The 60,948-nt window shown below is 30.0% G+C and overlaps 2 protein-coding genes, 1 non-coding gene and 1 pseudogene across 3 annotated transcripts; 1 reads left to right on the top strand and 3 right to left on the bottom strand.

Moving 5' to 3' along the window:
• Positions 1-508: 508 nt before the first annotated feature.
• LOC129303153 (glutathione S-transferase F10-like) lies at positions 509-2,495 on the bottom strand. Its single transcript, XM_054942258.1, has 3 exons — positions 1,744-2,495; positions 1,555-1,603; positions 509-1,142 (listed from the first exon to the last, which is right to left on the bottom strand). The coding sequence occupies exons 1-3, from the start codon at positions 1,885-1,887 to the stop codon at positions 688-690; spliced, it is 648 nt and encodes a 215-aa protein (XP_054798233.1). The 5' UTR covers positions 1,888-2,495; the 3' UTR covers positions 509-687.
• Positions 2,496-3,935: 1,440 nt separating this feature from the next.
• LOC129304266 (small nucleolar RNA U3) lies at positions 3,936-4,052 on the bottom strand. The gene has a single exon (XR_008591639.1). It is a non-coding gene; the product is annotated as a small nucleolar RNA U3 (small nucleolar RNA).
• Positions 4,053-8,424: 4,372 nt separating this feature from the next.
• LOC129303570 (protein JASON-like) lies at positions 8,425-13,109 on the bottom strand. Its single transcript, XM_054942967.1, has 7 exons — positions 12,819-13,109; positions 12,510-12,558; positions 12,313-12,392; positions 10,625-10,872; positions 9,412-10,213; positions 9,248-9,330; positions 8,425-8,802 (listed from the first exon to the last, which is right to left on the bottom strand). Exons 1-7 carry the CDS (start codon positions 12,966-12,968, stop codon positions 8,694-8,696), a joined length of 1,521 nt encoding a protein of 506 aa, XP_054798942.1. The 5' UTR covers positions 12,969-13,109; the 3' UTR covers positions 8,425-8,693.
• A 33,425-nt stretch (positions 13,110-46,534) lies between these two features.
• LOC129302798 (coniferyl alcohol acyltransferase-like) lies at positions 46,535-53,162 on the top strand (annotated as a pseudogene).
• The last annotated feature ends 7,786 nt before the right edge of the window (positions 53,163-60,948 follow it).

The following is a 60,948-nucleotide window of genomic DNA, read 5'->3' as shown; positions in this document are numbered from 1 at the left end:
AAGTAACAACCGAGGAGGTACACCACAAAGACTTAGCAAAAGAGAAAAGGGAACATTGTCCATAAATGTGAGATGCCCCACCTTTCAAATTCAAAAGCTTAGGTGCTTAACTGGTTTCACATCTTTTATTAGTAGATTTAAGAAAAATTGTAACTTTTGTTTTTTAACTTTATATAAAAATTTATTTTAATCATTTAATTTTATAAAAAAATTTTAATATTCTAATTTTAACGTCATTAATTTCATTAACAAAAAATATTGATATTAAACTTCACAAAATATTTTTCATATATTGATATATTAAATTTAATTTTTTAATAATAATAATTGATATAAAAAAATCATCATTTAAGATTAACGATATTAAAATTAAAAGATTAAAAAATACTTTATAAAATTAATAGGTTAAAATGAAATTTTATGTAAGGTTAGAAGAGTAAATTTTCACTTTTATTGTAGACTTAAAGTAACATTTTTATTGCATTTCAAAATCACAACCCACTCACAATAAACAAAATTCAAAGACTTGATGCTCCTTCAATTTCCACCACAAGAAAATATAACCTCTTTAAATCTCGCTTACCTTTCCTCATCAGAATTGAAGAAGGTAATGATAATACAAATTTATTCTAACCACACACTCACTGAGTCATTTCACTGTTCATTGATCTTGTCATACAGAAACACCTATATAGGAGCTTTGTGAAGATCCAAAACTTTCTTCCATGAAGCTCTGCTACTGATATCATCCCACCAGCTACTGACATGCTTCCTCTTGTGAATCAGATGCTCCTTCCCCATATTATTGACCAGATAATCCATGAATGGAAGATGGCTCATATCAGCCAGGCTGAAGAAATCACCAGCCAAGTACTTGCTCTTTGAGAGCGTTTCCTCATAAATGTTGAGAACCTTGTCCAGCTTAGCTTCACTCTCTTCAATCACTTTTGGATCTGGAGTGATCCCAATTATTGAAGCAAACAGAATATGAATTGCTAAGTTATAAGCAAATGGGTGAAAGTTTTGTGCCTCAACTTCCAGCCATTGTTCCACCAGACCCCTCTCTTCCATCGTCTTCCCCAGCAAGTCTACGCCCTGAGACTTGTACTTTTCTGCATAATATCTCATTATTGCCCTGGATTCTGCATATATATATATACAGGATTGAACCAAAATGAATGAAATAAACCATCAGTATACAGAAATTCATATTCTTAAGGGTTCAGAACAAGTTAGTGGCAACTGGCTTTAGGTTGAAGAAATTCAATTCCTTTTTTTTTTTTAAACACGTGCACACAGTATCCAGAGCCCTTCAGACCCTCCTGACTAATCTAGATCAAGTCTCTCTCAATGAGTATATATCACAGCTGCATACTAGGGTTTAAACTCAAGCTCCTAATTCCAGCTGAGCTATATGCTCGTTAGTGGAATTCGATTCCTTTTAAATTAGCATTATGAATAGAAAACTACTTTTCATTTAATAATACCACAAGCCGGATAGCTGTTGCCAAAGGGAGAGAGAGAGAGAGAGCTGAGAACATGGAAGAGGCTAACCAAATAAGGTAAAGTCTCCATCTTGAATCACAGGAACAACTCCAAAGGGCTGCACATCATGAACAGTGAGTACAGGTCAGACTCACAAGTTTCAGAAATCAAGTTCACAAAACTATGGATTACAGAAGCCAGAAGAAGAAGCAGAAGAAGAAGAAGAAGAAGAAGGAAAACTAAAAAACAGAGTTGAACCTGTAATTTGAGGTATTCAGGATTTCTCTGTTCACCTTTACTGACATCAACATTGACAGTTTCAAACTCAATGCCCTTCTCAATCAGAACAAGAAGCACGCGTTTTGTGGAAGCACAGGCAGGGCCATACACCTTCACCACCATGGTGTTGTATGAGAAAGAGAAAGAGGATTAAGACCCAATTCACAATTAGGTTTAGGATAACACTCTTGCCTTCGCCTGCCTGGGTTTTAAAGTGATTACTGAGAAAGGGGCTGCTCTCTCAAGTCATGCCAAGTCAAGCGAGTGGTTGTTGAGTTCCAATATATAAATATAAATATATATATATATATATATATATAATGACGACGATGACTCCATTAAAAAAAGCAGACCAACATTTTTCCCCACAGGACCCAGCCTCTTGAGATCAATGCTCCTTTATCTAATTTTCTTATTCTGGCCGTTAGTCATTGGAAATGCTATGGTGGTTGTTAAGAAATCACAGACTAATTAAAATAAAATATGAAGACTCTAAAATTTTGAAGAAGCAAGATAATAAAATAAGAAAATCCCAGGATGTCCTAGCACTTAGATGAGGAATGGCGCGCGGTGGGCAAAATCTAAAGCACACCGGACAGGGTTTCCACCGACATCCTCCAAGTATAAATAGATGTGTGTGTAGGTGAGAAGGTGTAGCGGAGAGAAGAAAAGAAAGAAAGATAGAGAAAAGAGAGACGCGCGTGACGTAAGGTGAGAAGAAAGGAAAAGTGCGTGTATGTGGGAGTATAGTAAATGTCAGTGAGGAGAAAAAGAGACAAGAGTGAGGGAAAAATATAAGAAATGTGATGAGTGTTTGCGTAAATTGTAGTTTGAGTAATTAATAAAAATATATTTTTAGTCAGTCGCTCTTTTTTTCATCCTCAAATCTCAACAGTGATTTCAGATGAAGAGAACCTAAACCTATACATACGTCATGCTGCTGTTTGCAGGCTCACTCATGAGAACCTTAGAAATTAAGGCTCTAAGTTGATGGAAAAAGAAAAAATGCATTCAAATTACGTAACTGAAGGCTTCAAACCATCAAATGAATTATAGTATTTGCATACTTTTCTGTTATTCCTTTCTTCTCTGCTTCTCCTAGTTGACAATTCCAAGCTAAGATAGGAGATCTTGCACATTTTCTGATGTGAAATTCAAGTTTCTTTTCTTTTTAACAACTATCTCATATCCAATGCTGATAATCAATCCAAAGAAAACAAAACCAGTGTTGACATCGACCTTATCTTGCTTGTATAAGTTGCGTACCAACTCTAGAGAATGAGAAATAGACAGAGGAGATTTTGACATATTGGGATGCACTTTGTCTCCGACCCTACGCATTCCCAACGTCGTTCTTGTTTAATCTGCAACTTCCTGAGTACTATGCAAAAGGAAATTTGCATATATAGGGTATGAAGAATAAATCTACAAATAGTGTATATAGAGTCAACAATATAATACGGCCAGTGAAGTGTGCATTACGTTAGAAGTTAGAACCAATAAACTAAATTTTAAAGAAAAAATGGAGCATATAATATATGCCCCTTGGTATATCCTTTATAAATGTAGTTTAAATTCAGCATCTGTTAAGTCATGCATAGGAGTGTTTTCAAGAACGTTGCTCCGATCAGTTTACTAAAAACAATGATACTTATGAATCTCTTGTAATGACGACAATTAGCCAGTCAGAGATTTTCATGGCTAAACAAAACCTTAGATTCTCGTAATAACACACTGTTGTTTGCCATCCAGCTTGCCAGCAAAATTTCACAGCTTCTTTCTCATTCACCACAGAGCAGAAGTTGAACTTAGCACATAAACTGCAAAAATTTTAACCAGCATATAATATCCTCAACCACCGTATAAATGCTAAGTAGAACTTGAGAGCCACCAATAATACAAAACCAATTTAAGCCGAAGGCAGCACATTAAGCAAACTCATGAATTTGGTTGAGATAGTATTAAGATCAAACAATGAATTTGAAAAGTTCCCAGATGAAAATGAAATTGAAGTTCCCAGATGTAACAAAGAACAAGAAAGGGAAGAGGATTTCTCGATAGCAAATCTCAGTCAGTGAGATGATACCCCACAAAGCACCATAAGTACTCCAGATGTTAACGGATGGACAACATAGAATTTCTGACAAAAGAAAAAAATTGAAAAAGACAGAAACTTGTCAGGCAACCAAGTGGCCATCTCATCAACCAAGTTGCTGTTCTTGTCTCCTTGAAACTCAAAGACACAGAAGTACGAGCCTACAGAACAGATCCTGTTCAAGTAAGGTCGTGACCGTTTACTTTGGTTCTCATATTTTACACCTTAGCCTGGGTTACGACATTTTCGATGCTGGGCTTTAGTTCCTTTAGTTACTTATTTTTTGAGTGGGCGAAATTGCCCATTAACTTATCCCGGTGAACTCAATAAACTAGAGGGCACTTGTGACATTGGGCCGTAGAAAAGTGAAGAATTTGAACTCGTCCTATTTCATATTTAATTGCATGCCCATCTATAAAAGAAGCATCGAAAAAGCAACAAAAGTTAAAAAAAAAAACACACAAAAAGAAATTTACATTATCATATATGCGTCAGCATTTTATTTATTGCTTAAGGTTATACTCCCTCTGATCCTTATTATAGGACACTTTAAGTTATTTCACGCATTTTAAAAAAAAATTAATTTTTTTATATCATAAAAAAGTAAGATGTATTTTCATGTTTACCTTTGATTTTAAATAATAATACAATTACATTAAATACATTCACGCTAATTAAAAAAGAATAAAATTGAAAAAAAGTGGTTCAATTATTACTAGATGCCTTATATTTTGAAACAAAAATTATTTTTAAAAGGTGTCTTATAAATAGGATTGAAAAAAAGTATTTATGTGGATTCAGATTATATTGTAGTTACGTATAAGTTTGATCTGAATTTGTGATGTGAGATTGTTACAGTCAGGTAAACATGCACAAAACGATTCCCTCATGATTCTGAATGTCCTAGCAATTTAAGCATTCTGCCAAACATGGTCACATCTCACATGGTCAATGACTATAGTTGCAACTTGCAAGGGGTCGATTTATATATATATATACATACATACATACACTCTAACCTTGTAAAGACTGGTAATTACTATCAAGTCAACATAGGGGAAAAAAGTTGATTGGACGGTATTTAGTTTAGTATGTTAATCTTACTCGACTTATTAGAAGTTTAAAAAAATTAAAATTGGAAAAATTCAACAGAGCATGCATAATCCGATATTGATATGATTCCTATTCTATTCCATATGCATATGTAACACAATGTTGAGTTACTTTCTGACTAGCTTCGCTTCTGAACAGCAAAACTAAATAGTCGACAGGAATCACTATTTCTAATTACATCCTACTTATTCAATTAGATTGCTTCAACTAGGTACCATCCATTGATTGACACCATTTATAACATCAACTCACCACTACTTTTTTCAAGTAACTTATCAAGTGGCAATTAATGTTGGACAGAATCGATTAGCACAATTGCAAGTACTATATGTATTATTAGGATGTCGGAAACTATATATAACCAGGGGGAGAAAGAAACATACCAACTTGTTTGTGAATTACTTGCGTTCACCATGTCAAAAGTCCCCAGCGAGATCGCTTAATATAAACAATCTTGAAAATTCAGTGCTTGGCTTTCGCAAACAACTCAAGTAATAATTATTATTTGACATGACTGTATTTGCATATCATCAAAACATAACAAGTTCAGCTTCATTTTGCCTGTCCAGATAAAAATGAGAATCGTCCAAATTCTGTTGTTTCATTACAAGTTTAATATCATTGTGTATTCTGAATTAAAGTACTATTTATCTGATAAGTTGATAGTATCATTTTGTATTCTGAATTATTTAAAATTAAAAAATATAAATATAATTAAAAAAATAACAAGATTTGAATCGGATCTCGCCAAATTCAATTTGCAGAGTTAATATATCCTTAAACCATTGTAATATCTTCTCAGAATTAAATTGATGTCAATAAGCTTTTAAGGACTAAAATTAACAAGGCCATATATTTCAAAGGCCAAAAAATAGCATACTCCTGCAAATTCTTCTCACGCATATACAGACAAGTATAAAAATTCATAATTCATTTCATTTGATTTTTATACATACATACAAAGATATATTCACGATACACCAGTTGAATGTTGAAGGCTCAGATTGTTTATTTATTATACCAGTCGAACCAGAATTGAATGCAGTCCTACCAGACTTCAAAAGGTTTTGAAATGTCAACAAGGTTGAAATAAATAGCACAGCTAGTTTTCACCCATTCATGTTGTCAGCAAAGTCCTCACTAATCCTTAAGCTTCATTTTCATGGAATAGACCCTTGCCTGGTTCTATAGAAATGATTATCTTAGCACCCTACTGGAGAACCTTCTCTTCTATATGAATGGGTGAAATAACCAATCAATCCATAACTCATCCCCAGAACACTTGGTGAAATAAATAAAATAACCTTCCTTTAATCAAAATCATAGGTTTTCAAATTACACATTACAGGCAACAAATAATCATCTACATCTCTCACATATATCTTGTACTTTACCCTGTTCTTGCCGACTGAAGGTCTGCCTTGTCTAGCCAGAAACACAATCCAAATCTCACCATTCACCAACGCCTCACAATATGACATCCCAATGTAACAAAACTGGTTAGTGTTCAAATTTCAAAATCAAGAATCAAGTGCGATAAAATGGAAAGCAAAATACTGAGACAAACGAACAAACACAAACAAAAACTCTAGAAGCTATAAACGATGCCATGTTTTCAAAGCAAAATCAAATCTATCACAAAGCACACAAACAAAACAAAAAATTGTTAGGGTTCGTTTTTCTCAAAAATCAGAGTCAAACCAAAAGCCCACAAAACTCCAATCAAACTATGACGATTTACAAAATAACTCGCCTAAGAAAGGGGGAAAATAAGTCGAGATCAATAAGCTGAAATTAGAACCTTCAGATGTGACGCGCATCATCACGAGGTCCAAGGTGTGAGCAATGGGAGCTGCACAGAGAGTGAGAGAGAGGAGAATGCGAGCAGCAAGAGAGTGAAAATTCAGATTGAAAACTAAGGAATTGAAAGCATCACGATCCCCTCAGGTTGGTTTCCGTATCCACATGTAATTGCCGCTTCCAAGCACTCTCATCCTTTCTCTTCCCTCTCCGCGTGCCCTAACCAGTTCCCGCCCACCCTTCCGCCTTCCGGTTCCACCCATTCCTAAATTTATAGGATCTTTTTTCTTCTCTCTCTCTTTTTTTTTCTCAATTTTTTTTTTAATTTTAATCGTCAAATTTCACGTAAATTTTGCTTTCTTGGATCACCAGGGTGAGAAATTTTTCTTCTTTCTTTCACAAGCTAGATGTCCTTGATGCATTTGAGGGGGAAAATGGACGATTCAATTTGTAAGTTTAACATTAAGATCTTGTGCAAAAAATATTAAAAGAAAGAGAGTTATACATAATCAAATCAAATACATGAGGAGATATTAAAGAATATAAAAAAGCCATTAAAAGATTAGCGATGATAATATTTATTAGGTTTGAAATCAATTGATAAAATTTCATAATCAAATATTTTTAACATTTCACTTGTATAACTAACTCATTCAATCTATCTTATAATATAGTTGATTCTAAATATGATTTAAGAGTTCTTTTTTTTTTTTTGATTTCTTGTTGGTATTCTTTTATTAAAAGTAATTTTGTTTAAAACATTGTCATTAAATATAAACATCTCTCTCAGTAAAAATTCAAACTATAATTCTTTACATTATGAGAGATTAATCCCTTTCACTAGATCTAACCCTTATTGTTAACATTAACTTATTTTAAAGAAATTAATTTTAACAATCAAAACTATTATTAGAGGTGTCAATAATATTCTATAAATGTTGCATGTATTTATTGGTAGAGTCAAGATCTAGAGTTAGGGGATGCAAAATTATTTAATAAAAAATTAATATTAAAATAATAATAATGTTAGGGCTAAAATTATAATAATATAAATAGTTTTATCATCATTTTTTATTGTAAAAAAATTATATTGAACAAATTGGTATAATATTTTATTATAAATATGTTTTTCATATCTTATTTAGATTATTAAAATATTATATATTTAATAAATTTTTCATTCAATTCAAAGGGTGTAAAATTGTAAATTTTATATATATCACTTGTAATTTTTCTTAAAGTGATTTGCACCCCTCAAATCAAGATGGCTAGCCACTGCCTGTGTTCTCTAGGATCACCTTTTAACACTAAGCATTTTGCGTTATGGTATAATGATAAGTTTTGTGCGTCCCGTATGAGAAAATGATATTGCAATTTACAAAGCAAAGCCACTTTCACGTCATTGCACTCATGAAGGCCCGCTGATTGTCAAACACATTGTTTTACTTGCAGAGAGCGCAGATTTTGCATATCATCCAACACGAACAACATAATCTTCATGATATTGTCATCTAATCAACACAATATTAACATTAATTTATATAATAAATATATTTGCAACAATACAGTACTTCATGCCCTGCATTATTACTTATATTCATGAACTTCCTTGTTGCATTCGTCTTGTCCTTTTTAGAGACATTCTTTAATGCTTGTTATAATTCTTTTAATAAGTCCACAATAAATTAATGTATTTTACAAAATAAATTAATTAAAGTCCACGGACCCTAAGCTCCGTTAATCCAATACCCCCATTAACTCAAATTCTCATTACTTTTTGTACAATGCAAGCGCCGGCACACTTTGTAGCCTACCTTACCACCAAAAAGTGTTTATAATCGGATTGGTAATTCAACTGCCATCACCCTATTACAAACCAACCGATACTTGAGGAATGAGTAATGACCAACTGATAGATTTATCAAAATGTCACTACAGATTGCGGATGACTTGAGGTTTGCATCTGAGATAGAGCTGTATCACTTTCTTCATTGTCATCAAAAGCAATGGGCTTTCCACATACATTCTTCCTGTTAATCAGTCACAAATTGCTAAGATGTTACTATTCATATTTATAGAACGAAATGTTGAGAACTACACATTCAACAGCAATGAAAAATGAATGAATTCTTCAATGAACACGAACAAATTTGAGAGACCAAGCAGGTCTCTGAATCGGTAATATTGACCAATTTAATCTTCATAGATTCCCAGAGTTCAACTTTTCGTGTCTTTTGCCCTTAAAATAAAATTAATCGAGTTCAAGCAGGATCTTGCCCCAAGTAAACTGGCCAGCTCCAAATGCAAGCCAGCCACACCATGACAAAAATAACGAATTTTATCCCATTAAGTGAGGTCAATTACATGAATAATATGATATCATTGTACTTGATCAATGACAATGAGACAACGACTAACTGTTCATAGCATTATTGGAAACAAAAAAACAACAAATGGATAGAAGGAATAGCATACCTTTGAGAGACAAAGCTGTCCTCAGACAGTGCCTTCTCCAACCGCTCTTCAAATGGTGTTGCATGCCAACTTACTTTCTGATCCTGTAAACAATCCGCTTTAATTAATTTCAGTATTTTAAATTTTGAATCCTTGCATCACAAATAAAGATGTAAAAGACATACTTCCTTATACTTATTCGTTGAATTTGGTATGCCATTGCCATCCCACCACTTTGGGGGAGGAATTTCGGATTCTTCTTCGTTCCAGTGAGCTGCAACCATCCCAATGATAGGCCTATCTGCAGGAGTTTTACGAGAAAGAGGAATCTGACTGTAAGCAGCCTCCATTCTCTTCCTTCTCTCTGCCTCAATGACTGATGCAGGCTTCAACCAAGTAGATAAGCTTTCTTCCACTTTAGATTCATTTTCATATGAGTGTTGCTTTGACTGTTCTATTGTAGGAGTTGAATTTTGAGGCTGCTCATGAGAAGATCTCAGATCACTTGAATCTTGCTCAGTGTTTAAATCTTCTTCCTCAAGCACCTTGCACTGAGAGAGATTCTCTCGTGTTCTTGGAAATGCATACACAAACTGGGACCTAACTCGAGGCTTACCATTAGGAAAATCATCTAATGTTGCAGGGTACACAGTTCCAGGTGTTTGCATTTCATCAGATAGTTTCCTAGGGGTTGCGTAAGGTGATGATTTGTGTGCACTCTGATTGTTTGGTGACTCTGTTTTCTTCATAGGACCCCCACCATATTCAGAAGAACTCCCACAGGAAGAGAAATCAGTATCACATTCAAAACGTACGGACTTGTTCTTTCTCTGAATGTCTGCAACCGTTGGCCATGGAGAAACTGAAGCTGCATTTTTTTCAGATCGATTATCACAAGTCTTGCCAACGGTATAAAGGCTCCTTGCTTTACTTCCTTCAGTTGAGTCAGCAGAGTCACTTTGAGTGTTTTGTGCATTGGAGATACAACTGCAAGATTAATAAATTTATCATTATCATGTATTCAAGAGCAATGTAACTTTTAGGAAAGGACAAGGTATAACTAAAATATGTCTTTCACAAGAAGACGACTCCATAAAAAGCATGATAAAAGGGGGAAAGGGCGGGGGAGACCAGCGTCACAATTTTTTTCTTTTTTTTTTTTTTCTTTCCAGGGACAGCCTTTAAGGAGTTATATTCTCGTAGCTTCTTTGGTAGTGTGATAAGCCATAGCCGATTCCAAGCACAGTCAACTTCCAAATCTAAACATATCAGCTGGGATCGAAAGAGATACGATCTTCTATTTAAAAAAGGACTAAAACCGTTTTTAACAATCATTATTAATCATTATAAGGAAAAAGAAAAAGAAAAAGAGATATGCAAGAAAAAGAGTTGGATAACCTGCTTGGTGTGCGGTCTAAAGAATCCCTGCCATCTCCCCATTGTTCACCAGGTTTTATGGGAGTTGGGGGATCAAGAGTCTGAACATCCAACTGGAGCTTCTCAACAGATGCATTAGGAAGCCAAGAATGAAACCGTGAAGATTCATAATCCTTGCTACAAGAAGGTGACGGTTTCAGTTTCCGAGATGCTTTCCGGATATCAGCAGGGGTCCCAGCCAAAGTACCGCAAGCTTTAAGAAACTTGGCCTACAGAAAAAATTTAATTTACTTAACCAGATAATCAATGTTAAAGAAACAATACATGAATTCAAAGACACCCAAATAGAATTAGATAATAAGTTCATAAAATAAGAATTAATAAATTATTTGATTACAAAAATCCCTAAAATATTTTGAAAAGGTTGTTACATGTAAAAATGAACCTCAAAGATTCATTCTTCATAAAATAAGTTTAATTTGTATAAATTTGAGTTAACATTTTAAGAGTGTACTTTCTATGATTACTTATTTTGCTGCTTCTCAAACTGCACAGTTACATAATGGAGTAGATATATCAATGTGGAACCCACGCAATATCATCAGCATGATAGCCTGAAAATTGTTATCTTCACAACAAAGGCAACAAGATGAATTACCAAGAAAATGATACATCTAATTTGAAGCCGCAATGACCTTTTTGTCCAGTTTGAGTACAAGGCCAGCAATATGCATCAATTTGCCATCATATAAATTATAATTATTATTTTAGGCTTACTAACCAAGTCAACAGATAGAGATTCCTCTAAAAATCACTCGCCCATCTCCATCCCTCTGACATTGAACAATACTAAACAAAGACAAGTACTAGAACATTTGTGATTTACATGAACCAAAGCAATATTGAGGCAACTGGAGTGTCAGTTCACGAGATTGTGTGCACATTTAAAGAAAGCCATATGCACCAACTTGAGTTACAAGAAAAACTCAATGGCAGAGAGTCAATAACAGAGTAACAGACTATTGCGTCTCTCAAGCATTTTACAGATTCCTAGTCTTGAAATTCATGTAAAGATAGATGTTCCATCAAAATGAATAATAGCATTGAATACGTGATAATATCTCTACTTTGGAATAAGTATAGAATCTGTCATGGAAGAACTAAATAGTCGATTCATGATTGTAAGAAATTAACACACTAAATTGGTAAAGAAGAATGAGCGAATAAGGACTTCTAATACAAACGATTCTGTAAAGCTAAGGAAACTTCTAAGAATTACACAATTGAAAAGGCATAGTGAGACCAGAATGGTGGTACCAAAGTGACGGATGACTTCTATAACAGTCAAAACTAGACGAAGATGGTAGGAAATGCTGATTCTTAACATGTGAACTAGTTTCCAGTATATTCTCATACTTAAGAGGTATGTATGGCAAGTTATTCTCAGTCACTCCGCTCATGAACAGAAGAGCTGAGAAAACAAAAGCTAGAAAATTGGTGCACTGCACCTGATTAGAGTTAAGAGAAACCCATAAATAAAATCTGACAGGATGAAAGAGAATCACAGGAGATAAAAATGGCGTTCTCCCTCAGGATGATTTGAAATTGAAATAAAATGTCCACCAAGTACAATTACAAACCAAAATGGAAAATCCGATACAACTGATCTTGTAGGACATAGCATACTTCTATCATTGGATAAAAATTACCTCATCCATAAGCGCCTTGTCATCCATCTGAGATCCCAAGCCAACTTGTATCCTCGCATCGCGTGGAGCATCTTCTTTGTCTTCAAAAAAGTTTTTAAACCAAAAAAAAGTACTAAGCATCATACTGAAAAAGAGAAAAAGGTTCAGAAAGGTAATTATAACAACTAAGAAATAGATAGCAGTGAAAAGAGAGATACCTTCGGATAAAAATAAAGAAGAGAGATGATTTCGAGATACCACAGCTTCCTGCTTTAAAGCCAGCAACAATAAATAAACAACCAATAGATTAAAAAAAAAAACTCTACGCAACTTTGATTGTTCCTCAATTTTCTTAAAGATGCAGGAAACGAGAAAAATCACGACGCCATAAAGAACAATTTCTCCGCCTTCTTTAGCAAGCACGCAACACAAATTTGAAATTACAAAAGAAAGACAGAAAAAAGCAGATAAGGAAAAAGCTGTATCGACAGTTCTTGGCGGTATGAAACAAAATTCTAGAACATTACACCAGATTTGGAACGGGAATGATCAGCGACGAGCTGGGCAGTTGGGAGGCGGCGATCGTCTCTGAACCTGAAGCAACCGAAGAAGCAACCCATGACTCTGGAAAATGATCGGTAGAGGAAACGAAGTACGAATCGGAAGAGAATGAGCATGTCAAGGAGGAGGAGGAGAAGAGGATGTCTCGTCTTCAAAACCTCAAATCAAACCTTTTTCCACTTCTTTTTTTATTTTTCTTTTTTAGGTTTGAAATTGAAAAATCTGGGAGAGAGAATTAGAGTGTTGTGTTGTGTGCGTTGGTGTGAGGGTGTGTGAACTGAATTAAGGTGAAGAGTCGTTTTTAAAATTTGAACTAACGGGAGCGAGGGAATGAATGCTGCACACGCTTCTCTTGCACTGATTAGTCTTAATTGGAAATGTACGTTAATATTCTTGTTTTAAATCTTCCTATTTCGCTAATAATAATAACTTTCATTCTTATTGTCAATTTGTTACTCCTTTTTTTTTAATATAAAATATTTTTAATCAAATTTCATCTTTTAATAAAATAATTATCGACTTTTAAATTAATATTATCTTTTTATATTTATCTCTATTAAAAATACTATAATAAATATAAAGTTATTTATTAATAAAAATACTTTAAAAAAAAGACAATCATTATATTTTAAAAAATTAAAAATATTTTGTATTTTTAATATCCAACTCCTTAAAAAATACCTTATATTTTTAAATGGAGGGAGTATTACTTATTGGCCAGAAATAAAACTTACATTATTTATTGATTATTTTTGCCAGAATTTATTGATTACTGATATTCGTTCATTATACTATTTATTTATGCAAATATATTTTTAACAAACATACTTATTTTAAAAAATTAAATGTTCTTTATATTCTCTCCTTCTCAATTTATAAAATACTTCTACGAGAGATTCAATATCTTAAAATATAAAATATGTTGATAAAAATAAATTTTTGTTAATAATTTTTTAATATTAGTTTTGATATATATTCTCTCTTTTTAGTATTTTTTATAAAATAAATTTAAAAGAAGGATTTTTTTAAGATTTATATTTATATTTTGAAAAAAATAATATCACAAAGTATATTTAATAAATTTTATTGGTACAAGTGATTTTATCTAGAAATATCTTATTAGTTAGAACTAAAGAAATACATGGCATAAAATTTAAAAAATAATTCCAGAAAATATAATATTTGTAAGTAAACCTCTTAATGCAAATACTCTCTTCGTATAAAAATATAAAGCATTTTTTAATGAGTTAAATATTAAAAATATAAGGTATTTTTAATCTTTTAAGGTGTAATCATTATTTTTTTTAAATGCTCCCATTGTTGAATGACTTTATATTTATTGTAGGGTGTTTAATAGGAATAACTATAAAAAAATAATGTTAATTTAAAAGAAAATAATTATTTTATTAAAAATAAAATTTGATTAAAAATGACTTATAATTTTAAATGGAGAAAGTATTTAACAATTTTCTTCATTATATTTTTATCACAAAATAATTAAATATCATCCGATGGTAAAAGTTTGACTCACAAGTCACAAAAGCCATCTGTCTGTATCAATGCCTATTATTTAACACATGATTCTTGAAAAAGAAAGGGCAAAAAATATTAAAATGCTGAACCTCTTTACTCTATCTGAGAGGCATGTCAACTTTCTTTTCTTTTTCCTTTTTGTTTTTCCCTGTTTGGTCAAACAATGTTTTCCCTCAATCATTCCAACCTTTTCTTTTGCAATTATTTCATCCTTAAAAACTAGTTAGAAGTGTTTGCTATAAATGTACTTGGATGCAATTAGATGAAGAAAAACAAAACGAGCCAAGGTCCAGACAAATAGGAACCATTAACCATTCCTTGTGTCATTATTATTATTATTTTGCCAGTATTTCGTTATCAATATATTGGTTGTTAAATTGTTGAAAGTATATTTATAATTTCTTAGTCATAATGTAGCATCCCAGTTTCAATAAGTTTGATTGAAGAATTCATTTTGGTTGGGGATTAATTGACTTAATTTTATGGAATTTTTGAAGGTTTCATGGAATTCGTTTAGGATTCATTCAGTCATTGAACAAATTGGGCTTCAGCCTAATCATATTTTAATTACCGGGCTTTTGCCCATTATGATTGTAATTATTGGGCTTCAACCCAAGACTATTCTAATGGAGCATCCTAATATTATATTTCAATATTGTTAAATTTTTATTATGACAAATAAATGGGAATAAGATTTTTTTTCAAAATAAATAATAATTAAAAAGAAACGGTTGGAGCACATTAGTAAATCATGATTGTGGTTTTGGCATGTAATCCTGATTCATTTTAGTGATTCCTGGTACTTGGCTGAGTTCAGTATAATAGCAATGCAATCCAGATTCCCTTGTACTCTTGTGCATCCAGATGGCTACATGTCCTTGAGGAGAGGCATATGCACCCTTCAATTTGAAAGAAATTATAAATAAGTAGTATAAATTTTGTTATTTTAACCTCTCTAAAGTGACAAAGTTTTGCATCCCTTAAAATCTAGACTCTTTTTTTGTGTGAATGTTTTAACTTAAGCTTTATTTTAAATTTACTAAATTCAAAACTCTAATATAATTTTTAAAAAATAATATACTAATTTATTTATTTTTTTAAAGTTTATGGTTGATTATTATATATTTATAAATTTTTTATATATAAATAATATTATAAATTAGTGACTGATATGGTAGGAAATATTTTTGATAGCATTTAATAATAAGCAAGGGATAATTATAAAATATATTATTTTTCAAAATAGTAAATAATTACTTTTGAATTATTATTCTTAAAATTAATCTACACTTCTTGACATAGATCCTAGCTTCGTCACTGTCTAGACCACAGTAATAGGGATGCATTACGTCATGGCTAAAGACATTTTATGCCCTTAGGTTGCTTTCCTCATCTTCCTCGACGTGCCTGTTTGGATTGAGGGATTAATTGTTTTTAGGAGCAAAAAAATTAATTAATTCATAATTTATCCAAACGCCAACTTCCGACTTAATCGCTATTTTTGAAAAAAAAAAATCAATTTTTTCCCAAAGTTGCAAGGTTCAGCTTCTCGCTTTTGCATTTTTTTTTTATACAAAGTGATATGAAAAATTAGATAAAAGGTCCAAGAAAAAAATCACAAAAAAGACACAAAAATTAATAAAAATAAAATAAAACTCTTTTCTCTTTTTTTTAAAGTAAAATTTAAATTTTGGATCTTTATAAAAATTATTAATATAAGTATCCAAATAAATTATATTATAATATAATTAATTATAATTAAAATTTATTATTTAATTAATTATTTTTATAATTTATTATACTCAATTAAAATTCAAACATACACGTCTACCTTAGATTTAGCGCCACACTACTTTCCTTCACCGCTTCACAATTGACACCACTCCGTTAGTTCATAACTGAGATTTGAGACGTTGAACCACATCTGCAACGATTTGCGAGGAGGGAGGATGGATAAAAAGTAAACTAGATTTGCGATGACTCAGGGTGTGTTTGGATTTTAATTAAAAAAAATTAATTAAAAAAATTAATTATTAGAATGTGATGATATTTCAATAAAATTTTAAAAATTGATTATGATATTGATTTTTTAAAATGAAACAAATTTCAACTTATTTTAAATGGAATTTTGAAAACCAAATGAAGTTTGAGAAAATTGAGGTATTTGAATAAAATTTTTTAAAATTATAATTTTAAACCTAAAATTAATTTTAAAAGAGTATTTAAACAGGCCTTTAAACCAGATCTGCTGTAATTTGTGAACTATCTTATTATCGCTTTCATAAAAAAAAAAAAAAAGCCGTCGGATTTTGTCAGACTGGAAGATCAGAAGCGACGCATATGGATAAAGATCATATGCAGCGAAAAAATGATCCGCTGGTTGGGAAGTGGGATAATTCAAACTTCAGAGATGCATAAAAAACCTCTTTCACTTGCAAGATACTTAATCACTTAATATCTACCGTGATTTATATAAATAAAATTTTTAAATAAGTATGTTAATTGATTTAGACATTCCATATTTAATTCCGATGGTCAAAATTTAATATTAAAATTTTAATAATTCTTTAAATTGATTATTCAGATTTATTATGAATGAGTTATATTTAAAAATTTTAATTTGTAATTTAAAAAAATTGGACAGTGTTAGTTATGATATTATCATTATTTTTGATATTGTATTTATCAAAATAAAAATTTATAAAAAATTAATATTAAACTTAGACCATCCAAAATAGGATAGTTAATTTATAAAAATAAAAAAATTAATATTAAATTAAATTATCTAGATTATGTATGTATTATCCAGATTGATAATTAATAAATTGATAATTTTTATAATTTATATAATATTTTAAATTATAAAAAGTCACAACTTAATTATAATTTTTTTTAAATAAATCTCATTTTGTGGTTTGTAAATGAGAAGCCCTTTTTATGCTGCTCTCTCTTGCCAACCATTAAATACAATCTACATAAGGATACCCCACTTCTTAGCGTGTAATCTGTATCGCGACGTACATGGTACCTTCTTCTTCTTGTTTTTTTTTTTTTTTTTTTGGCCAAAGGTACATGGCACCTCATTACTATCTATTAAATGTTGGAGTGAAAGAAATTAAATGATATATATATATATATATAATAAGGGTGAAATACACCGACCTAACCTTTATTTTACTTTAATTACAAATACCTTTTATTTTACTTTAATTACAAATACCTCCCTTTTATTTTTAAAACCTATATAAACCTTTCTTAAAATAAAAATTACATCACACATGCCTCTCCTTTTATTTTAAAGATTCAATTTTCATATATCCAACAATTAACCGTTAAATAATATATTTTAGACTAAAATACCCCTTTAACATCATAATTATATTATATAAATTGATAAAAAAAATATTAAATATAAATAAACTTATCCATGTAATATGGCAAATTTAAGATTCATTCAAATAAACTTATTTATATAGTAACTGTTTAAGTTTTAATTATATAAATTGATAAAAAAATATATTAAAGGGTTAATAGTGTTCTAGAGTACTCTAAACTATTACTTGAATAGAATCATGAACCTTAAACTCTTAAAATGAGCAAAAACTTTTCTCAATTTGTAAATTTCAAGCAAATTACCCCGTTATTAATTTACAGATAGTTACTATTACTTTTGTCTTTGTGGGGCCCAGTCAAAGGTTGACATAACATTAATCCTCTTTTGACATATGACATGCCAACTAGATTACATAATAGTCAACATTGTAAGAATAAATGATAGGAGATAATTTACTTGGAATTTACAAGTTGAGGGGCCTTTTTGCTCATTTTAAGAGTTTAAAGTTCAGAATATTATTTAAATAATAGTTTAAGATTCAGGATGCTCATTAACCCCTTTTTAAATATACAAGAATGAAAATTTAATGAATTAGAAATTTTAAAATAATTAGTAACTTAATCTAATGAGAGATAAATTAATTAATATAATTTTTTATTATATTAATTTAAATATAATTTATGTTTTCTAATTTTAATATTTTGTAATATGTTTATATAAATATAACTATAGTATTCTTTAAAATAGGAAGAGAGGGAAGACGTTAGATTATAGGGCATATTAGTAATTTCAAATTTTTGTCACAGATTTTAATTAATATAATAAAGCATTTTAGAATTTTAAATGGAATATTCTTAACAGTGTTAAAAAATGAAAAAAAGTGTAGGTTTAAAAAATAGAAAAAAATTTATGTAATTTTAACAAACTTGAAGGAATGTCATTGTATTTAACTCTAATAGTAAAGTTGAAAACTCATTATAAAATTTTAAATATAGTTAATGAGTGTCAAGGTTTTTATTAATTTTCATAAAAACATGTTAAAAATGAAATATAAATAAAATTATAAGAGTATATATAATTTTTAATCTTGAGCTCCTAAAGTTAAATAATCTCAACTCCACATGCAGATAGCATGATCGTCCAGCAACAACATAGAAAAAGGCATACAAAGTGGATTCTTTACTGGTAATTGCGTGCAAGAAAATGAGAGTTCAGTGAGAATTTCAATGTAGGCCATATTTATGAACAAGACAAGATATCCCATAAATTTACAGCCTCAATTGATAATGGTTCGTCATTGAGCTAAACAGGTGGATCTCGCCCATATATAGCCCTGAAAGGTGTCATTCTGATGCAGTGTGATATAAGGTGCTTTACCAATATTCAACCCAAGATAACCATTGAACCCATTAAGTAGGTTTTTCATTTGTAAACCACTCCATTCAGCACCTCGGTTTGACTGTAATTTTTGGATGATAAGCGAAACTAAGGTGTAACTGAGTTTTTTGGCCCTGTTAAATAATTCTTTTCAAAATTGACTTATAAAAATTCTATCTCTATTGAACACAATGGTTTTGTCCATTTGAATTTTATGGAAGCCATAAAAATATTGCAGAAAATTATGAAGGATGTTTTGGAATTTTGATATCATGATGCAAGGGTTTTAATGGAAATAAAAGTTAAAAAAGGGACCCACGCCCATTTTAAAACACGCGCGCACACAATTGATTCATTTAGTGAGGCGACCTCCTTCTTTCTTCTCAGAGAGAGAGCATGACAGCGCAGTGAGACCTCCATTATCAGAGGGTACTGAATCTCGGAGCTCCATTTCTTTCTTACAACCTCTTTAAATAATAAAACTCCCTTCACAAAAATTATCATACGCGATGATAACTTTCTAACGATATAAATATTGAGGATGGCAGAGCAAGTTTAAGAATTAGGGCTTAGAGGAAGTGTTAAGTTTCACCAATTGGGAATCATAAGATTATTGAGGTAAGTGAGTACTTAAATTTAATCTATTTACTTTATTAAATAAGGTTTCATTTATACATATGAGTATATTAAGATTGAGCCCTAGAGGGATTCCAAATTTTAGAACTAATTATTCTTTAGAACTTTGATAATTGGTTATAAATAGCTTAATTAGAAACACTTGTAAAAAATTGATTTGGGTTTAAATAAGAAGTTTGAGTGATTTTTCTATTTATGGATTAATTAATGCAAATTTTTGGGATATTTTTGGTATGAGCAATCTAGACAATATTTGGCTAAAACTTATTTCAATTAGGAACTTTAACTAATAAGGATGTTATGTTTAAATTTCACAAAAATTGGATTTGATTTGAGTTCAATTAAATACTCAAGATTCTTAATCTTAAAAATGCTTTTTGGCATAACTATGAAATTAGGAACTTTTAGGCTTTCTTATAGTTTTTGAGAGTGATTTGGGAATAAATAAAAGGTTATGAGATAATTAGAATTGTGGGATTCATTGGTTATACTTGAATTTTTCTTGTGTGTGTGTAATTGGAAATATAATAATAAAATTCAAAGTTTAGCATCTTAGAATTTAAATGTAAGTCAAGGAATTTTGGTATTTCGTATAATTGGGGGATTTAATGATAAATTGAGGTTTTCAATGAGTGATGGAGCTAATAAAATGTTTGATTGAGGATCAAAATGAAGAATTTGAGATGAGAAATAAGAATTTTAGTTTAATTATCCCTTGTATTATTAACTTTGTTGACCACTAACAAATATTTTTATTGTGGATCAAACTTGGAGAAATGGAAATTTGGAGTTATGATCAATTGAAAATTTGAAATTGATTATTGAAGGTTCAATTGGTTTAATAAAGCTCAATGATGAATATGAATTAGATATGATATGAAACCAAATGATAATAATTGAGATTTTAAGCTTATGTTTTAGATTAATTATGACTCAGTGTACTCTAATGATTATTTATATAACATATGTAGACTCATTTTGATTATGGTCTTAAGCATGGGTTATCAAGAATTGTGGTACTTTATTAGCTTTGGCACTAGATAACCTCTTTCCCACTTATTGTGCATGCTAGTGCATGTTTGTGAGTTATTTTTTGAAATGTATGATCTAATAAGTATTATTGAAAAGTTCATGATATGTTTGATGAAACTAGAATATGAGCCATATTACAAAAAATTCTACTTTGATATATGCGATTTCTTAAGGGACTTATGTTTATGTGTTGAGAAATTGTTATGGTATACTAATGCAATGATTGATTTGAAAATGAATATGTAATTATTAGGAGTTAAATTGTGGTTTTACATGATAATGCTATGTTATGTGCATTAATCATGATAAAATTGAGAATTGAAATATGCCGCATGTGATTAAGCATGTGATTGTTTACATGACCATGTTAAGGGAGGAAGTTTGCCTTGGGGGGAGTAGTGATATAAAATACATGTTGTAAGGAGAGCTTGATAAGTGGTCAACTCATCTCACTTGTTCATTAAGAGACTGTCCTACTATTTGTTGAGGGATGTTACCTTAACTCATCTCTATTAGTTCAATGAAAAGACTAGTTTAGGATTATGGCACCCTACTTATTTCCTGAGGGAGAACCCATAGTTTAGTTATGTGTCCTGTGAGCCTTGATCGATCCACACCAATTAATTGAACAGCTTGTTAGAGCAACCGGTTACATGAATTTTAACTTAATCTATGGGTTTAGTAGAAGGAAATGGGGAGGATATAAGGGTGGTTAGAGGTCATGCATTGTGATATGTATGATTGGTATATATTGGCATATATATGATGATTGATTAAATGATTAAATGTTTTATAATTGTCTCATTTGGCACCTTATAAGCACAAATTAGTGTCTATGGTAGGTAGGACTGTTAGTTATTGAGACATTATCTCACCTTGCTTAATAATTTACAAGTAAAAGCTCATATGGTGATCCATTAGGGAAGGTTTTGGAAGTTTAGTCTTGCATCACATTACTATATATATATTGTTACATTTAGGGTTCATGTGCATGACTTTGACAATTTGTCATGTATTTGATATTGTTGTTTACTTGTTGCGGGGATTGCTTGCTATTAGAAACTATTTGTGGTTGTTTATGTAGATTCATATTTGTTGAGATATTTGAGTACATGATGTTTTGGAATGTGAAAGGTATTTTCATGAGAAGTGATTTGAGAATGAAAATTGGACTTTATGGTTGCCATAGGTTTTGGGCTTTAATTATCCTAAACCCATTTGTTATGAATACTTGAGATAACTTTGATAAAAAAAAAATTGTGGGCTTGTTTTCTTTAACCATGTTAGTGGATTTGGACTTTTTTTTTTAATAGGCTTGCTCATTTTAAAAAGATTTTGTGCAAGCAATTAGAATAATAATAATAATGCTTCATATAAGAGTATCTCGATTATATATTTTTAGATTTTACTATGATTTAGAATTTTAGATTATTTAAGGGTAAGATTTACATTCATAGTCTTATATATTCAATATGTTTTTATCTTATTAAATCAAAACAAGTAAATTTTAATGTATTAATAATATTAGTAATAAGAATTTGTTATAAAATAAATAATTTATAAAAGATTTGCATATTTTGATTTAATTAGAAATAATCATCTCAAGTGTACAATTTAATTGAAAAAAATGACTTAAATAATTAAGTATATAAGTTGTTGTTCATTATTTAGTAAGTTATTTAATTTGTGTGTAAAACTTGGTTGACAACCAATTAAAAAATATTTTACAAAAGGCTAGCGAGGAAAAGTTAGCAAGGGAGGCATGAAATATTTGGAACAGTAATGTGAAATGGTTCGACAGGATGAGAAATTAGAGTTACATGCATTCTATTTATTGCAAACAATAAAAAAAATTAATCATTTAATTCTTATAATTTTAATTTTAATTGAATTATAATTTAATTTTTAAATTTTCATTCCTTATAACTTAGTCTTTAAAATTTTGACTCTATTGTATTTTAATTTGTAAATTTTTAGTTGATGCAATTTAGTTTAACTTGTTTTATTGAAAATATTTTTTTAAAAAAAAATATATAGAAGAAAGAATGTGTGGGTGTGGGTTGGCGGCAGGCAAGAAAAGAAGGGGAGGAGCTGGAATTGTGGAAATTGTGTGCCCAAATATAACTTGCTCTTTCAGTACCTTGTCGATAGTCTTGTTCAACCATGCCTGTTACTTTTATGAACTTGCTCGTTTAAATATTAGTATTCCCTTAAAAAGTATTTAGACTTATTATCTTTATATGATAAGGTTGTGTCGTGAAAATATTTTTTAATAATATAAAGGGTAATTCACAAAAAATGATTAATACCTCTTGAATTATGTGACTTTGATTATAAAAAAAAAAACATATGACAGTATTTCTTGTAATAAAAAATTGGCAAAGTACCCATGTGATGCAAGGGTTTTATATTGTAATTTTTATAAATAAGTGTTAATTTTACAAGAAGATCCTTGTTGAAGAAATAACTTGTGGCAGACATCTTTTCTATATCATTCAAAAGAATATTAAATATGTGTATTAGAGTAAAATAAATGGTAAAAACTAAATGTATATTGTGTAAATAGATATGATAGAAAGTAGATTAATAAAATTTATAATTATTTAGATAAAATTATCAAGAAATTTCTCTATAAATGACATTAGAAGTTGGAGTGATTATTTTCATCAAGAATTAATATTTTTAAACTCTTCATTTTTTGAATGCGAGAAACAATAAAAAATTTAATATAATTTATACTTACATTTTTTTTATCCAACTCTTCAATTTTCTTAAGCTTATTACTCAATTGAGCCTTCTCCGTTACTTTCACCTTTAAACACTCTCATCATAAACCTTCACATCTTCGACAACATTCATAAAAGGCAATCCAACATTAGCCCGCACCTTCTTTAGAATTCCTTCCACCTCAAACTAACTCTTGCTCTGTTGAATCAAAGCCTCCTCCCAGCTTTTAATATGAGCACACGAAAGCCAGGTCAAACATCAGAATATCTCTCCCATGCTGAAGCATCTGACGCGATGTTTCATAAGTCATAAAATCATGACCTAGATGCCCACACTTAGGCGCTGTTTATTTTCTGTTTTTATTTTTTATTTTTAAAAACTATTTTGTAATACAGTTTTTAGAATTGTTTTTCAAAACAAAACAAAATAAAATTCTGTTTGGTCATATTAATTTAAAAACAGTTTTAGAATTAAAAAATAGAATGATAGTGATGATTATAGGTGGTTGATGATGATGATTTATGATAAAAATTGATCAACATAATTGTAATTTTTAATAATCAAATGTAATATGTTTTAAAAATAATAAAAATAAAATGAAAATAGTTTTGCAAACAAAAAAATAGAAAATGCTTAATCAAACAAGTTTTCAAATTTTTCTGCTTTAAAAAATAAAAAACAGTTTTTAAAAATAGAAAACAAACAGGCTCTTGTAACAAAAATCTCTAAGCTTCTTATACCTGACCTTAATTCAAACTCTACTTGCATCAAGTTTCATCATCCAAAAACCCGCTATCAATTGTTTATGAATGTCAATCGTTACACTCCCCTCAAGATTCTCAAACATTAATACTCACCCAAACTTCAAACCAAGCCTAATCGCATTCTCAGTTCCCATCACTTCAAGAAGTATGTTATATAATTGAATCCAAAAGAACATTCATCAAGATTAACTTCATCAGTAACTGAGAATTGACGTCTTTCTTTGATACAGGGTAATTGCCCTTGAATTGACCAAGGACATTTAGCAAAATCCGCCTGGTTTCTTCCCTCGATGAAAATTTGAACATAAAGTATGATTTCTGAATATCAATAATATGTAAGCCTTCCTACATGTTCTAGGCCTTGTGAACCATCGATACTACCGTTCCTTGATTCTGATTCTTACAAGTGAAAAGGCGCCTAAACAGTACCAATCCACTGCTTCCATCGCTATTCCACACCAATTAATTCGAACCAATCATTGCGTCACTACTATGTTCTTTGCCATCCATCCTAACCTCCGATCGGTACCACTTACCGGTGGATGCACCATGGAGATGCCGTCAAACCCTCACCCGCATGTGGAGAGATTTGAGAACATCCACCAGGGAACGAGTCACTTTGTGTGAATGTGATTATCTAATCTTCTAAAACTCGCCTTTCTTGCTGTTCTCCTTACATTTTTCTTTTTCGTTAGTGGTGGCCCCAAAAAAGTAATATGTGGAGGAAAAAATTATGCATTATATAAATATTATTTTTATGAAAAATAATTATAAGTATATATTAAATTAATATGATAGTAAAAATTAGAATTAAAGGGTAATTTTGCCCCTCAACTATAGGTTTAGGAGTGTCTGAAATCATAAACTTATTTTTTGCACAATATTTCCCTCAACTTTTGAAAACTATTTCATGTAGCTTCAATTGTTAATTAAAGTTAACTTTGACCATTAGTTAACCATAGAGGACAACGAAAATTAAAAAAAAAATCAAGAAAATTACAAAAAAAAAACCCAAAAATTACAGAAAAGGAAAAGAAAGTTCTTGGTCCTTTTTTGATATTTTTTTATTATTTTCTAATTAACTAAGTGTTAAAGTAAACTTTTGTTAATGGTACAGGTTATATTATATTATTTTCAAAGGTTGCGAAAAAATATTGCACAAAAAATGAGTTTAAGGTCTTAGATGCTCTTAGACCTATAAATTTAAGGGTTAAATTGCTATTTAACCCTATTAGAATTAGAAAAATAAGTTATAAATTCATCATAATAAAATTATAAAATTGAAAGTGAAACTTGCAAATCTTATTATCATTGGGGCGTTGTTGGTATTTTAAAATTAGTTAGGACTTAACTTGAATTAATTAGTCCCCTTAAAACTCAACTATCATTTCTCAATAAACTTGCCTTTAAGAAAGTTGAATTTTTTCAACAAACCCCTCATATTGGGAGCACACCTTTTTTTTAAAATAAATTTTTAATTTTTTAATTTTTATATTATTTTTATAGGAAAAAACATAATTTTGGGCCTTACACTTTACTTTTATTTTAGATTCTTACACTTTATTTTTTATGTTTTAGGTCCATAAATGTGAGCACATCTACTAGTGAACTCATAAGCTAATTGAGCTAATTCATTTTTCATTTCAGCATGCTAGTTGAGGCCGTATCAGCTTGCTTGAAAATAGATTAAATTTTTTTAACTTGTCATTTTTCATTTTGTGTGTTAAAAGGGTCAGTTCACTTGACTTAACTCATTTTCGCGGGCTCTAGTTACAAATATAAAACTACTTTTAAATATAAAAATAATAAAACCAAATGCACACTATATTTTGTTTATCTATTTTATCAATTTTTACAAAATGTCAGTTCAAGAAATTGTCAGGATAATGTAAATTGGAAAGGAGAGAGTATGACCAGGGCAAAGTCCGAGAGAGACAAAGAGGCGAGCGAATGAGACATAACAAGTGAGCAACAAACAGACCCAAGAAGATCCGACTTTAACCCGTCAAAAATCAACTTCCTTTGGCACGTGAATCACCAGAGAGAATAGAACGATCTTTGATCTCTGTCTACCTAAGTCACGGCTCAAAGAAGAAGCTCATGAGCAGATTGCATGTTTCTCTTGATTATTCTAATCCAAGGCAATGGCGGAGCAATGGTTGGTGACGTTGAGGGAGTATTGGAAAGATAATCTGCTCCTTCGTTGACTCTAGAAGACAATCTGCTGGAAGTGCAACTCTCAGCCTAGACCCAATCCATGACCCGAGCATGATTCATTAGAGACACCGGATCAAATTTGCATAGTTCTCTTTCGTCTTTTGATTTAGCTAGGATCTCATAGTTGTTGCTTGTTGGGATTGACTGGGTAATTTGAAGAATCGTGCTTATTTTGAGTAAAGAGAAGTGATTTCTCTTGCTTCTGCTTACAATAGTTTTTTTCATCCTTGTTTCTAGTGGAGTTTGATCTCTGTGAGCAAGTTTCTCCTTGCTCTAGTGCTAGAATTTTACTGTGAAATATGGAAAGAAGGCGGTTAATAATGTTTTTGTTGCTGCTAAATCCTCTGTTGTTCGTTGTTGGATGAGAAATGCTAGATGTCTTTACAAATCCTTTTTGGCACAATCTAATTGCTGGTTTAGGTGTTCAGTGGATTTCTGGTAATAAAACTTCTCTGGCCTCCACCTTACGGCTTTGCACTGGAAATAGATGTTTGATTTTGATTTATCAACTACATCACTTTGCATTTGCTCCTAAATGCCTTTGGCAATTTTTGCTGGATCCTTGTAACTTTTGTTGGATTTTGCAATCATTTGGATAGATGGAAGTTGAAGACTTCCAGACACAACTTACAATTGTTGAAAAATCTTGTAAATCTTTCAAAATTGGTGAAGGTCAATGAACCTTGTCTCTCAAGTGATTTGATTGGTAGGATCAATGAGAGTTCTCTTAGGATTAAGGGAGTTTGTCAAAAAAGAGAAACTAACATGAGTAATTAGGAAGCTAAGCTTCTTCAAAAAGAGCAAATCCTACAAGCGACGCTTGATGCTCATATTACCTTCATTATAGGAAAAAAGATCTTGCTCGGGAGATTTTCACAATTTGAAGCTAGCAAAAAGCCTCTATCTTCCATTAAACAGTAGCCCCAAAAAATCATTCTAAAGCTTGTTGGGTCAAGAAATCAAAGGAAAAATTTTCTCAAAAAATGATCGACAGGAAAAACAAACAAAAGATTTATCCTCTTTTTCAGATGAATCTGCATGCTCTAATATACAAAATGTTGGCTCTGGTCCTGAGGTTAAGTTGATGAATAACAAGAGATCTGTAAACTTTTCTCAGAAGTTGCCAGCCGAGAATAAAGTAAGGCATTTTTTTGCTCCCAAAAAGAAAAAGGGATGATTTATCTTTTGCAGACCATATTTTTTAGATAGGTTTAGCAAGAAAAAAGCTTAAATTATTGACTAATCAGAATGATTTAGTTGTTATTCCACACTTAATGTTTCTTCTTCTCTACTTCATCCATCGCTCTCCTTTGGTAAGAAACTTCAACTTGAAATAACTTGAACTTTTGATCATGTGGTTAAGAAATTGAAGCAGGTGCATTATTCTCCGTTGTTTGCCATAATTTTGTCATGTCTCATATTTATGTCAAAAAGGCTTGGCAAGCTTCCTCTAGAAAGCTTCATTCGGAGCCATAAAGCTACTAAATTGGAACTATTATTGCTTTAAAAAGGCTACGACAATTCAAAGGCTGATGAAACTTTTAATCAACAAGTTTCAGTCAAATTTTGTGCTCTTCCGAGAAACTAAGTGGGTTTTGATTTTGTTGTTGGAATTGATGCTATTAGAAAGGTCTGGGGCACGGTTTTAGGATTGAAATGTGAAGCCTTTTGTTTTGGAATGTAACCCGATGCATTGTCATTGCTTTTTTTTTTTTTTAAACGTTAGCTCTGGCCTTTCCTTTTATATCTCTTTCATTTATGGTCCTCCTCAACAAGATGATAGATATATTCTTTGGAATTGGATATCACAAAAAGCAACTTTAATTCATGAACCATAGTTGTTGATAGGAGACTTTAACCAATTCTTACATGAAAATGACAAGCTCAGCTCTAAGAAGGGCTCGTGTTCAAGGAATGATCTCCTTCAATGTCTCAACTTATCAAATCTCATTGAAATTCAAAAATTTAGTCCTAAATATGCTTGGTCCAATGAAAGGAAAGATTGGATTTAACTAAAGAATGCCTTGATATGGCCTTTTGGTTACAATCATTTCTTGGTTCACATGTGCAAAACCTTTCCAGAGTTGCTTATGATTATTGCACTATCTTCTTAGTAGCTCTCTAGATATTCAGCCTCCCAAGCAGATCTTAATGTTTGAAAATTTCTTGTGTAATTTTAATGACTGTCAATAGATCATCTCGAAAAGTTGGAAGCAATATTTTTATGGTTCAACGGCTCATCAATTTCATTGTAAGCTTTTTGCTACTCTTTCTTATTTATCTTCATGGAGTAAATCTCACATTGGCAATCTATCTTTTCAAATATCAAATCTGGAAAGGGAGTTATAGATCTTATCTTCAAATACTGATAACAGTTTGGACAATGATCTCGACTAGGGCAGTGCATTAAACCCAATGACTCGATCAACCTAGTCTGACCCAACCTTATTTGGTCCATTCCAAGCAAACAAAAAAACTCGATCAAGTTTGCATCATACTAGATTGGGTTGGACACTCGGGTCAAATTAGACATCAAATTGGCCCTTATGACTAATCAGTCTAGTTCAACTGGTGATCTGTTATATATATATATATATTATATATAATAATATAATATAAACGTCTCCAGATTGGCAAAAAAGAGATAAACATATGCAGAATCTTCTTTTTTTTATTTCCTAGTAAAATCCTCAAAATTTTTCATATCTAGCATGCGTCTAATAGTCACTCATCCTCATCTCGTCTCTCTCACAGTGTACTCTCCCTCCAAATATCTTTTGTTCTCATTATCCATTATCAAGAGAGGAGACCCTTCAATTCTTCTTGTTTGTTTCCTCTCTTCTTTGTCATCTTCATGCTTTGTCTTCGGTGATGATGGAAGTTTTAGATATTTGCTATTAGCAACAAGGATGGCAGTTCTAAGCTTTAATTCATTGCCAGCCCCTTTCCAGATCTCACCTTATAAGGTCCCAGCTTGTTTGTTGGCAATTTTTTGAATTTTTCTCTCTTATGGTTGGTCATTTCTTTCTTACCCTAGTTTTCAATCCCATTAAAATTTCAAGCCTGGCAAACCAATCTTCGACCCGATGGACTATGCCTGGTTTGGTCTTGCTTCGGGTTGTGAACTGGTTGGACTAGACCTCAGACTCACATATCCAACTTGAGGTGTTTCCAGACTAGAGCTCAAGTTAACTACTAACCTAGTCTAGTGTAGTATTTGTGCAGCCTGAATCTCAACTCTTAGTTAAATGATTCAAGATGTAAACTATAATTCTTTTATGATTGTCAGAGTAGTTACTCAGAGCAAATGGCTAAAATCAAATGGAAGATGGAGGGAGAAAGAAACATGGAGTTCTTTCATGCCATCACTACTACAAAAAGAACTTTTAACAATGATTATTTTGGACATATTATGTTGGTTATTAGCAATAGTAAAAAAGAGGGAAGTGACTTTTCACTTCGATTAAATAACTGATGTGAAAAGTCACAATCGTTATTTTATAACCTTTATTAAAAGTTTAATTTAACTTTTTTTTAGTTTTTCTATACAACTAGAACTTAAAACCTATAAATTGTCATTATATAAAGAGTATATATATATATATATATTATTAGTTCAATCATATTTGTTTATCAATTTATAAAGCTTAGATAAAAAATTCAACAGCATTTCCCCTAAAAGTAGAACATTTCAAAATTTTAACAATAATCAAATTTAACTCAAATCAACTCAAATCTCAAGCAATTTTTAATTCTAATATAAATAATTCAGTAATATCAAATTTTCAACAATATAAATTTCAACAACAAAATAAAAATTAAATAATTTCAGCAGCAACATAAAATTTCTAATATCAACAATCATCACTAGTAATTCAAGAACTTCAAATGTATATCTATCCATCTAACATAAATTTCAGAAATCAAAGAAATTTTGGTTAAAAAAATAAAAAGCTACTTGGAACCGATAAGAAGAAGGAAATGGAACTCAAAAACTCAAAAACCTCAACAATAGAAGAGGGAGGTTGAAAAAGAAATAAAAACTAAAATGTTGAAGTAAAAAAGGCAAAAAGAAATTATTGAAGATGAGCATTTAATAATGATTAGACACATTAATTACACACTTTATCCATACATTTAGAACCTATTTTTTATGATCGCATTCTTAATGTTAAAAGTGATAAAATTGCCTAAGGGATGAATTTGTGCACCAGTAGCATTTTGGTCTAAATTTGCACTTTTTATGAAAAATTAAGTTTTTGTTGAATTAAATGTCATTTTTCCCTAGATCATCATGGTCCAATTGGTTTTCAAAAAGTCATTTTGGTTTGAGAGATATTACATAGAAGTCACATTTTAGGGTTGTTAACTTGATTGACCTAGTTTGAGCTTTGCATGTGTATATGTTTACATTGTGCTTCTCACATGGAATTGCTCTTAAATTTCATTTATAAATATCCTTCCATTTAAATAATTGAGTCTTTGTGCAAGAATATAATTTATTTTGTCAACATATATTATTGGATTAAATCAAATGTTATTTTGTAACTTAGGTGAACATTTGCCTTTGGACTTTTGTTAATAGGGCTAAAGGCAAGTAAGGAAGGCTTTTGGGCTTAAGTTAGGCTTGCAAGGCCTTGCAAGAAGAGGAGAAGGACCTGAAAAATTTAAATTCAAATTCAAAATGACAAGTATGTGGCGCCACATCACTCAAATCTCCAAATTAGGAAAATCGTATTCTCTCCTTAATCCTTGTCTTGACTTTGTGATTTGAAAAATAAATTTATAGCTTACAAAATCATCTTAAAATCAGCTCATATGCCTCCCTTCTAATCTTAACCTAACCCTCTTTATGTCCAAGTTCATTATAGGCTTGATCCACACACTTAATTTCGGCCAACTCTCACACACATCACTCATCACTCACACAATCATTCATACTAATTAAAGGGTGGTATAATTTCATCCAAGATCTAACCCATTCACTCATCCACTCATTTTCTCTCATTCTCTCATCTCTTCTCTTCCATCTCTCTTCACAAATTTCATCCATCACCTACATTACACCAAAAACACACACACAACCCTAGTCTCCATCCATTCATCCATTCAAGGTTTTCATCTCTAATGATAGGTGACTTTGAAGGCTAAGGAGCTTGTGGATCTTAGAGGAGGAGGAAAAGGATGAGGCCAAACACTTGACATCTCTTTGGTTTTTAATTACTCTACCCTAGTTTTCTTTAATGTCTTGATATTATAAGGCTATAATTTTGGATTATTTCATCATATATTTGAGCAATAATCTTGGTTCATTTGTGTTTATTGTTGAGAACTTGGTAATTTGATTATGTTTTTGTATTTGGTACTTCCTTATATTAGTGGATGTTATCATAATCTTGAGATTTTCATTAGTGTCTCATCTTGCATTTTCTATATCATAATCTTAATTGGTGATGCTTGATTTCTTATTTTCTCACCATAATCTTGGGAGTTTACATGCTTTTTGAGAAGGGCTGAATCACATATGCATAATTCACATCACACTTGGTCAATGCTTAAAACTAACCTAATGAATTGAACTAAGGACCTTAATTTAGGACTTAGGGAGGTTGTTGGGAAGGTTAAGAGGATAGAGATAATTTTCCTAGTTTTTTTCATTTTAGGCTAAGAGGGTAAAGTAATCTAAAGCTAACTTAAATAATTTTTAAGCCAATGACTCACTCATTACTCCAACTCTAAGATCCTACCATTCTATAAGAAACCACCAAAAATACTTTAATCTAGTTTTAAAGATTTCTTTTTAATTTTTAGAAAATCAAATCAAAATCAATCAAACTTTTGAGTAGTTTAATTCACATTGGTTAGCATTAATTAATTATAGTAAGCCTCCTCTAGAGAATCAACCTAGATTGATTATTATGTATACAGTGTGAAACTTAGTATTATTTTGGGAGTTAACGGCAAACTCTTCCCAAATAATAATGGAGGAAGGAGGAAGAGGGAAGAGGGAATAGGGAATAGAAAAAGAGAGTATGTGAAAAAAACTTGTTGGAAAATGTTGACGGATGAAGGCTTAACGGACAATTGATGTTGAACCACGGTGAGAAGCGATGGTCAGAAAACTTGAATGGAGACTTTGGAGGGAAAATGTATGACCTTTCAGTTATTTGGGGGAAGATATGCAAAATTTATGCGAAAATGACACTGTGATTCTGATTTAAAGAATAAAGTTGAAAAACTGACATGGTTTCCACATTTAACATTGATTTTATAGAGAACTGGCGTTAAAATTGATGCTTTTTTTAAATTTTTAATGTCACTTTTTGATGTCGGTTCATATTAAAATTAACGTGAAAAGTGGAACATTTCATATCGATTAATGAATAAACTGACATGAAATGTTTATTTTTTTAATTTTTTTATTTGTTTTCTTCTGCACATTAGTTAGTAAAAAAATAACATGGAAAACCACTTTTAACAATGGTTTAATGATGAACCAACATTAAAAAATTTCTTGTTATTTACAATTGAGTGACTGCATTTTTTTAACAACAATTTTTTACATAACCAACATGAATTGCAAATAGTCAATAACAGAAAGACCAAAAATCATATTAAGAGGCTAAAAAGAGTTGATGACACATGGTTAGAGAACTAAGATGAACTTCTCAATATGACTTGGTCTCATTTCAATTCTATTTTCTCATCTTCCTCTTCTTTGAATGCATCTCTCATTCTCCAGGAATTTGTAGATCATGACCTCTTTTTCTACAAATTTTAGAGGATGACTTTAGGTTGCTTAGCTTGATGCTTAGGTCTCTAAAAAAGAAATGAAAGAAGTTGTTTTCTAACTTCCTAAGGACAACTCCCCAATTCTTGATGATTTTCATGCTTCTTTCTTTCAAAAAAGAAAAAAATTGTAACTTGATCATACATGACCTTTTTCAAATAATATCCCCCTTTTAGGATTTAGGTCATATCCTTATTATCTTGAATAAAACCTTCACAACCTAATTCCTAAGTAAACCCTGTTATCTTGTGTGATCTTAGACCAATTAGTCTTTGTAATGTCACCTATAAAATTTTCTCTAAGATAATCAACAACATGCTGAAACCAATAATGTCACACCCCAATACTGAGGGTGTGATCGGCATAAAATATGAGATGAACTCATATCCCATAAGTCTTGATTGATCAAGAACTAAGTCAAAATATTGATATATATAAGTTAAAAATAATAATAAAATTAGTAAAATTTTAAATATTTTTTAGAAATTTTGACAAAATCTCCCCTATAATTTGAACCTTTCGAAATTTTCACAACAATAATAGAACATGCCAACCAAACCAATAAAGAATCTAGCTCTATCCCAGCAATTTACATAATAACAAAATAAAACTAAGACCTAACTATGGTGTACGTTGAGCATTAATTTATGATTACAAAATAAAATACCTAATTTTACCAAAACAATAATCATAATATGCCTCCCTTTTTTCAAAAAGAAAAAGGGCCTCTCAATGATCTGCTGAAGGTATAGAGTTAGCTACATTATCTAATGCCAAATAAATTGCTGGTTAGTAGCATTTCAATTATATATATGTATATAAATATATAAATAAAAAATTTTCTCAATGATACAATCATGAGTTTGAACAATGTTAATAGGACAAAATAATTTATCAAAATTTGTAAGGTCCATAGAATATAAAAATTTCAAGTAATAATATGACTAAGTAGAATGCTTTTTAAAGAAATAATATAAAAATAATGAATTTTAAATTTAGATTAAGGAAGGCTTTATCAGAACGAATAGCACGCGTGGACACACATTCCACGAGAAAGATGGTATAAATTTGTGTCAAAGAGATGAAGCACATCCTTTAATTTGTTAAATTCTATGCAATCATTTGAATTTGTTTTCATATTGCACTAAATGAAAAATATTTTAGGAATTACTTATACGTTACCTCAAGCATTACAAAGGAGAGATCAAGACATTGTAAATGCTATGAAGTTAGTTGTAGTGTCTAAGCAAAGGTTGCAAGTTATGATAGATGATGGTTAGCATTCTTTGTTCCATGAAGCTTCAATATTTTGTGGAAAGCATGAATTATCATTCCATATATGAATGACATCTTTCAAATACAAGGAAGATCAAGACACAGAAGGGAGAAAGCTTCTAACTTACATTAATTTCAAGTTGAATTATTCTATCAAGTCATTGATCAGTAACTTCAATAATTGAATAATCATTTTACAGAAATAAATACTGAGTTGCTTCTTTGTGTGGCATGCTTAAATCTAAAAGATTCATTTTCAGCATTTCATAAAGAGAAGTTAATTTGTTTAACTCAATTTTATCTTGCTAAATTTTCACCTATACAACTTTTGGCATTAGATAGTTAACTTCAAAATTATTTCATAGATGTATCCTTTGATAGTTTAGAATTGAGAGGAATTAGTGATCTTTCTATAAAGTTTGTGGAATTCAAGAAGCACATTATATATTCATTGGTGCATTTGCTTGAGGATTAGTTTTGATATTACCAGTGGCAACTGCAACAGTTGAAAGAGCTTTCTCTACTATGAATATCATCAAAAATCAAAAGCGAAACTATATGGGAGATAAATTATTGAATGATTGTTTGGTTACCTACATAGAAAAAGAAATTTTTGATAGTATTTAAAATGAAAAAATTATTCAACATTACTAAAATATGAAACCTCATAGGAAAAGTTTATCAAGAAAAAAAACCTTAAAGGAAAAACTTATGATGTATATTCAATTTTTTTGTAATATATTATGATCCATTTTTTGTATTAAAAGTGTGTCTTTATATAAGTAAATATATGATACTACCATAGTTAAAAATTTCTAGGTCTGTCATTGCCCTACTTTTACATTCTTGTTACAAACATTTTGTTTAGCCTTATCTTAGATAAGGAACAATTAGGTTCTTTGAAGGGTATTAATATATGCAATGTTGCACACTCAATTACACACCTTTTGTGTGCGGATGACTCAACACTTTCTTTTGAGTGTAACAGTTCTAGTCTTATTGCTGTTAAGGAGAACTTGCACACTTTCTGTAAGTGGTTTGGATTAGATGTCAATAAGGATAAATCCATCATGGCACTTAGTCCTAACATAACTCTTGATATGAGGAATTTTATTTCATCTCTGCTTGGTTGTACAATAGCAGATAGGCTTGAAAAATATTTGGGAACTTGGATATGTGCTAGTAGAGACAAATCTATTCTTTATGAGCATCTTCTTGCATCTATTGACAGAAATATTTGTAGTTGGAAGGCCAAGTTGCTCTCTCAAGTCTTGCGCTTAACTTCAATCAAGTTTATGTTATGTGCATCAAATGTTTATTTACTGTCATGCATTAAATTGCTAAAGAAGATTTGCAGTCCTATTGATTCTAAGCTAATTGATTTCATTTGGAGATTTGATCATGGCTCAAAAAGGATGCACTTGGCTAAGAAGGATTTCCTCTTTGCTCTCATCTCTAAAGGTGGACTTAGTATTCAAATAACGCATTAGATGAATTTAGCTCTACTAGCCAAACAAATTTTGAGGACTTTATCCTCTCAGCTTGAATCCTTACTTGGTAATACTCTCAAGATTAAATATATTGATTTCTCTAATCATATTAAAATGAAGAAACCTTATAATGATTCAAGGTTTTGAAAGTGTATATTAGGTTTTTAGGACATCATTCTTAAAAATCTTGAATGGCAAATAGGTTCTGAAGTTAATATTCTAATTGATCATAAGCTTTTGTGAAAATTGATTGACCACAATTTGGTTAATAGATTCAATATTAGCCAAGTGTCTGATCTCATGATTCACAGAAATTCAACTTGTTCTTCTTGTAATTGGAATAAAAGTTTGATTAAGAAAATTTACAGGCTCTAGGATTCTTTGACCATTCTCAAAACTCCTTTTTCTTTGCTTTCTTAGGATGATAGGTTAATTTGGTCATGAAATACTAATGGCTCCTACTCTATTATAGGTGGTTTTTCTTCCATTTGCAAGTACGAAACTTCTTTTTTTCAATGAATCCTTTTGGAATTTTCTATAGAAAATTAAGTTGTCACAAAAGCAACTTTTGTTTGTATGGAAGATAATCTATTTAGCAATACCAATTGGAGACATCCTTTAAAAGCATTATTTAGATGTAATGTGTCTTTAAATGTCCAAATTCTGAATCACTAAAGCATCTGTTTGGTAATTGTAATTATACTAAACCTATATGTTTCCATGTCGTCTTACTTACACAAGGATGGGCTTGATCTTCAGTTGAGAGGTATTATTATACTCCTCAATTTGATTTAGTAAAAGAGGAATATTGCTTTTCATAATGGGATAATCCATCAACCTAGTCAAGTACTATTGGAATTTCACAGTCAATGTCAGTATCTTTTTCATTTATGTTAATGACAAAAGTAGTTCATCATGTGTTTTCAAGCAGTCTGGTTGTGCTTGGAACCATCATCTTACTATATTTTTACTTTAGAACTAGAATATTAGGATCAAGGGTGGAGTCAAGAATTTTTCTTAAGGGGCCAGGATGACAAAGTATATATGACAATTAAAAGAAAGTTATATATATATATATATATATATAATCAAATAATATAAATATTTCAGCATATATATTCATTTTTTTAAGTTTTACTTATCTTTTTTTATGGTATAAAAAATATTAGTTATTATGTCTATAATAAACATTTTAGCAACTTACTTCTTAATATAAATTATCATTAAATTAGTGAAAATTTTATTTTTTTCTATGAACATTAAATGATTTAAATGCATTGTCACGCCCCAAAATAGAGGGTGACCGGCATGGGTGTGAATTACTTTCACATTCTCGTAAGCCTTAGAATAAATATTTATTTCATTCCTCAAGAAATGCAAAGTTCAATTAAACCATATGAGAATTTAAGCAGCTTCCTTAAATTCATTATCATAAGAAAGTGTCAACGTTCTTGTAAAAATTTCGGCAGAACCTCCCCTGTAATTAGGATCTCTCGAAAATTCTACAACAAAATTTTTTTTACAATAACAGTATAATTTAGGAGCATAGCTCCTCCCAGCCATCAACCAATATACAGACTAAAAATAAGGTTTATTCACCATCTATGTGGAGCATCTACTTTTTCTTTTAAATCAAAACGACATACCAATCATATATTTACATTAAAATTACAATACCAATCAAAAAAAGGGTCCACCCACTGTAGCTAATTGCCCTTTCTGAGGTCGTTGGTGGGATCAGCGTCAGCTAACAAATCTGAGATCAAAATAATTTTTCCAGTGAATAGCATTCCCATAAAAATTTCTCAAAATGTTTAATCAATAAATTTCAATAATAGTGTCAACTAGTTAAAAGCAATGCTATCAAAATTTATAAACCCATGAATCATAACCATATTTATGAAATAAGAGTAAATTGAGAATAATTTATGTTATCATGCTTAAAGAAAATGATCTGTTCTCATATAACTCAAAATGATACCAATTATTAGTTAAAACTGGATAATTTTGAAAACACATATTAATCCACATTTAAAATTTTAAGAACTCAACAGAACAAGTTACAAACGTGAACACTCAGTTCACGAGGGTAAATAACCAAACGCGGCTTCTGCCATGAAAACAAACGTGGACACACCAGTCCATGAGGATAAATAACCAAACGCAGCCGTAGCTACAAAACAAACGTGGACACACAGTCCACGAAGGTAAGTGACCAAACACGGCTCAAGCCACGGAATCAAACGCGGATATGAAGCCCACGAATACCAAACATGAGAATAAAACTCACGAAACAAACTAGCTAGTGTTTAACCACAGCGCGCTACGGGCTAACGGAACTGTCGTTAGCAACAATGTTCTGCTTTGAGTCCTCTTAAAAATCACGTTTCAAACATGCGAGAAGAATAATTATTGCTGTAATAAAATTACCATTCTCAATGCCAAACTCGCATGAACTGTTTCAATTCTCAAAATTTGCAAAAGTCATATTTTTATGGCTAATATACCAAACTTGCAGTAATTGGATAGCCAATACATTCCGAAGCTTGACAACCATACAAAATACCTTCATCAATCCGGAAAATACACTTTTGAAAATAATAAGTGCACGTATCATAACTCGTTTGTCCTTCATTGTTATTGCATAATTTTCAAAACTAATATAATTTATAAGAATAAAATATTTCAGAAAAAGGCTATTAAAATAAATTAAATGGAATGCTATTCACTTACTTGTTGAAGTTTCAAATTCTCAAAATATTCCTTGCCTTTAATTCTGGTCAGGATCTCGTTCTTCCTCGCACCCTATCAGAATATATATATATAAATAAAAATGAAATTTTTAACATAATTCCAAATCAATCACCATCATAATTAGAGTTGATCCAAGTGTTATCGTTAACATCACTAGTCCCCATCAATTTCATTTTAGTTAAACCATCCATTCATGATTCCATAGCTTGCATACTTATATACTTCTCCCACCAAACTTTATCCTTCATACTTGCAACCTTCTCCATATATATATACATTTATTTTTATAGGTTTTGCACCAATTACTTTAGGTGCGTAAATTCTACTTAATTAAATTAATTATCCAAATCACTCTCCTCCTCCCTTACCTTAATAGTTTCTTTAATCATATTCAATTCAACTCAAATCCATTTAGCCCATAAAATTATGACCCAGACCCACACACATATATATAGCAAGTCTTTGAACAAACTTTCAACTTAAATTTGAATCTTCTCCCTCCTATAACAGCACGGCATAATAGTAACAAGAAGCATGCATAATATATATACTCCTCTCTCTCTCTCTCTCTTTTCTCAGCCACGTACAGCCATAAACAGTCACAGGGAAGCCAAATTCTTTTCTGTTACTAGTTCACATATATACTGAGTAAAAGAAGTCTAAACGTGAAGCCTTCTCACCTTGACTCACCACAACAGAAAACCAGGATGAAGAAATTGAAATAGCCGGCTGAACAGGGGAGATATAATCCAAACACTGTCACGATACACAGCAACGAAAGGAGCTTGACTCCACAGCACCGATACAAGCTTACAATAATAGCTCTACTCTAGTTTTGATGCTTTGTGATTTTTTTCAGCTCAAAACACACGGACTGAACAGCATACAGAAAAATGCAGAAACAAGGAACACGTAACAGTAAAGCAGAGCATAAAGCTCACGTTTGAGCCGGTAAAGAAAAGAATCATGAATCCAGCTCCAACGACTAAGTCTCACAGTAGCAGCAACCCAAACTAACGATAGAAACCGAGCAGCGACCGAACTCAATGAAGACAGCCAGAAATAGACAGAGAACGATAATAAGGACAGGGAACACAGAAAAAAACAAACCAGAGAAACTTTAGATTCGACTGCACCAGCCACCACCGTGAACAACAAGGGAGATGAGTCGGTGATCTCTGAAACAAGAAAAGGTCAGAGGTATAGGAAGGTTAAGTCGGTCATATTCTCAGACTCTCATTCTCTCTCTGTTTTTCTGGAATGGCCGAGGAAGAGAAGGAAGCTTTTATCATTTTTAGAAAAGGGCAATTTCGTAATTTTAAAGAAGCTGAAAAAATAAAATTCCCTTTTTGTTGCATCAGGGATTCGAACCGGAAACCTTCAGTTGCTTGGCATACATTCTTCCATTCTACCAATACTCCTTATTGTTATAATTATCCCTAACATAACTAAAATATATTCATATAATTAATTCAATAAGTATATATATATATATATATATAGATTATTTAAGGCTATTACATGCATCATTCAAATTTAAAGTTCTGTTCAATATAATAAGCTATATTACTTACTTTTTGAATTTACTATTTAATTCTTTAAATTGAAAATTATAGTAAATAAATGTATCAACATAGTAATGATGCTCATTTGTCACAAAATATTTATGTTGATAAGATTGAATTATATTAGAGTAAAAACTATTTATATAATAAATTTTAATACTTTGATTATTAAAAAAAGTCATTTTTTAGGAGAACATCTTAACCATGACCTCTTAACTTTAGCATAGTGATTTTATTGTAGATGTCAAGTATATAGCATTCAATATATCTTGGATTTTTTGTTGCAATGCTTGAGAAAGTTAATTTGCTAATAATTATTTTCATAATTTCTTTCATCAAATATAAAATAAAAATAAAATAAAATCACATCAAAATTTTAAGAGCATATGTAGTGTTATTTTGTTGAAAATAAGTAAATTATATAACAACTATAGCTTCAAGATGCTAAAATAGTTGCTTTATATATATATATGTATATAAGACTATATATAGAATTAAAAAATAAAAATTTCATCTAATGTTTCAAAACTTTTATAATATGTCAATTTAGGAGGTTAAAAATATATAACCCTTACATTTTATTAAAAAAAATTAAAAAGTTAGGGGAGGCTGTAGTCCTTATTGGTCCTCCTTATCTTTACCCCTAATTAGGATGATCAAGCTTAAAAGAGGCAATAGTTTTTGCTATATTACTATCTTATATATCAACTCTGAACTCATCACGACTTTGTCTTGAGATACTTTTTATCCATATTGAGCCCAACTCTTTCATTTTGCTCTGCCTTTCAGCCTCACTAATACATGGATCAAGAATACACTAGTTCAAAGATTCACTAGTCATTGTGATTTTTCTTTGGTATGCTACCAAAAAAAAAAAAAAAAGCTTTACAATTGCAAAAATATCATTCTATCCAGCCTTTGGTAATCGACATTAGTTTGCTGCTTGAAAATTTTGGTATTGTTTGCTTTAATATTGTTTCCCAAGATAGATCTTATTTTTTCCCCTTTTCATTTTATGTGTCTTCATACTTATGCTTTGCAAGCTTTTTTCACTTTATTTAATTGATATTTTTATTAAAAAAAAACAAATTACGAGGATGGTGTGTTTATCTTATTTGTTGCTTACTTTCACATACATATGGTCAAAAAGAGTATTGAAGCCATTCCGTACATGACTTGATCTTTTACTGCACCAAAACAGTAGTTTCTCAAGAACAAATTTCATGAGAAAATATGCAAAAAGAATCCTTAATAAATAATTTTATCATATTTTTTATAGAAAGACCCTCAAAAAAATATTGAAGGAAAAATCTTTTCTCACAAGTCATCAAGTCATAGTCGTGAAAAGAAAGTTTCTCACAAACAAATCTTTGAGTTTTTCTCATGAATTTTCTGTTTCAGAGAATACTTGTTTTTATGGGGCCTTTCATGCTTTTCTCTAAAAAATTTGTCCGTGAGAAATATCAATGAGAATCTTCCAGAATTTCCAATCCATAAAAAATAAATACTCTGAGAAACTCTCAACTTTTTTCTTTTAATTAGCTGCGTAAATACCCGCAAGATTCTTGTAGTTCTTATTTATCTCACAAATAGTACACAATATCTTATGGGAGAAGGACAATAAAACATAAATTAATAACAGCTAAGTCTCTAACAGAATGTTCTATAAAATAAATTGTAAATATAAATTCAAACAACTATAAATAGAAATCTGAATTACAAACTAATCATTATATTTATAATTTAAATATCATATTTACAATTAAAACCTTTAAATTTTTAATTATTTGAATTGATATTTATAATTATTTTTTAAAAAAATTGTCAAGGACCTAACTATTGTTACTTTTTTTTTTTAGACTTGACAATTATTCTCCCATATATTATCTTCACATTTCACTCTCTATATAACGGATCAGGAGTCTCTTTTTTTTTTTGCCTCCTTTTTTTTCCACTTCTTCAATCCTCACCCTTCATTAATTCTATAATTTAAAAAAATATTTAATAAAATAATATGAATGTAAAATTGAAGAAATTGAGAGAAAATGAGGTTTTTTTTTATTTTTTTTTTGGGTGGGGTGGGGAGAGGCTCCCCTCCCTTATATATCCTTCCTTAAATTCTGACGCCTAGTGTGCGCGTGTGGAAAGGAGGGACCGATAGCCAATGACCAACTCAGAACCCTAAGCCAAGTACAAGATAATTTTAATTTTAAAAATAATAATTTAATAATTAAAAATAATAATGATGGAAATCAAGGGATGAGACAGGGTTCAACATTTAATACTTTTGATCAGTTACAAAGCATTAGAAGATTAATAACTAGATTCAAAGTCAAAAAAATGAAAAAAGTGCCTTGAATTCATTAATTATAGATGTTCTAAATGATCAAGGAGTTTTAAAGACAAATGAAATTCTAGAAGACACAAAAAATACTTTTAGCATATTGGGCCTAACTTAAAGGCCATGAGTTCAATTAATTTAGTTATTATTTTTTCTTAAATTTAGAAAATTTGTTTATCTTATTTTAATTTCAAATTTAAGTTTAGGAAAATTAGTTTAATTTGTTTTAAATTTAAATAAGGATAAAATATATTCATTAGAATCTAATCTATCCATTTGAAATCCTAGATTAACTAAAATTGAGTCATTTAGTTTTTCAAAAGTCTATTTAAAACAGTTAAACCATTTATATTTTAAAAAACTTGATTGAATTTATGAATTGAATTTTCTTTCTATTGTGAAACTATTTCGATTAATGTCATTTTCCATGAGATAACACATTGTGAAATTTTGAATTATTAGGAGTCATTATTGGGTTGGCTGAACTAAATAATTACATTATGACTAAAATTATAATAACATAAGTAGATTGATCATCATTTTTCTTTTTAGAAGATTATATTGAACAAAATGACGTGATTTTTTTTTTATGTAAATATGCTTTTCATTATCATGATCATTCAAACAGGAAACAATATATGCTAAGATGAAAATTATTGCCTATTCTCTTATACAAACAGGAAGCAATTTTAAAATGACCTACTAGCTAGAATGCTTCATTTAGGATGTTCTCTGATAAAGCCGTCTGTTTTAAGATTCTTTAGGTCTTACAAGAGCGTTTTTGTTACAAAGCACTTTGGCAAATTGAACATACCGCAGCACTTTTGTCACCAAGAACTCTTGTGGTTCCACCTATATATTTTAAAAAATTTTTACACATAAGCATTTCAATGCAAGGCACTCCTAAAATCTATTTAAGGTCTTTATAATTTAATTAAGTTTTTTAAATAAGTTTTTAAGTCAAGTCAGACTTTAAAAAGATTTAGATATGAGTCATAAAAAAGGTTTTATATAAACTTCATATTAGGCTTAATTAGAGCTCTAGTATACCATGGAGCCTGATGACAGGTTTGTTTGGCCAAAACTTAGCATAACTTAGCTTATTTTCACTCTTATTTATTCTCATACAAGTAATAGGTAACCTTTTTTAGCAAAGCTTACTTAAAAGTCAGAAATTAAAATTGTTGGCATAGATAATAAACAATGCTAGAATATGTAATATTTGAAAATTATACTTGCCTAGATCTAGGCATCAATTTTCATATCTATAACAATAATTTTAAACTGTTATAAGAAAATGTTTTAATAAACGATGAAAGGAGCTGGGTGATTGATAAAGGTCAAGACCCTCTCAAGGTTTCAATTTGTTTAGTATGATGCGAACTTCTGTTCCTTTTTTTGATACTAACAAAACTTTTATTTTACACACACACACACACACACACAAATATATGATTTCCAATATTGATGTTAACGCCCCTGCCCATTTAATTGAAAATGGAAAGAGATATTGATCTTTTTCGGTGGAGATCATCATTTGATTGGATTAAAAGAGATATTTCTTCTTTTTGGTTATAACAAAAAACTTGGGTGAGTTTTGTTTTTTTTTCCACATCAACAATTTTTGGTGAGTTGTTAAAAGAGATACTTCTTTTAATTTCCTGTTAAAATGGGCCCCATTTGATCTTTTAACGTCACCTCAAACTTTCTCGATGAACGTTTGAATTTTCATTCTCATATCAAAAGGTGTCACTGCCATGCATGGGTCCCAAATAGTCACGTGACGTAAAACGGAAAGAAAAGGGGAAAAAGAGAGAAATGGAAAGGAGGGGATAGAGAAAGAAGAATAAAATAAAAAAAATTAATTCTATTTATAAAAATTTAAAAATAATAAAATAATAATAATTTAAAATTAAATCTCAAATCTTAAATTTAAATCGAATCTTAAAAATATTAATATTTATAATAATAATAAAATAAATAATGACAGCTAATTTGATGGATTAATATTTTAATTTAAATATCTCATTTGAATAATTTTAATATTTTAAATTAAATTATATTATATTTTATATTACACCACCATGACATGATTTTTGTTCTTTCGACCAACAATTAATAACCATGATATGATTGAAAGAACTTTTCTTCGTCACATTTCTCGTTGGCTTTCAATGTCATTCTTTATCGTTTATCCAAAAAATGCGTGGGAAGACACACACACACACACACACTCGAGATTGAACCCTTTTTTTTTTAATCTCAATTTTTTTACTCTCTAATTATAATGATTTCAAACATATTCTCATTACTCATTTTTTTATCAGGAACATATGTGAACATATTCGAAGCATGGCTGAATATCAAATGTGAACATTTTTTTTAATAAAAATTCAAACTTTTATTCTTTACAGTATGGGAAACTAACCCTTTTTGCTATATCTAACTCCAATTCCTTATTCTCATTAATATTTATAAATTATGAATGATATAATTTATTTTAAACTGTGTGCAATATATAGGACCCATGATAAATAAATATAAAACAGTAATTTTAAAAAAATCTTAATTAAAAGCATAGACGAATTTTTAAATTAAAATTTATTTAATTTTTTATTATTGGTAGTTAAAATTGCCTCTTTTATTATCTCTTATTGGTAATCGTAATTGAAAATAATTATTTACTTGATAGAATTTAATTATGTTTTATAGTTTAATAATGATTAACATATTTATTTATTTATTTATCCTAAGAGTTTTATAATAATATAAAATGCTATCATTTCTATCACATCATTATTTTCATCTAAATACAAAGCCATCAAACCATCTTTCATTCTATTATATTTTTATACTAAACATCATTATTTTCGACTTGTTCTATTTTTATTTTTATTTTTCTTTTCTTCAATTTACCTATTGATATCCTTAAGATAGTGTTTATACTAATATATTTGGATTTGGATTTTAAATTTAAAATCTTATATTTTAAATTTTATATTTAAAATTTATGTATTTAAAATTTTCTATTCGGGTAATTTAAAAATTTTCAAAAGAAGAACGGTAATGAATTGATATTTGAAATGAAATTGACAAATTAAAAATGATGAATTTATTTTTATTTTTTTATTTAACAAGAAATAAGAAAAGATACAAAAGTCAAAAGAATATCAATAATAAAAACATAAAGAGAATAAGATGTTTAAAGTGATTATAATTTTAAATGACTAGAGTATAAAAAAATTTAAAATTATAAAAAAATTATAATTTGTAATAGATTTTGATTTGAACCAAATTCAAATTTATAATTTTTTATGTATTTAAATGAGGGATTTGGTTTAAATTAAAATTTAAATTTTTATTAATCCAAATACACCATTAGAAAAAGGACACAAAAAGGTTACCAAAACCTAATTTTTATTTGAAGACATTACTTAATTATTACTAGATTTGGTTACCAAAAACCAAATCCACATGGTAAGATTTGGTCATTACCCACGAATAAAGATTGAGAGTTCATATTTTACTATCAATATGAGAACTTTATTAATAAATATTTTTGTAAACTGAATTTGAAGGTATATCTTAATTTTTATGAGTCTGAACCCAACTCACCCAATCTTATCAATTATAAATAAAAAAGCATCAAATGGCATTTTTCCAATTCTCGTTGTTTCCCTTTTTCGACATCAACCCCCATAAAGATATTATTACCAACTCAAGGGCACTCGATCCTCTCGCTCACTATAGTGAAATGCCTATAAATACGTGAAACTTTAACCAGTTGAATTCATAGCCAGAAAGCCTTCGTCAGGATTACTTTAAGCCCTAATTTATCATAACCAAAATGAAAAGTACAGAAGATTACAGTAAGGAGAACAACTTCGCAGTGAGGGTGACGAATGAAGAGGTAGTGGCTGCTTTGTTGCCCTTACAAGAGCATTCGCTTCCACTCTCCAACCTCGACCTCCTTCTCCCTCCGGTGGACGTTGCCGTCTTCTTTTGCTACGATAAACCACCCGCCACCGCTGCGGCCGTCGTGGTGGGGGATCTGAAGAAGGGCTTGGCTAGGGTTCTGGTTTCCTTCTATGCCTTTGCCGGTGAATTGGTGGTTAACTCCATGGACAACCGGAGCTTGTCTACAATAACCAAGGAGTTGGTTTTATCGAGGCGGTGGCCGACGTTGAACTGAGATGCCTTGACTTGTACAACCCTGACGATTCCATTGAAGGCAAGCTTGTTCCCAAGAAGAAACATAGCGTCCTTGCTGTTCAGGTCACTTCTGTAATCACCATTGTTATTTCTATTTTTAACTTTTTGTCCATTAGAAAAGGGGTATACATGCACGTGCATGCAGGGATGAATCCTTGGCCCCCTCACAATTTTACTACCCTTGGGAATTTTTTTTTATTTTTTTGGTTAAAATTGTAAAAATTAGTGTTTTGGTCCCCATATTTTAAATAATTTTCAATTTTGCCCTTCTTGTACTTGTTTCTATTCGTCACTGCTGGCATGCACCTATGAGTAAAAGATAGAGAGAAGCGCATTAAAGTCTCTTACAAAACAATAAATTATCAGAAAATCTATTAATTATCACTAAATTACATTGAAAATACAATCAATTGTTAATATAATTTAATTTAATTATTAATAAATCTTGTGATAATTAATTTTTTTATGTGAGATCTGATTATATTTTTTTTTTAAAAGATATGGTGAGACCCACCTTTTTATATTTTATCTTTCTCTACAGTGAAGAGTAAGTACTTAAGCTTATGCAAGTAACGCGTGTGATTATTATAAGGATTCATCTTCAATACTCATCAGGAGATAAGCACCAGGCTCCAAATTACCTGATGAGATTTGAATCATTTGGATTTAAATTGAAGAGTCCAGATTTAAAGTTTTAAGTTGGGTAAAATAGTAAACTGACTACTACAATATATGTCCAGTAAATTTATAACACTAAATTTATTTTTTTTCTTTTGATATTCCCCTCAATTTTTAAAAACAATACAATCAATGTTAATCGTTAGTTGATAAAAAAATCACAAAAAAACTCAGAAATTATAGAAAATGAACAAAAAAAAAGATCAAAACATTTTATTGGATCTTTTCAATAATTTTTTAGATCATTTTTATTATTTTTTAATTAATTAACAGTCAAAGTTAGCGTTTTTAAAAATTAAAGAGAAACACTACCCAAAAAATGAATTTATGATCCAAGATACTCCTAGGCCTATATTTTAGGGGTCAATTTTCTCTTTTGCCCCTTTAAATTTATTTTTTGCTTTATATTTATTACAATATAAAATTAATAAATTATAATATTTTTGTAAATCTACTTATCACCAAGTGGAGCAATCTAGATTTAATTTGGATTATCCAAATTTAATATTAAATTTTTTTAAATTTTTAAAAATTGACTATTCAAATTTACTTTGGACAATATAGATTTGAAACTTTTAACTTATAGTTTTCTTAAAAATATTTTTAAAGTGAAGTTAGGATATTATCTTTATTTTTAATATTGTGTTTGTAAAAATAAAAAAATTAATATTCAATATGAATTGTCCAGAGTACATCAGTTTGATAGTTAATTTATAAAAGTTATAAAAATTTTAATATTAAATTGAAATATTTAGATTGAATATGTACTATCTAAATTAATGATAAACATATTTATTAAAAAATTATAGTTTAATTTTGCAAATTTCTATTTTCCTAAATAAAAATAATTAATTTTAATTTGAAAAGTTTAATATGGAGGATCCAAATCTCATCTAAAGATGATGAGCAATTAGACCCTTACTATAAATTATTGAAGTTTTTGTAGATATAACTCATGTTATAGTAAGATCAAACTAAGCAAAAAGCACAATATTTATTATATTTTGAATTATAGCCAATTTATTATATTTACCAATAATATACTATTCTATATTAATAATAAATCTCTTATAAATTTTTAATAATAAACTTTTTAAATATCAATATAAACTGACTACATTCTCAAATTTTCAAAAATCTGATCTATAATGTTTGGGTATAAAATATTTTTTGGCCAGTTGGCCAATTTATTCTAAATTATTATAGTATAGAGTTAAGAGGGTGGGTCCAATAATTGTTGGAACGAGATTTGAATTTTAAACTGGGCTTAAAAGGACACCTTTAATTATTAAAGGGTCATTTAGGCCTTTTATTTATTTATTTTTTAAATATTCATAGTTTTACTTATGTTACTGGCATTATTAATACTACTATTAATATTTATTGGATTAAAGTATACCTTTAATTTTTTAACTTTATACTATATTTTGGTCCTTTAATTTTATATAGTGTTTTTTCATTCCTTTTAAGTTAAACTTTTAAATGTTAACATATTAAGTTTAATTTAAAAAAATAATAATTGACACAAAAAATAATCATTCAAAACTACTGGTGTTTGGTTGGAGGACTGAAAAATAGTTTATAAAATTAAGGAACCTAATTAAAACCTAATATAAATTAGAGGACCAAAATTATAATCTAGCCTATTTATTTGTTATTATCTTTTTTACATTGAACTTTGCATTAAGTTCTGTTTTTTAAAATTTTAGATAATAAGTTGACTTATATTATGTTTATTAATATCTTTAAAATATATTTTTGACAAGAGAGTATTTTCTAACTCATATATAACTTGAAATTTCATTATTTGAATTGGAAATTTGCATATGAATTTTAATATTTCATTACTTGAAATAGGAGATAAACATAATGCTGATGCTATGCTAATGTTTAATTAGCTGTTGTTGTCTTGTTAAAATTTAGAGAAGAATTGTTTAGTTTATTTACCTTTAGACAATGATTTAATACTTTAATTTGTTTATAATTATGATTTGAATTAAAAATTTCATAAGATCTATAATTTATTTCCTGTTATTATATTTTGGGTTAAAGAACATTATGAACTTTGAAATATTACGCAAAACACACCTTGGACCCTAAACTTTTATAATGTGTAAATTCATAGAAAATTACCACCATTGTTAACTTATTCTTAATGATGTTATTGTTCACTTAATGGGGTCCAGTCAAAATGTTAATATGGTAGTCTCTTACCAATGTATCATTTGTTAATGAGTATTATATATTCTAAACTATTATGCAAGTAGCATCTTAGACTTTGAACTTAAAAATTCAGAGCAAATTATCCTCCCGTTTATGTGTAAAATGTTGACTGTTACATAAACCAAATTAGCTTCAGCATGGTCGGTTGCAACGAATGCATTGTTAATTGTGGCTAATGACCCAAAATTTTCTGAAATGGCTTTTTGCCCCTTTTCAATGTTTTCCAATCAATTGACATATAATCCTTCGGCATACTTTATAACACTAATTTAATCTCATTTTGAATAATATTTATTTATTTAATACTAAAAACTTGAGATTTCATTTGAAAAGAAATTTAAATATTAGATGATTTTAATTAATCTGTTAATTTGGGTTTAAAATTCTCTAATACTTAAACTTCTTTTCAAGTAGAATTCTAAGTTTTCACCATTGAATAACTAAATATTATGTAAAATAAGATTAAATCAGAGCTATAGAATATATGAAGGTATAAGATATTAATCATTTGAAAAACACTGCAAAAAAGGGCAAAAAATGTCATTTCACAAAAAAGTGGCCAACGATGTGTTCACCATAATGGACCACGTTGAGGCTAATTTAATTTACATAATAATCAACGTTCTACGCATAAACAATGAGAATAATTTGCTTTGAATTTCAAAGTTTAGGATTTAGGATGGCTCAATAATTAAGAGTCTGTAATTCTTATTAACAAATGATATATTAATAAAGAATGCCACATTAGCATATTGATTGGGCCCCACTAAGTGAACAATGATGACGTTAAGTATAAGTTAACAGCGGAAGGTAATTTGTTATGAATTTAGAAGTTTAGGATCTCTTTTATACATTTTAAAAGTTCAGGGTCTAAAACATTATTTACATAATACTTTAGAGTTTATAATGCTCATTAACCCTTACTTTTTTAACCAAATATTTCCTGTGATTATTTAAAAAATATTGAAAATATAAAAAGTTTTGAGGTCGGCAAAGTTAGCTCTAAGCCCATACAAAGTTAAGGGCCAAGCAGGAAACGGATCTAGAAGTTTATGCATGGGGGAAAATTTCAAATTTTATAAAACATGAGCCACTAAAAATAGTTTTACCATTTTTTACAAGAAAAATTAATACTCCCTCCGTTCCAAATTATAAGACATTTTTAGATAAAATCTCACATATTAATAAACTTTATTAAATACATCTAATAATTTTATCTTTTCAAAATAAAAATATAAACTTTCCACAATACCCATCATTTAATATAATGAAAAGAGAAGTAATGGAAATTAATTATAGAAAGAAAAAAATAATATTAAAATTAGAGCATTTAATGAAATTTTAATATATTCAAAATATTATATATTTTAAAATAATTTTTTTAAAAGTGTCTTATAATTTAAGATTAAAGGAGTATAAAAGAAGTTAAAAAATACAGGGGTAAGCACCCCCAGATATCCCCTTAAACTAATATTTCAAACCAAACAAGCCAAATCAAATTTAATAACCTAAGCAAAATCGAACCGAAGTTTTACGGTTTAGTTTGGTTTGATATTTTTGGTTATTGGACCGTTTTTTCTCAAAAAGAAATTATCAAGAGCCGAAGGATCCAAATTTCAGACTGGTAAAGAGGACAGCCAAAAGATAGAAATAAAGAGCATTGGCACGAAAGAAATTCTTAAGCATGCATTGGAATCACTGGAATCCTGCAAAAGCAGTAGAAATGAACATAGTTCGACGGACTAAGAGGAGGAGAAGGAGACGACTCGAGACTCGACCAACAAAGCTCGACGGGAAGAAGAAATGAAGAACTGGCTGAGACGAAGGCAGAAATCGCAAAAGAAGGGGCGGCTCCTTGCTTGGACGAAGTAAAAGAGGAATGAGTGATGAAGAAGCATTGGGGGCGCCGCAATGCAATGAAACTTGACTGTTGGGAGTGTAACGTAAGCCAATGAGAATACCAAATGGGCCAAATGGGTTGGGCTAAGTTTCTTTATTTTATTATCTCTCCTTCACTGCTTAATTTCAAAAATAAAAATAATTGTTATAGATAATTATTATTTTATTTTGATTAATTCAGCCTGTATGTTTTCTTCCTCTTCAGACCGAAGCAGACAATACAAACTGATTTTTTTATAAAAAAATTGAATCGACCATTTAAATTAAATAAATCAAATTTAATTTAATTCGGTTTGATTTTGCATACCGCTAGCCTCTGGACCTGTATTAGTTCGACTTGTGATGTAATTTTCTTCTTCTTTTTTTTTCCCCAGGTTTAACTTGTCCTTTTTAATAAAAAAAGTTAAATCATTAATTTTAATTATCAATCATATATCAAAACTACATATGTTCTGCTTCTGCAGGTGACATTTCTCAAGTGTGGTGGTTTAGTGGTGGCATGCACTTTCGATCACCGCATTGCAGATGCCTACTCAGCCAACTTGTTCCTCGTCACATGGGCTCAGCTGGCCCAGCCCACGAAGCCCACAATCACTTCTCTATCATCACAACCATGTTTCCGACGATCTCTGCTCAGCCCTCGGCGTCCCGGTTGTTTCCACCGTTCCATCACCGACATGTACGTGGCCTCCTCCAACCTGCCTCCTCCGAAGATACCTGAACCTGGATCCGCATCAGACCGTCTCATTAGTCGGATCTACTACATCACTGCACACGATCTCAACCGCATTCAGTCACTTGCAAACGCAAACATCAATGGGATGATGAAGCGAACCAAGCTCGAGTCTTTCAGTGCGTTCTTGTGGAAGATAATTGCCGCAAGTGCCGAGGGCAAAAGGGTCATTGCGAGAATGGGAATTGTCGTTGATGGAAGAAAAAGACTAAGCAATGACCAGGTCGACAAAGAGAAAGCATCACTTTTAAATTCCTATATTGGCAACATAATTTCGATACCATACGGCGAGAAAACGGTGGAGGAGCTGTCCGAGAAGTCGTTGAGTTGGGTGGCAGATGAAGTTCATCAGTTTTTAGAGGCGGCGACAACGGAGGAGCATTTCTTGGGCCTTGTAGATTGGGTAGAGGCACACCGCCCTGGTGCGGGGGTGGCGAGGATATATTGCGGCGGAGACGGAGGAGAAGAAGAACATGATGGACCAGCTTTCGTAGTATCGTCGGGGCAGAGGTTCCCGGAAGCGAAGGTGGATTTCGGGTGGGGAAGGCCGGTGTTCGGGTCGTACCATTTTCCGTGGGGTGGAGTCGCCGGCTATGTAATGCCGATGCCGAGCCCGGCAGAGAATGGCGACTGGGTGGTGTACATGCACCTTCGGAAGAGACAGTTGGAGAAGATAGAGTGTGACGCTGCTAATGTGTTTAAGCCCTTAACTTGGGATTACCTTAATTAATCTTTGATGAACCTGTCGTAATAAGTTCAGTTTGTTGGTTGTGATCGTGATTAATGTACCTGCAATCTTAGGGAAAAGCCTTTGTTGACTTAAACAAGTCAAATGAGACATGAATGCATCTTACCATGGATCCTTGATCATGCATTTGCATGAAATTAAAAACTGAAAACTGGATATATTTCAGCTGGGAGGAGAGATGATAACGCTTAACTTTTTATTATTTAAATATTATTAAAATATGTGGAGAAATATGGAAGGAACAAAATAAAGTTATGCAAAAAGAAAAAGTAAAATAAAGTTAAAAATGCTAATAATATAAAATATGTGTGTGTATAGAAAGATGTAGAGAATTACTAAGAAAAAATTGCATGAAAATTACTTCCTTCATTTAAAAATATATATAAAATATTTTTAACCGAATCTCATTTTTTAATAAAATAATTATTTACTTTTCAATCAATCATATCTTTTTATATTTACCCCTATTAAACACTGTATAATAAATATAAGTTATTATCAATAGGGACACTTTTTAAAAAAAAAGACAATGATTACACCTTAAAAGACTAAAAATATTTTATATTTTTTAACGTATGAGTATGTTAGAAGGAACATTAAAAACATATAATCAAAAGTACATCATTGTTTAGTAGATAATTATATATATATATATATATATAATTTTTTTCCAACACATAATTATATTATTTGTCATTTATAAATGTTGTGATGTTTTTTTGAAAAAAAAAAAATTAAACTACGCGTGTATATGGCGATGCTTAATGAAGATTGAATTTACAGATAAAAATTTCCCTTTTACTCAAAAAAATTTACAGATAAAAATAATAATAACTGGAGCAAGTTGTATCCAAAATGTTTGGTGATGTGCCCTATCATTCTAAGAGAACGGGAGAAATTATACATCGGCACCACTGACAACATCTCTGGCCAACGGGATAGAGCACGCTCCTTTTTTCTCCATTTTTTCCATTTTCTTCCTTCATTAATTCTACCATTAAAAAAATTATTTAATAAAATAATATGAACGAGAAAGATTGGAAAAGTGGAGGAAAAAAAAGAAAAAAAAAGAGAAAAGCAGAGTCCTTCTTTCCCTTACGAACAAGTCTTAGCGTCACCCCTGGTGGGGACCGATAGCAACATTAAAATGTATAAAAATTACATAAAGCTCAAATGCTCAATAAATATATATACAAAAAAGTTAACAAATTATTATTTCAAATTAAAATTAAAAATATTAAGATTGAAGAGTAAAGATGTTCCAAAACTTTTTTATGAATGACTTGTGATACTTTAAATTTTTTTTAAATGATATCACCGAATAACTTTTAAAAAAAGGGTAATTTTTTGTTGTTAGTATTGACCATTAGTTGATTTTGATCGCCAAGTTGGCAGCCACCTAGGATTATAAAAAACTGGAGTGAAAGTTCTTATTCCAACCTTATTCATGCAGAATTACTATGACATTATTCTCCATTATCACTAGCTTGATGATGATGATGATGGAGATGATGAAGAGCCAATAATTTGGGTGTGCCGAGTTTATCGGGGTTAGGTTCAATTTGAATCAGGCTTATTCAAATCGGGTTTAAAATATCTTATCCCTTTTAAAAAGCCCTTATAGCTAAGCTCGGCCTTAATACTCGAAACATTTTAAAAATATTTTTTCTTTATTTTTTGAACCAATTTTAATCTTTAAATATTTTATTAAGCATAAAATATTATTTTAATTTTAAAAGAATAAAATAAAAAATAACTTATCAACTTTAAGTAGTTCTGTTACTATTTTGTTGTATTATATGTGATTTATTCATGAATATTTCATTTACTTGTAAATTAATGTATTAGTTATTTAAATATTGTTCTTATCATGGTCATATATAAATATTTTATATATTTTAATTAAATTAAATTATTTTAATTATGATCAATTTGATCTCAATTCAATTATGGTTAGACTACTAACTTAAAATTATTGCCCTAATTAGCTTACAATTTTTAATAACTTTTAGATAAATTGTACTTTTTATTTTTAAGAATATGAAAAAAGTCGCCATTATTATATTATATAAAATAAAATTATTTAATTATGAGTAAAATATTATTTTTTGGAATTATTTTTTCTTTAACCTTTTATGTTGTTTAACCTTTATATGTAAGGAGTTTTTACTATAGTTTATTCTTAATTTTTAACCAAATTTAGTATAGATGATAATCAAATAGTTATCTAAAAATATTATTCTATTTATTAAATTTATTTAATAGTAGAGTAAGAAAATTGTACATGCGTGAATTTTATTTTTAAAATTATTTTTTATTTTTATTTGTACTCTAAAATTAATTATCTTATTTTATAAAAATATAAATATATTTTTTTGGATACGTAAATGATGTATAGGACTCAAAAAGAAAATTAAAAAAATTGGGTCCTAAAATATAAAAATTAATATTAAAATATATTTTAAATATTATTTTAAAATGTTTTATTGATTAAAATAATGAAAATATGAACATATAAATATTTTTAATTTTTATAAAAAAAATCATAGTAATGCACTTAAATATATAATATTTTAATATAAAATGACATAAAATTTAAATAATTAATTAGTATTTATTATATTTTATATTTTTTTAAATTTATTTTTTATTTAGGTATTTGGGTCAAGTTCGAACTTGGGCTTGGTCTGAATTTTTTTAAACTTATTCAGGCCGCTTGAATAAGTTCAAACATTAAAAAATTAATATTTTTTTGGGGTTTGACTTTAAATTTTTTAGAAGGGTTCGAACTAGTCCGATGAGTTTAGCCTAAATTATCAACTCTAATGATGAAGTTCGACTTGTGGATTCACATTCCTTTTTTTAAATTAAAACTATAGTAGTTTGTCTTAGTTGACTTTTATACTTCATTTTAAGTAAATAAAATGAGTGTTTAATAACTGAAAAGACTATAATTTCATTGTATTTTGTTTACTTTATTTTTATTGCTATAGGACTAATTCCTATAATTTTTTCCATTTAAATCGTTGGTCTCTCTATTTTACAATATGCCATGAGGGATAACATTGTGATATTAATGGTGTTAAATTATTTGATGTATAATTAATAATATTAAATTTTATGTTCAATGTCAAAATAAGAAAGAAAGAGATAGAGTAATTACAAAATATAAAGTAACAATGCCCGACTACATGAAAATAAAATAAATCCCAACGTCAACATTAACAAAAAAAAAAAACAATCAATTGCTTCAAAATAATAACAAAAAAAAAACAAAGTATTTTAGTATGACAAACAAACTAAAATAAAGGTGACAAAACGAGTTTGAAGTCTGTAAAAATGAAGGAAATAAAATCAAACCTTCATATAACGTGTAGTGAAATGATGTTAGTTACACATCAAATAATTTAATATTGTTAGTTTTATATCATCATTCCTATGGATATATTTAAAAATAAAAGGATTAATATGTAAGTGGAAAAAAGTATAGAAATCTGGAGAAAAAAAAATGTATGGGCATAAATAACAAAACATGATAAAATGACAGGAATCAATAGTTATATTTTCTTATAATAATATATAAGTATATATGTCCATGCTTTTATTATAGCTCAGTCTCTTGTCTTATCATATCCATCTCTCAAACATAATACATCTTCCCTTCCAAGGTCAATGAGTGTTTAATGATCTCTCATTAATTCTTGCTTCACTTGTCACCCATCGCATGAATGATTTATTGATGAGTTTGGTGTGATTAATTGTTCAATTTGTATTTTGGATTTAAACTCTCGCATTTTAAACATCATATTTAAAATTTATGTATTTGGACTAGAGTGATCATTGATATTTCAAATAACAAAGGTGTATGTGAGATTTGAAATTTTTAAAGAATTATAATAAAATATAAATTTGAATTTTGATCAAATCTAAATTAATTATTATGGATTCAAATATTAAATTTAATTCAATTCCCAATCGTGGTAAGTTACAAGTTAATTTCAACTAATTTTCACTCGTGTTAAGTAACTTAATGACCTTTAAACTAAATTACATATTCTTTCCCGTTTTATCATTATTTAATAAGGTATATTGATTATAAAATATTATTAATTACATATCTTAGTTAAGGGGATTTTTAGAAAAACCTAATAAATTTACTTCTTCCCATTCTAATTATAAGCAGTGATGGAGCAAGAAAAATTAGATAGTGGGGGTAAATTTCTTACACAAGATAAATGTTAATTATTTTTTAAAAGATTTAAAATTAAAGAAATTTATTTTTTAAATGATTTCTCCTTGCGTTTATTTAAGATTATAAAATATAGATAAAATTTGAGTTAAATAATTTTTTTAGGGGATAAGAGAGACCTTTTGAGGAGAAAAGTGAAAATTTCTTTTTGGGATAGGGGCAATTGAATTTTTTTAAGGGGGAAAATTGAAAGATTTTGGTTATTATATGTAATTTTTTTTTTAATCTTGTGGGGGCAATTGCCCCTATAAGCCATAACGTAGATAAATTCCTGATTATAAGACAAAGTTTCAAAACTCTATTTGGTTCTAAATATAAGGCAAAGATATAATGTTAATTTTTTTTTTCTCCAAATATTGCTCCTCTTTAATTGTACCGAGTTGTTAGGCAAAATTTTAATTCCTATACACGCTTTATTGTGATCCTTGTTCATTGGTTTTAATGAAGAGCAAATTGAAAAGTCTATTATTTTCTTTTTAAATTAAGAATATTAACTAGTATCAATTTTTAAGAACCTTGAAGTTAGTTAATAACTTTGTCCAATATTAATAACCGGAGAGAATACACTTTGAAACACAACAAATATTTTATATTTTTAAACATAGTATTTCAAAAACTGTATTTTATAATTTTAAAGGGAGGGAGTATATACTTAATTCATATATAAAATATAGGAACTTTCACCCCAAAAAAAATATAGGAACTTGGACTCTTCTCGTTCCATTTTATTATTGATTTTTTTTTTTTGGTTGGACCATCGTCTTGTACTGTTCTTGATTGTACTTATCCATCTAACCAATCTGCCTTTGTCATGCACCACTCATTATTCTCGCCGTCTTAAAAACGAAAAAACAAAACAAAACATACAAACACATCAAGAAGGTGAGGGTTAAGCAGTAATTCAAAGGAGACAAGTCAATAATTGATATGCTGACCAAACAGTCAAAAAAATCTTACCTGTTAAACCTAGAAGTAAAATAAGATGAGGTAGCTAATGAATTGAGCTACAAAATGATTTATTGTGATATATGTTATTTCATTGCAAACTTTTTATACATCTTTCGTCCAAATATTATTATCCTATAAATTTACATAGACAGTGTTTGCTATACCTATAAAACTTGGGAGTCTTGCAGTTAAAGATAAAGCCCAAGATTCAAACAAACCCAATCATAAACGGCAAAAGCCCAAGATCTTGATCCAAGAGACCTAAGTTTATTATCTTAGAAGCTACTAGAATGTGTTAGTTGTAGATGTTTTGTTTCTTGTGCTTATCTCATACAGGGGACACATAAGATAGTACCTCTGCACCTTTTTTCATTATTTGCACATTAGTGCGTTTGCGCAATAAGGCTGTACAAGGTCTATATATGTAACCGTTAAACCAATCATGAGCAATAACAAAAAACGAGCCTTTCTGCCATATTCTCAAGTCTATCATTTATGCATTTTGGTATTAGAGTGATGGCCACTTCCAACTCACCCTCCGTCACAACCTCCACCTCTCGTACTAACAAAGCTAGCACCATTCCCATCTCTTGTCTCTTTCCAAAAACACCCTCCATTATGCCGTCAAGCTCTCAGGCCATATCTATCAAGCTGTTAGACAAAGATAACTATCTTCTTTGGCAGACAATTGTGCTCCCTCTCATTTGTGGATACTCACTAGAAGGTCACATCATAGGGAGAAAGATGTGTCCTTTTGAATATATGTTCTAATATGATGAGTTAAAAATCAACCCAACTTTCCAAGAATGGCAAGCTTGTGATCAGATGTTGATGGGATGGCTCTACAACTCAATGACTCTAGCAATTTCTTCACAACTCACCAATTGCAAGAATGCATTTAAACTTTAGCAAGCTGCTAAAGACCTGGTTGCAGCAAGTCTTGGATCCCGTGTTCTGCTACTCAAGATGGAGTTGCAACAAACTTGCAAATGGACTACCAAAATGAGCGACTACTTGGCAAAAATGAAGAGCATTTCAGATAATCTATTTTTAATAGCAGTCCTATTTCTAACTCTGACCTCATAGTTCAAGTTCTTGTAAGTTTTGATCATGATTATAACCCTGTTGTCATTCATCTTGCTGATAAGAAAGACCTCACATGGGTTGAACTTCAAGCTGTTTTATTTTCATTTGAAAGTTGCATGAAGTAGTTGAATCTTACTTCTATTCAAATGAACGCTCTTACTTTAAACTCGTCTACTCCAGTGGCACACTATACTCAAGGAAGAGGAATGTTTCATGGAAACTGGAGAGGTGGATAGACATGTGGAGCAAGAGGTTTTAGAGGTCGAGGATGAGTAGGAAGAGCTAACAATAATGCATGTATTGTGTGTCAAATCTGTAAGCACCTTAGTCATATTGCTATTGATTACTATTATCTCTCTCAAACCGCCAATAGAAACACTAATGCTACTCAAATAGGAGGAAATACTCCTCCTCCTCATAGCGACATCCAACACAGTAGCAGATCAGGCTTGGTATCTTGACAGTGGTGCAAGCCATCATGTGACAAATGATGCTAACACTAGTGCACTAGCAGTGGGTTAATCCAGGTAAACTTGTGTTATATGTTGGTAATGGTCAATTGATTCCCATTAAAGGCATTAGCAATAATAATCTGACATGTTTGGATGGCAAAAAGATATATTTAAAAGATGCTTTATAAGCTCCACATATCATAGAGAACTTAACCAGTGTTGCAAAACTTTTGGAGGACAATGATTGGATTGTGAGTTTTGACTCTAAGGTTTGCTATATGAAGGACAAGAAGAAAAGAATGGTGCTACTGCAAGAAACAAATGATAATGGTCTTTTTCGGTTGGATATTAATAAAGGAGCTTGGACTACTAGAGTTCATATTACTAGCTTAGGAAATAGCATTCAATCTTGTAATGAACTTATGAAGTGGCATATCCAATTAAGATACCCTTCATTTGCAATTTTGTCTAAAGTATTACATGATTGTAATGTTGACATTAATAATACTACACCTGTGTTTTGTCAAGCTTGCCAATATGGGAAATCTCATAAACTGCCATTTACTAATTCTACTTCAAGAGCTTTGTTTCCTTTGGAATTGATATATTCTAACATCTGGGGACTTGCACCAATGAGTTCAACCACTGGTTTCAATTACTATGTGCATTTCATTAATTATTTTAGCAAATATACCTGGATATATCCACTGAGAAGTAAAGTTGAAGTAAAATCTATCTTTATTCAATTTAAGAATCTTGTTGAGAATCAATTAGATAGAAAGATAAAGCAATTTCAATGTGATGGAAGAGAGTATAAAGCCTTGCAAGAGATTTTCATTGCTTTAGGAATACATTATAGAATGTCTTGTCTTTACACATTTGTACAAAATGGCAGAACTGAAAGAAAGCTTAGACATATTACTAAATGGGATTATCTATGTTGTCACAAGAAAGCATGTCATTGTATTATTGGTGGGAAGCTTTCCAAACTATTATATTTATTATTAATTCCCTTCCCACTAATGTTCTTGCA

This window comes from Prosopis cineraria, unplaced genomic scaffold (genome assembly GCF_029017545.1).
Source record: "Prosopis cineraria cultivar Desert tree isolate PC_DT_omini unplaced genomic scaffold, ASM2901754v1 PC2, whole genome shotgun sequence".
Taxonomy (NCBI): Eukaryota; Viridiplantae; Streptophyta; class Magnoliopsida; order Fabales; family Fabaceae; genus Prosopis; species Prosopis cineraria.
The sequence above is the reverse complement of the archived record's forward strand: the minus strand, read 5'-3'. Positions and strand labels throughout refer to the sequence as shown.

Coding starts and splice junctions, on each gene's coding strand:
- LOC129303153 (XM_054942258.1), bottom strand. CDS start 1,887: ATGGTGGTGAAGGTGTATGGCCCTGCCTGTGCTTCCACAAAACGCGTG. Junction 1,604..1,743: donor CTGAATACCTCAAATTACAG/GTTCAACTCTGT, acceptor CATGATGTGCAG/CCCTTTGGAGTTGTTCCTGT. Junction 1,143..1,554: donor TGGAGACTTTACCTTATTTG/GTTAGCCTCTTC, acceptor ATATATATGCAG/AATCCAGGGCAATAATGAGA.
- LOC129303570 (XM_054942967.1), bottom strand. CDS start 12,968: ATGCTCATTCTCTTCCGATTCGTACTTCGTTTCCTCTACCGATCATTT. Junction 10,873..12,312: donor ACAAGGCGCTTATGGATGAG/GTAATTTTTATC, acceptor TTTTTTCTGTAG/GCCAAGTTTCTTAAAGCTTG. Junction 9,331..9,411: donor CAACGAATAAGTATAAGGAA/GTATGTCTTTTA, acceptor GATTGTTTACAG/GATCAGAAAGTAAGTTGGCA.